Source organism: Mytilus edulis, chromosome 6 (genome assembly GCF_963676685.1).
Source record: "Mytilus edulis chromosome 6, xbMytEdul2.2, whole genome shotgun sequence".
In the NCBI taxonomy this organism is placed as follows: domain Eukaryota; kingdom Metazoa; phylum Mollusca; class Bivalvia; order Mytilida; family Mytilidae; genus Mytilus; species Mytilus edulis.
In genome coordinates this window covers 21,638,781-21,710,869 of record NC_092349.1, presented here as the reverse complement: position 1 = coordinate 21,710,869, position 72,089 = coordinate 21,638,781, and positions in this window count along the sequence as shown.

Here is a 72,089-nt window from a genome sequence, read left to right as displayed (position 1 = left end):
AACTGTCCCTTTGGTAATTTTCGTCCCTCTTTTGTACAATTGGATCAGTGGAACATGCCAAACAAACATCTACCAAATTAAAACATAGTTAGAATGGAGATTTGGTATTGCGTCAAAAGAAAAGAAACCGATCAAAGAGCAGAAAACAGCCGAGAAAATATTGCTTTTATTAAGGTCTTCATATAGAATTAGCTTCTTTGAGAACTTAAGCGTCTGATTAGAAAAAAAATACGGGGTTCAACAAGTGTTAAATAAAGAACGCATAGTACTTCGTGAACATGATATTCTATTGAGAGGCTCTTCTTCATCATGAACAAGACCTTTTAATGAGGTTCCAATAGGTGTACAAAGATCCTGACATAATTTATACTGAATATGAAAACCTTGTAAAAAGTGTGTAAATAAACTCATCATACGTATCAGGATTAAAATGATGTATGTTCTTCTCGCGTTGTGTGTACAAAACTCTAATCATTGACACTTGAAATATTTGAAAATCCAAAGCTTATTAAAAAGTAGAAGGACTATAAATAAAAAAAGTACAATAACTTATAACCCAAGCTGGGAAAGGAATCAGAGCTTTGCATGGGGAGATATATTCCTTGATTTTGGATAATTTCCAAAATTTTGTAACAGCAAAAATGTATAACACAAAAACCAATATTTTCATGCCAGTCCAAAGTTCTGGCAACAAGACTGGTGTTATCTTCGGAAACTATCAATCTCATTCCTGTATCATTAAACCCTGAATTCTTCAGAATTTATGAAAAATCAGCTTGACGATATATCTTGAAATGGATTAAGTTAGTATTGATCAAATAAGTTAATGAAAAAAGAAATTGATGCAATACAAATGTCATTAAAACAGATAGCTATCAGATATTAAATGACAAGGAAATGAATGAAAAAACCTACATGAAAATATCTGACACAATACATTAAAGTATATGAGAGCAGCTTCCTATTCCAAGTGGAATACTCTTTAAACATCATTAGTATATAAAAAACATGTGTCTGCTAAGCATTCCCCTCAATATTAAAGGCCTCGTTAAACAGTAATAAAATTGAGAATGGAAATGGGGAATGTGTCAAAGAGACAACAACCCGACCAAATAAAAAACAACAGCAGAGGGTCACCAAAAGGTCTTCAATGTAGCGAGAAATTCCCGCACCCGGAGGCGTCCTTCAGCTGGCCCCTAAACAAATATATACTAGTCCAGTGATAATGAAAGCCATACTAATTTCCAAATTGTACACAAGAAACTATAATTAAAATAATACAAGACTAACAAAGGCCAGAGGCTCCTGACTTGGGACAGGCGCAAAAATGCGGCGGGGTTAAACATATTTGTGAGATCTCAACCCTCCCCCTATACCTCTAACCAATGTAGAAAAGTAAACGCATAACAATGCGCACATTAAAATTCAGTTCAAGAGAAGTCCGAGTCTGATGTCAGAAGATGTAACCAAAGAAAATAAACAAAATGACAATAATACATAAATAACAACAGACTACTAGCAGTTAACTGACATGCCAGCTCCAGACTTCAATTAAACTGACTGAAAGATTATGATTTCATCATATGAACATCAGGCACAATCCTTCCCGTTAGGGTTTTAGTATCATACCATCATAACATATATGAGAAGAACATAACCCGTGTCATGCCAACAACTGTTTTTATAATAAATGTGTTTAGTTCAAAGTGCAAAGACCTTATCAGTGACTCAATATCAACGCCAAAATATGCAATCTTTAATGACTTGACAACAGTATCGTAATTATATCCCTTCTTAATAAGTCTATTCAAAGGTTTTGTAAGTTTCTGAGGTGAATAATGAAACCTTTGTGCTTTATAAAGAATATTTTCATAAAAAATTGGATGTGAAATACCTGTACGTATTAGAAGTCTGCATTTTGAGCTATATTTACGAATGATGTCTTTATACCGATGATAAAATTTAGTAAATGTTTTGACTAGTTTGTGATATCGAAAACCCTGGTGTAATAATTTTTCAGTAATACATAGATTTCTCTCGTTAAAATCTAAAAAATTGTTACATACACGAGCGAATCGTACAAGTTGAGATATATAAACACCGTAAGATGGTGACAAGGGAACGTCACCATCTAAAAACGGATAATTAACGATAGGAAATGAAAAATCATCCCTTTTATCATAAATTTTAGTATTCAGCTTTCCATTAGTGATATAGATGTCAAGATCGAGAAAAGGGCAGTGGTCATTGTTAGTATTAGCTTTATTTAAAGTAAGTTCAACAGGATAAATTTCATTAATATACATACTGAAGTAGTCATTATTGAGAGCCAAAATATCATCCAAATATCTCAAAGTATTATTAAATGTGTTTATCAGATGTTGTTTTGATGGGTCTTTGCTTATTTTTGTCATAAATTGTAACTCATAACAATACAAAAACAGGTCCGCAATACGTGGTGCACAGTTAGTCCCCATTGGAATTCCGATAATCTGACGATATACGGAATCCATAAAGCGAACAAAAATGTTATTTAGTAAAGATTCAAGGGCATATTATATATAGTATCAAAGCATGTCCAATTAACATAGATTTTTTGTTTATTGCTACTAAAAAATGACCTAAAAGAGTTTGAACATATATATTCACATTCTGATTTTTTGAATGCCCATTTAATTAGGTGTGTGAATGTTTTCTTAATGAGAATGTGAGGCAATGTGGTATACAGGGTAGAAAAATCAAAACTTTGAACAGATTCAAAATCACCAATATAAGCATGCAATTTATCAAGTACTTCCAACGAGTTCTTGACACTCCAAAAGTAATTTATTCCACTATTTTCGAAGGCCTTATTTGAACAATTTATTATCAGGTTTTTAATTGTACCAAGTGTGCTGGTAAGAAGAATAGACAATTTAGTAGTTGAACAATGGCTTGAAGACGAAATAAATCTATATTTGTAAGGGGTTTTGTGTAGCTTCGGAAGCCAATACATAGTTGGGACTTTCATTGTATTTTGGCTCTGCTTGTAAAGCGGTGGCTAAAAGTTTATGTTTGTTACAGATTTCGTTTTCTGAAAATGGAGTCAGTTGGAATGTTGGTGAATTGGTGCTTTCCTTTTTCAGAACCTCAATGTAAAATTTACGTCAGACAATAATAATATTATTAGCAGCTTTATCGGCAGGGACAAAAACAAATTCCTTGGCTAGTTCTTTTAGTTTATGCTTGATACGAGAAATAGGTTTATTGTGGTTATTGTTAATAGTAAAATGTTCTGTAAAATGTTGAATACGTATATCAACTATCTTCATTACTGAATTAAAAAAAGAGTCCAAAGATTTTGAGTCAGCTTTTTCCAGTTATATCCATTTCATACAGTAAGTATGGAGTGAGTCGTGGATGACATTACGACACTCATTCCAATTAATAACTGACGGGGGACGATATTTATGTCCTTTACTGAGGAATGATTTTAACTCTCGGTCTTGAACGATTTTAAGATCTCCTGTTATAACATGGGAAATGGGTCCATAAATATATTCGGAATTACTGCAATTACATGAAGTAGGTGTATTTTCACTGATATTAACATCTTTACACAATTGACTATAATTAAACACAAATTTCCGGGTAGATTTCTTGTAAATATAACAAATAAGAGGTAGCTCAGTATTGTCAAAATATCCAGGAATTTGTTCTTTAACAGAATGGTCGTTAAATATACCGGCAATATTTACAAAATCAAAGCCTTTATTGACATACTTAATTTTAATAAAATGTTTTTTATGATCTTCAGGGCGATCAATTTTGGGAAATAATTTAGAACAACAATATGCCATAATAATTTGAACAATTTCATACTTAGGACTGCTATATGAAATTGTATTGCAATCCTCCAAAATTTTATTTAACTTATTAACAGTTAACGAACACAGTTTTGTTAACAGATATTATCTTACCTCCTATACATTTCCAGGAATATGATTGGTTAAAAGCGTCCGCGTGCAAACCGTGTATATTTGATATTAGGTTAGTAGGGAGGCGGGGCTTATCCCATACACGGTTAGTAGTGGAGTTACGTCCCTTTATATTCCTTATTAGGTAAGAAGGGGGCGGGGCTTATTTTATACACGGTTAGTAATGGTGTTATGTCCCTTTATAAAAAACAAAACGGTACTGAGAAAATATCTTAAAAATTCCAACAGACGAAGAAATTGATGATTAAGTTTGAAACAAATTCATAAAACACATTTAAACCGCTTACAAGTCATTATTGTTGGGTTCTGTTTTTGTAGGATCAATGGAAGTATTTTCTTAGTGCTAACAGTATTGAGACTTGCTCGTTTTGAGAATCACACGTTCGGATAGTCGGTAAGATAAATTCGTTACAAAGTGTGCTAGTGACGTAATACGGTATATATGGGGTCAGTAAATTCCATATGGGGATTCGAGCTTCGCTCTCACCCCATATATACCGTATTAGGTCACTAGCACACTATGTAACTAATAATGTCTGCCGTTGTTTTTTGAAATAGAAATTAGGTCCGAAATATTGGTATGATTGGCCCGAAATTTTCTTTGATTGCGATTTGTTCTACGACCGTGAGAACGTTTTTTACGAACAGTTTTAGAAACTATATCCAAAATGTTAACGGAATTGGTTCTAGATATATTATCAATTCCCATGATATCATCATTTAGACCGAGAGGATAAACTGTCTGTAATTTTTTAATCCAATTTAATTCAATTATTTTCCGTGATCGTACAAACTTTGAATGCGATTCACCAGGCTGCTTATTTACTACTTCTAAAGGTTGAACTGCTAAATATTTAAAAGGATGGTTGTGCTTCTTAAGGTGTTGGTAAATGATACTTTTGAATTTATTGCGTCTTTTAAAACGATACAAATGTTCTTGAGTGCGTTTAGATAAATATCGTCTAGTTTCTCCTACGTACGGAATACCACATCCCGGTTTGTTTCATGTGAGTAAATAAATAATACTGTTTGTTTTTCAAGTGATATCAGTTTCAAACTTTAAAGAAAATGTGCGACCATTAAACGTGGACCTTACCGTATTGTTGGTGGAAAGACGGGGACATGTAAGTCATTTTTTTTGGCATGACACTTATCGATAGAAGGGTAACCACGCTTTTTATTGTTAAAAATGTTAGCGATGGTAGTATTTTTAGATAACCGATTTTGAAGATTGAGACGTGTAGATACCCTTTGAACAAGTTTAGTATTTAGTAATTTTCCATTTCTAAGCTTCATAATCGTTTTGTAGGAGTCTAGCAGATCCATCAATCGTTTACACAAGACAATGCTTGTACCAAATAAAGAATATGACAGGTTTTAACCATTCGTTTTATGTGTTTGAGCTTTTCATTTTGCCATTTGATTATGGACATTCCTTTTTTGATTGTCCTAGGAGTTCGGTATTTTTGAGATAATACCTTTTACATGTTACATTAATAGTGTCAAGCTTATAATAGAATATGAAATCATTCTGTTCGGTTGTTCTTGAGAACAATGTAAAATAACATATTTGGACAAACGGACAGACGAACAACAAGACAGGTGGAAATAATACTGCAATAAACAATGTATTATTCATATTTTTGACGATAATTTATAGATCTTGGAATGATGTTTTTAGTATTGCTTTAAAAAGTCAATGAAAAATAAAAGAAATGCGAAACAACTGCCATTAAAACAGATGTATATCAGAGATCAAATGACAAGGACATGCATAATAAATTCTACGGGACAATACTAGATATGATATATTCTTTAGATTTATAAAAAAAACCCAAATATATATGCAGTCAAACTCTGTCCATTTGTAGATTTCGTTGCAGAACATTTTACATTCTCAACATCAGTAAGTGAAGAGTATACTTGAGCCTCCAAATGGACTAAATAGTTTGATATGGAAAACACAATTACGACATATAAACAGTAATTACGCATTAGCTAACAGTCAGCCGGAAATAAGAATTAAACCCAAAAAGACAATATTGGCAGGTAATTTCAGTTGTGTACGTTGTCGCTTTACATGAATCAAGATTTTCCCTCTTTTGGAATATAAGCATGCAACAGATAATGTTAAATCAAAATAACAGCTGTTTCCTACAAATAAGCAATGGTATAATACGTACATGTCATTTATTTGTTAAAAATATATTAATAACCAATAACCTTAAGTACATTATAAATTAGATATAATACGACTACCTGTGTCTGAGAGCATGTTAAATACAGAAAAACTGGTCAATACAGAAGTTTTACTATTCCTTATCCAGAATGTTTGATGACTATAAGATTTCAACGTGTTTGATTTTAGGGTTGCTGTTTTTGTTCATATGTTTGCTTTTGTATCTTATAATTTATACAATAATGGACGGTAGAAATTTTAATATCAAAAACTGACAAATATTTAAGTTTATGTCTCTAGGGGCACAGTTCGAAATGAGAAAAATACGTATGATTGGCAATCTTGGATAGGCACCGCTTCAAACTGATCATATTTTTATTTATACTAAATGGCCCTCCTAACTTTTGAAAATACATGTTGAAGAAGCTTTAAACATTTCTCGATGCAGTAGCACATCTTTGTCAAAACATTTACGTCTTAGATTTACTATGTGACTAAAGATACGTCATATGTACAGCCAACGAAACCTCTTTCTTTCTGTACAATATTTTTGTTTTGGAAAAGGGCCTTTGTGAAAGCTGTCTTCGGCACCAGCTGGAATTCAAATATTTGTTTATTCGTCACTAGTCACACTCGTTCTGATCAAGACGTTGCAATTTTATAAATGCATACGTTAGATACGTCGTTTTAATAGGACATAATCGAGACGAATAACATCTTTTCTTGAATTCTAAATCAAAAGAAAATTCATCGCACATAATTGTTTTTTAGGGTTACTTGACATTCCTGATTATTTCTTGCATTAAAATTATAATTACGCCCATACATCCACTTTTATCCTGTATGTGTGGTTATACATCGTGTTTATCTTCAGTCAGCTTATGGTGGTTGTTTCAAGTCTTTTGTAAATAAAGGTGCCATAAAATCCGCCTCGTGCAAAAACAGCTAAAATTGACTAAATACCACTGTATTTGAACAAAGTACAAGATTAGTTTGAAATACCAACTTATAGTAAAATAATTCCCTTTTAAATATGTAAACGTTATTTTGAAAATGGAGGATTTTGCTATTACGAAAACACAAAAGTAAATATGTCATTGTAAATAAAAAGGATTTATGATATCAAAATCATTCATATTTATTCATAAACTATCTGGTAACAAAACTTTGAATTGTTCAAAATACTTAGGATTGATAACCCAATGAATATATTACCTTATATGTGTTAGGCAAACCCCTTTGGAACTCCCAGTCTTGAATAATTATCAACTTTGGCATTTTGTTTGGCTGTTACGTTTGTGATTTGAGCGTAACTGGTGGGTCTTTCTTAGACGGATTGCACGTCTGACGTACACAATAAAAGTCTTGATGCGTGATTGTCTATAGTACCATGATCTACAATCCACATGTTGTAAGCAATAACTTTCGGTGAAAATTTTGTCTCATACATTCATTATGTTTTTTTAACCTGCATTTTACTTTGAAATTCATCACATTATTCAATATAGATAAATTATAAAAATAATCAAATTAGGAACAATATCAACAATATATAAACAATATCAACAATACCAACCACATAGAAACAATATAACAATATAGAAACAATATCAACAATATAGAAACAATATTAACAATATAGAAACAATATCAACAATATAGAAACAATATCAACAATATAGAAACAATATCAACAATATAGAAACAATATCAACAATATAGAAACAATGTCAACAATATAGAAACAATATCAACAATATAGAAACAATTTCAACCAAATCAACAATAAAGAAACATTATCAAAATAAAAGAATTTGAAACAATATCAACAATATAGATACAATATCAACAATATCAACCATATATAAACAATATCAACAATATAGAAACAATATCAACAATATAAAAACAATATCAACAATATAGAAACAATATCAACAATATAGAAACAATTTCAACCAAATCAACAATAAAGAAACATTATAAAAATAAAAGAATTTGAAACAATATCAACAATATAGATACAATATCAACAATATCAACCATATATAAACAACATCAACAATATAGAAACAATATCAACAATAAAGAAACAATATCAATAATATAGAAACATTATCAACAATATAGAAAAAATATCAACAATATAGAAACAATATCAACAATATAGAAACAATATCAGCAATATAAAAACAATATCAACTACATAGAAACATTATCAACAGTATAGAGACAATATCGACAATATAGAGACAATATCAACAAAATAGAAACAATATCAACAGTATAGATGCATCATAGAAATACTAATGATGGAAACAATGTCACAAAACAGACACATCAAAGACATGATAACCATAAAACAATATCAACAATGCAGTTATATCATAGAAATATTAGAAAAAATGGAAACTTTGTCAGCCACAAAACCAGGTTCAACCCACCATTTTGTTTTATTAAAATGTCTTGTACCAAGTCAGGAAAATGTCCATTGTTATATTATAGTTCGTTTATGTGTGTGTTATATTTTAATGACGTATTACTGTTGTGTCGTAGTTCACCTCTTATATTTGATGTGTTTCCCTCAGTATTAGTTTGTAACCCGGATTTGTTTTTCTCTCAATCGATTTATGAATTTCGAACAGCGGTATAATGCTGTTGCCTTTTCTTTATTCAGTAATACACACCAATGACACAATAAAAAAAAATATCATCAATGCAGATATAATATAGAAATAATAATGAATAAAAACAATGCAGATACATCATAGAAATGATAATAATAAACTCATCATAGATACCAGGAATAAAATTTAATACCTACGCTAGACCCGCGTTTCGTCTACAAAAGACTCATCAATGACGCTCGAATCAAAAATGTTATAAAAGGCGAAATATAGTACGAAGTTGAAAAGCATTGAGGACCAACAATTCCTAAAAGTTTTGCCAAATACAGCTAATGTAATCTATTCCTCAGGTAGAAAAGCCTTTTAAAAAAATCAAAGTTTAGTTAACAGTAAATTTACATTTATGAACAAACAATGCAGATATAATATATTATTACATTGGTTGCAATGAATTACATTGATTTCCCAGTTAGATAAAAACCGATAATTTCACATGTGAAATAAACGTGGTTATTTCACTCTCTGACGTCATACAACAATAGGCGTTGTCAAGACGTCGATAACATCGGATCAAAACAAATTGTCAATGCGTAGGAAAAAGATATAGTTCCTTACATTTTCTACATTAATTTCATAAAAAAAGCCATTTACCAATGTAATAAAAAGAATAACTAATCGCCGTATTTGAATATCAAAAATAAGACAACTTGTGACCGAACGCCACTACGGATTAAACTCGTGCTGCGCACTCGTTTAATCCATGCGTCGTTCGGTCACGCGTTGTCTTATTTTTGATATTTAAATACGGCGATTAGTTATACTATAAGAAATAATAACATTAAAAACAGTGCAGATATAATATAGAAATAATAACAATACACACAATGCAGATATAATATAGAAATAATAATGATGGAAACAATGTCAACAATACAAATACATCATCTAAATACAATTAATTAAAACAATCTCAACAATATAAATACATCATAGAAAAAATAAATTATATAAGACCCGTTACGAAAAGGTATATTTACAACGCTGCGGTTGACAAATTACACGTTAGATGTGGGGAATGTGTCAAAACACAAAAGAGATTACCTGTGTATACATTGAATATTATTTAAAAGCTGCATTGATCCTTTTGGAGGCAATTCCGTATGGAACGAGTATTCAATAACATGTTTACCATTGGTAGGAGTGGGGGCGGTCATATAAATGAGGTACATGTAGATGTGCAGGGCAACGTAGACACGGGTTACATGTACATATGTGTGTATATTCGTCGGCGAGCCCCTAATAGGTCTTTCAAATAATCTGAAGTATTATAATCTATATTTTATACCTACTCGTGAATATACATTTAATGGTTAATTCTTATATAGTTATTTATGAAAAGCAAACAAATGAGCTGGTTTATGTATTTCGATCAAGTTGTTTGCCACCTTAATGTTTATCTAACGGGTTCTGTTTTAAAACACCTTTACAGAAATTGTATACAATTTCATCTTTAAATGTGTTGTATTATAATTTTAGTAAATTTACTCCAGGTCATAAAGCTTCTAAGACATGTATTTTCTTCCTTTATTTCGTTCCAATTTTGTGTTTATTTAAACAGTTCCAGTTCAATTTATATTTTCTTTATAAAGGGGTTTGTGATTTAGGAGATAACTGTATTGTATTTTAAGCTCCAACGGCATCAATTGGGGATTTGATGGTCGCAGATGAATTTTACTGGCGACGCGTTAGCGGAGACAGTAAATGTGTATTTGCGACCATCTAATCCCAAATTGATGCCGTCGGAGCTTAAAATACAATATTGTTATCTCCATTCTAATGAAACTGACAGAAAACAACGTTAAAACATGTATTTAAAATCTGTCATATGCCGTCTGCACTTGCCCGTACGTCCCATATTGTCAATTGATGCCATGTAAGAAAGTGACGTTATCCAATCAAAATGAACGTTACAAACGGTGTTGCATTATAATGATTGATTGCTTGTTTGTTGCTTTACATCCAGTGGTAAATATTTCATGCATGTTCAGAGCGGTAAGAGGTTTATGTAATATATGAATCACTACTCACCGGTTGAACATCCCTGCAACGTTTCAAATGCATTGCACAATGACTTTGCATTTTCACCTTAACAACACTTTATGCAGCTATTTTGTATTTAAATAAATTCCTGAAACGTTTTATGGAAATTCGACAAACGTTTCATTAAAGAATGACAATAGTAAAATGAAAAAAAAACGACGAATGATGGGTCTTTCCTCTATTTAAGATAACAATGCTAGAGGGTTCTCCAAAAAAATATTTATGGCATTTTTATATTAAATCTGTTGGATGTGTACGTGTTATTACGTATATAAAGGTATACAAAATGAAAGAAAGATCTGTATACATTGATAAAGATAGATTTTAGATTTTTTCACTTCAGAAATGAAAAAAAGAAAAAATTTCCATTTTATTTAAAAACGAACGATGCTTAACGAATATCAATTATGGTTAAGCAGCTTACCACAAAAATCATGTAAATGGTGATAAAAGCATGAAACTTTGTAAGAACATTCCTTTAGGTGTATGTAATTATATAAGGGGGGGTAGCCACGAAAAAAAATCATCCGATCATAGCGGCCATCTTGGATTTTCGAAATGACGTCTTCACAGGGAACAGACATCATATGTATGGCCCATTTTGCTTGTATTGTATCCAAAATGTTACAAAATGGAGTAAATCATTGTTATATAAGATAAAGTATCACTTTCGGTCAACTATCTTTCGATTTATGAGTTTGCACAGCGGTATACTACTGTTGCCCTTATTTATATTCCTGACAAAATTGATGAATTATTCTTAATCGAATTTAAAATTTAACATTATTTCTGATATAAATTTCGTTAAATATCATACTTGAACCAATGAAATGCGTTAACTGTATGCTAAAGGAGTAGGTGCAGGAAGACTCCTTTTGACCCCAAAATATAGCAGTTTTACAAAATAGTTAAAAAGTAAACTTTTAGTTATTTATTGGAAAGTAGAATGCTTCTTCTACATAAATATGGGCTGGTTTTTTTTACAATACAATGCACATATATCGGGTATTAGCATCCTTAAGTCATGCTAAATTACTGAAATCTTAAACATTTTAGTTAAATTTTAGACGGTTTCTGTCTTAAATGAAAGTGGCCACATTTGTGTTAATTCTTAAGACAATAACAATCAAAACCCAGGAGTAAACAAAGATTCACAAATCCAAAAGACATTTACATCAACAGTTAGAAATAATAATTAAGAAACAGCACTAACTCCACTAAAAACCGAATAATATTGAAATCCAAGTTGTATTTGATGATACTACATAACATATATAAAGGTTGAGGATGAACACGGATGCGGTCACTTTCATTTTTGACAAAAATCATCTGACAAGTGACATTTTGTGGCATATTTTTAGATTTTTTTATATTTAAGCTTAAATCGGAGCGTTTTTAATTACTAAAAAAGCTAAAACCTTTCACTTAAACTAATTGCATCAACTGAAATAGACACTTGAGTGTTTAAAAGTGTCCAAAATGTTGCGTCAGATGAACCTTAAATTTGAGATCAAAATCGGCCCTTACCGGACCTACTCCTTTGTGGATCGATTGTTAGTTCAATTTTGTTTTAATAACGTTTGATTGCGAATGGTTCACGCATATTCTGACGAGATCAAATCTCAAGACATCAATAAGAATAAAGGAACGTTAGAACGTTGAATCACTTACATATGTTGAAGCCCAACGTAATGGCATTACAGACAGGAGTAAAGTAAGCTTCTAACTCTGAAATAGCTAAACTAAAAATTATTTTCATTTCGACATTGTTTGAAGCCACCTATACCTACACATGTTTGTTTATTTTTTATTGATGTATTTCTGTAGGAGCGAGGAAGAACCGCTTAGGGTATTTGATACAATTGTGTTGTAATTGGGAAATTGTTGTTGCTATGGATAAATTACTTTGCGTTTACTCTGTGATACGTATACAGTTATAACATGATGGGACCGAAAACGACATTTGTCGCTTCATGTCTTCACATTCACTGCATTTGGCACGAGAACACAGTTATTTCGTAGCGTATTTCTAAAATAATAGCAAATTAAAAAAATCTCACCTGCTCTTTCCAATTTATTTTTTGCAGTGAAGTGTGCTTTTTTGGGACAAATTGTTTCATCATTATAGAAAAATCTTTTAGCTTTAATTCAAAATATTGATAATTTTATATTAAGGTGGGCCTGTAATTCAGTTTGACAGCTTCAGACATCCTAATGTTTTACCTTTTCAAACCGAACCAAATCACTACTATACCTATTCATGCACCAATTTTTTACATGTATTACATTCCTCTACCTACATTTTGTACTATTTTAGGTATAAAATATACAGAAATAAATTTGGAAGGTGTATGAAAAAAGTGGCAAGTTAGACTGTCCACATTAAGTGCTCTATTCGTAGACAACAAAAATCAAAGGAGGATAATCAGGTGCCTTGTTTGCAAGATAAGACAAATCCGGTTGGTACTTTTAAGATATCACAGTAATATACTGTTGTTCAATAGCTATAAACGGATTGAGCGAAAAGAATCATGGTCGCAAATTAAACCAGGGAGAAACACATCAAATATAAGAGGAAAACAATGAAACCACAGAAACATTGAGGTGTTACAAAAACAAACGCCAACATACATGAACAAACTTTTTGATAACAACTGCCATATTCTTAATGTCTTAATTAATTAATCGTTGGGAATCGTTTAACATGTGAGCTTTCAGCACAACACATCCATAAGTCTGAAAGATTGACGGGATTATATACCTGTTGAGTGTAAATCAAACTTTTGTTATTGTAAAATGATATACAGAATCAGTGTGCATATCAGTCTATATCTTATATATTCACACTATAACATGATAAGAACACAATAAGCAGTATTTGTATATTCAATTGAATATATAAAATATGTTTTATACTTAATAAGTGTTTAAAACAGCACTTTAACATGTATATTAGGTTTACCGAACTGTAAATGAGAAACGTATTTAAGTCATCGTTAAAGGCCTGGTATTAGTCTGCAGTTATTTAATCTTTGATAGTGTATTGTTTAATCATGTCAATTATGTGGTCATTTTTATAAATTTCCCCGTTTACAAAACATTGAATTTTTCGAAAAACTAAGGATTTTCTTATCCCAGGAATAGATTACCGTGGCCTTATTTGGCACAACTTTTTTTGAATTTTGGGACCTTAATGCTCTTCAACTTTGTACTTGTTTGGCTTTATAAATAGTTTGATATGAGCGTCACTGATGAGTCTTATGTAGACGAAACGCACGTCTTCCGTACTAAATTATAATCGTGGTACCTTTGATAACTATTTGATAGTGTATTGTCTCAAAAGTAATGAAACCACTTTTACATATTTTGATATATGAACTTTTATAAATCATGTACACTCACTCTTCTTTCGACAATGATTATTAGGTATATGTATTGATGGATTATATCTAACTTTGCTATAGGTAACATTTCGTTCTTTTATAAAGAAAAATACATCTTGAATTACAAGTGAGAATTCGTAAGAAAAGAACAGAAAAATAACAATTATATCCGGATTGGGAATTGTGACAACATATATTCTTAAATACAATGTTCAATCACTGTTAATTTGTACGAACATCCCATGATGTATTCAAACGTACGTAGTCCATACTGTTTATCTTTACATTCGAGTAAATACTTAAGTTCCAATTAGTCATAGAGCATGTAAATACAATATTACCACTTCCTAAATTATCACAAAATAAGTTTCCAGCTAAACAACATAGTAAAGTGAGGTATAGTATAATATTAACATGAAAATGGTACAACGATTAAGGTTACAAAGAAACTTTTTTAACTATCAAAAATTATAATTAGTGGCAAAACTGAATAAATGTCTATTTTAATTTTCAAAAACGCCAAATAAGTTTTACGTTTAGGTGATTATTGTTATTGTTTTACTAGAGAATTTTAAGATTTTGACGTACTTAGACGTAACAAACCTTAACATTTCAAAACAAAATTTCATTGTTATCTCCCGTTGACCACGTAACTTCTGAATTGAACAAAAAATCATATATTTTGACGTACGTAATACACCTTAACTTGGTCGTTTTGAAATTGTGTTTGTCCCCCTTTCTCCATTTAAATCATTTTTTTTTAATATAGCGTTAAAGTATATATTCCACGAACGAAAGTTTACACTTGTCTTATACGTAAGGCCAAAATTTGTTCGCATGGGCACAGGTACATATTTTGAAATTTTCGGGCGGGAATAATGATAACTTGATGATTTGCCGGCGAGAATTTGAATCCCGCTAAATAATTTCTTTTAATGCGTGTCTTATGGGGAAAATAAAAATGGGGGGGGAGGGGGGGAGGGGTAGAGGTCACTGTGGCTTTCAATATATCAAGTTACAAATGTTTTCATATTTTCGTGCAAAACGAATTTCTTTTCAACTATTTTGTGGAAACGGCGTGCCACGTTCAAAGAGTATACTGAAACATGAGTTTTTGAACATATATATTCTAAAAAGGATAAAGTTGATCAAAGATGGAGGACCCTGTACAAGTTCAGAAATTTTGTAAATATATACATGTAGGCTATAATGTTTTTCTAATATTTAGGCATATTAAAATACCTGGATTATCTGACCATCAGATCGTTCTGGGAGGTATTTTATTTGAATGCCTTTAGCATGGGTTGGGGCTTTACTTTTTTTTGTCTTATGGATAACCCAGCTTTTCAATCGTGGTACCTTTGATAACTATTTGATAGTGTATTGTCTCAAAAGTAATGAAACCACTTTTTCATATTTTGATATATGAACTTTTATAAATCATGTACACTCACTCTTCTTTCGACAATGATTATTAGGTATATGTATTGATGGATTATATCTAACTTTGCTATAGGTAACATTTCGTTCTTTTATAAAGAAAAATACATCTTGAATTACAAGTGAGAATTCGTAAGAAAAGAACAGAAAAATAACAATTATATCCGGATTGGGAATTGTGACAACATATATTCTTAAATACAATGTTCAATCACTGTTAATTTGTACGAACATCCCATGATGTATTCAAACGTACGTAGTCCATACTGTTTATCTTTACATTCGAGTAAATACTTAAGTTCCAATTAGTCATAGAGCATGTAAATACAATATTACCACTTCCTAAATTATCACAAAATAAGTTTCCAGCTAAACAACATAGTAAAGTGAGGTATAGTATAATATTAACATGAAAATGGTACAACGATTAAGGTTACAAAGAAACTTTTTTAACTATCAAAAATTATAATTAGTGGCAAAACTGAATAAATGTCTATTTTAATTTTCAAAAACGCCAAATAAGTTTTACGTTTAGGTGATTATTGTTATTGTTTTACTAGAGAATTTTAAGATTTTGACGTACTTAGACGTAACAAACCTTAACATTTCAAAACAAAATTTCATTGTTATCTCCCGTTGACCACGTAACTTCTGAATTGAACAAAAAATCATATATTTTGACGTACGTAATACACCTTAACTTGGTCGTTTTGAAATTGTGTTTGTCCCCCTTTCTCCATTTAAATCATTTTTTTTTAATATAGCGTTAAAGTATATATTCCACGAACGAAAGTTTACACTTGTCTTATACGTAAGGCCAAAATTTGTTCGCATGGGCACAGGTACATATTTTGAAATTTTCGGGCGGGAATAATGATAACTTGATGATTTGCCGGCGAGAATTTGAATCCCGCTAAATAATTTCTTTTAATGCGTGTCTTATGGGGAAAATAAAAATGGGGGGGGGAGGGGGGGAGGGGTAGAGGTCACTGTGGCTTTCAATATATCAAGTTACAAATGTTTTCATATTTTCGTGCAAAACGAATTTCTTTTCAACTATTTTGTGGAAACGGCGTGCCACGTTCAAAGAGTATACTGAAACATGAGTTTTTGAACATATATATTCTAAAAAGGATAAAGTTGATCAAAGATGGAGGACCCTGTACAAGTTCAGAAATTTTGTAAATATATACATGTAGGCTATAATGTTTTTCTAATATTTAGGCATATTAAAATACCTGGATTATCTGACCATCAGATCGTTCTGGGAGGTATTTTATTTGAATGCCTTTAGCATGGGTTGGGGCTTTACTTTTTTTTGTCTTATGGATAACCCAGCTTTTCAATCGTGGTACCTTTGATAACTATTTGATAGTGTATTGTCTCAAAAGTAATGAAACCACTTTTTCATATTTTGATATATGAACTTTTATAAATCATGTACACTCACTCTTCTTTCGACAATGATTATTAGGTATATGTATTGATGGATTATATCTAACTTTGCTATAGGTAACATTTCGTTCTTTTATAAAGAAAAATACATCTTGAATTACAAGTGAGAATTCGTAAGAAAAGAACAGAAAAATAACAATTATATCCGGATTGGGAATTGTGACAACATATATTCTTAAATACAATGTTCAATCACTGTTAATTTGTACGAACATCCCATGATGTATTCAAACGTACGTAGTCCATACTGTTTATCTTTACATTCGAGTAAATACTTAAGTTCCAATTAGTCATAGAGCATGTAAATACAATATTACCACTTCCTAAATTATCACAAAATAAGTTTCCAGCTAAACAACATAGTAAAGTGAGGTATAGTATAATATTAACATGAAAATGGTACAACGATTAAGGTTACAAAGAAACTTTTTTAACTATCAAAAATTATAATTAGTGGCAAAACTGAATAAATGTCTATTTTAATTTTCAAAAACGCCAAATAAGTTTTACGTTTAGGTGATTATTGTTATTGTTTTACTAGAGAATTTTAAGATTTTGACGTACTTAGACGTAACAAACCTTAACATTTCAAAACAAAATTTCATTGTTATCTCCCGTTGACCACGTAACTTCTGAATTGAACAAAAAATCATATATTTTGACGTACGTAATACACCTTAACTTGGTCGTTTTGAAATTGTGTTTGTCCCCCTTTCTCCATTTAAATCATTTTTTTTTAATATAGCGTTAAAGTATATATTCCACGAACGAAAGTTTACACTTGTCTTATACGTAAGGCCAAAATTTGTTCGCATGGGCACAGGTACATATTTTGAAATTTTCGGGCGGGAATAATGATAACTTGATGATTTGCCGGCGAGAATTTGAATCCCGCTAAATAATTTCTTTTAATGCGTGTCTTATGGGGAAAATAAAAATGGGGGGGGAGGGGGGGAGGGGTAGAGGTCACTGTGGCTTTCAATATATCAAGTTACAAATGTTTTCATATTTTCGTGCAAAACGAATTTCTTTTCAACTATTTTGTGGAAACGGCGTGCCACGTTCAAAGAGTATACTGAAACATGAGTTTTTGAACATATATATTCTAAAAAGGATAAAGTTGATCAAAGATGGAGGACCCTGTACAAGTTCAGAAATTTTGTAAATATATACATGTAGGCTATAATGTTTTTCTAATATTTAGGCATATTAAAATACCTGGATTATCTGACCATCAGATCGTTCTGGGAGGTATTTTATTTGAATGCCTTTAGCATGGGTTGGGGCTTTACTTTTTTTTTTGTCTTATGGATAACCCAGCTTTTCATTTTTTAATGAATGATCTGTGTCGTGTGTGCCATAATCTATCAAGAAAAGCAGTTTGAAAACTTGTGTAGCTGACGGACTCGTTGCATTGAAAACTCATTGATGGCCTTCGGCTGTTGTCTGCTTTATTGTCGGGTTGTTGTCTCTTTGACATCTTTTCCATTCTCAATTTTATATTACCTGGAAAGTTTATTATGGAAAGTGAAAAAAAATATTATCGCTGTGTCATACATTTTCCATGTTTCACGTTTAGAATTCCTTCCTGAAGGATGTAGATTCAAGGGTGTCAATAGGAGTGTAACGAACGGACAGACCGACGGACAGACGATGGAATAGACGGAAGCACTGTGTTACTATTACCCTTCGAAGTATCGCTGAGGAAAGATAATTACTCTGAGTGAAAAGAATGCTGTCTCTGGAAAAGAAAAGATCGGCGTTTCGACAAAAAAATTCCAAGGGGACATGAAAGTTATCAAAGGCAAGATACCGTATAAAATGACGCATTTATATCAACATAGCATGACTTGATTCTAAGATTATTTGAACCTTTTTACCACGATCAGTGGTATTAACTTAAGAAATTGGCTGTCACATGGCTTTGTGTAAAAGCTAAGCTACCATTCAAACCAATGCATTCCATAACAGATGACCAGATAACCAGATGAACCATGCATGCCGAGTAAGGTTTTCGGAATCTTTATATTTTTCCCTGTTAAATTGCTTTATATATTGGAATCAAATTATGCATAAGTGACTATCAAATCTGCATGAAGACGCATGTTTCTTTTGTATAAAATTTATGTTGTTTTAATTTGGGTAGCTATCAGTCTAGTCTTATATTCATGATTTTTTTATTATTTTTTGTGGCTTTGAACCGACTGTCAGTTAAGTGCGAGTAATCTCAGATCTGTTCCTAGTGTCTTTTTGTGGTTGGGATGTACAAGTACCCGACCACGTTCACTTATATTTTTGTCCATCTGATGAGTTGAGTCTGTTTCAACTGATTTTTATAGTTCGTTCTTATGTTGTACTGTTATACCACTGTCCTGGTGGAGGGTTGGGATCCCGCTAACATGTTTACCCCCCCCCCCCCCCCCGCCCAACATTTTGAATGTATAATGTCACGTGATGTGCCTGTCCCAAGTCAGAAGCCTGTACTTCAGTGGTTGTCGTTTGGCTATATGTTTCATATTTGTTTTTTGTTCATTTTTTTTATATAAATAACGCAGTTAGTTTTCTTGTTTGAGTTGGTTTATATTGTCATTTCGGGGCCTTTTATGTCTGATTATGCTGTATGGGTTATAGTTGTTAGTTTTGTGTCATTTGGGTCTGTTGTGGAGAGTTGTCTCATTGACAATCATACCACATCTTCGTTTATATATATCTGTTTCATGATAATCCAGATTACAACACTTAGATTAAAATCGTGGTTCTATGGTGTTAGATTAGTAACAGGGGCGGATTCAGAAATTTAAAAAAAGGGCTCCAGAATAAAAGACAAAAAAACAATTGTTGTTTCCTTTTCTGTAATATCCACGTAATCTTTCGAATTTTTCGAGAAAAAAAAAGATCCAATCACAGACTCCCACCACTGGTACAGCTACTGAGTAAACTATTTGTTACTTTTCATCTGTAGTCCATGGTAAGCTTACATGGTCTGCAGGAAAACTACCGAGTATTACCAACGACATTTGACTTTCTTCTGATCATCAACTGAAATTGATGCGCAGAATTCCAAAAAGTGATGACACTGACCTTTGACAATTTTATTTGGTTTTTAAGTTCATTTTCTTTTCTGAGTCATAATTTTGTTTAACGGTTTCATTTGCTTAACTTCTTTATTTTAAATTAACTTGTTGAACAAACATGTTTTCGTAGTGACGACGTGAAACTTGCCACTAATTATTAATAATCAGACTGAAACGGCCAAATCGAACTGAAAAGTCATGTTAAATGACTGAGAAATACATAAAAATGTTTAAATTTTTCATTTTTTACAGTTATTTTTTTCAGATCACAGTCTTTGATGTAGTGTATATCAGGTAAGTCTGCTTAAATCTCACTCATCTATACAACTTGGTACAAAACAAATGAAAAGGACTCTTCCTTGCTTAATTCACTGGAAGGACTGTTATTTAAAAAATGGACTGAAAGGTTTTCTTATATTGACAATTTTATCTTTCAAGAACGAAATTAAAACATTCTTGCACGGCTTTATTCTGCAACCGTAGGAATATCTTGTTCTTCATTAAGATCTTTCATAAATCCAGCACTTCTATTTGCAAGTCCAACACATACATTTTGTAACTCAACTATACACGAAGTTTAACCTTGTCAACCTATCGATCTATGCATTGATAGACTTTACAACATGTCGACATTTCAATTTGTCAACCTTAGCAGTTGTCAACATTGTAGATCTTTCTAACGTCAACCTGTCAACATTTCTAGTGTCAACCTGTCGACCTTAACAGCTGTCAATATTGTAGATCTTTCTAATGTCAACCTGTCAACATTTCTAGTGTCAACCTGTCGACCTTAACAGCTGTCAACATTGTAGATCTTTCTAACGTCAACCTGTCAATATTTCTAGTGTCAACCTGTCGACCTTAACAGTTGTCAACAGTGTAGATCTTTCTAATGTCAGCCTGTCAACATTTCTAGTGTCAACCTGTCGACCTTAACAGCTGTCAACATTGTAGATCTTTCTAACGTCAACCTGTCAACATTTCTAGTGTCTACCTGTCGACCTTAACAGTTGTCAACAGTGTAGATCTTTCTAATGTCAACCTGTCAACATTTCTAGTGTCAACCTGTCGACTTTAACAGTTGTCAACATTGTAGATCTTTCTAATGTCAACCTGTCAACATTTCTAGTGTCAACCTGTCGATCTGTTACTCTGTCAACTTATGAACTGTAACATATAAACCGATTTACTTCTTAAAATAAACCGATTTACTCCTCCGTTTTTCCGATACAACTACATTACCGTTTGTCTTACTTGACTTAAGCTTATGAGGTGAAGTCAGATAGTTGAACTGCTTTCTGTCAGTTCGATAGAACGCCGACTATGCAGACCTGTATGTATTCTGGTATAGTGAGGTCGATAAATACCCTCAGTCTCGTGAAGACGGTAGACTGATAAAAAAGAATGGAAAATATTGACTTTCAAAAACCATAAATACCACAAATGTTTGTGATAAATTATTTTTCTGTAAATGTGTTATTTTCTTACTTTTGTACATATTTTACTTTCGTTCAGCTAGATACATGTCCATGTTTTGGCTAAGGGAGAATCCCTCTTATTTTTAGGGGAGGGGGTGCATGGATACATTTGTTGTATTTCTATTTTTTTTTTTGAGAAATTGTGTCTATTTTATCATTGCTTCCCGACTACATGATTTTTCTATGTTCCAAACAAATGTTTTGCAACCATTTTTCTTATTTTGCCTTTTGATTTGGTAAATAGTCTTTATAAATGTGTTTCACCATTAATTCGAGAGGCCTGCCTGTCAATTTCAAATTTTATCTAGGCCCCTCCCGAATAGATATGATTTTATAAAGAAGAACCTTTTGCCTTTTTTTTAATGTTAAACTTGTTTAATTTTTCATTAAGTCAGCCTACACCTTATTATTCGGAAGAGGGACGGGAGATTTTAATATGGAATTTTTTTTTTAAAAACTATATAATGGGCAGAAGGTCTTTTTTTTTAATTCACAGCATGACCCCCTCCCTACCCCTCCCAAACAACAACTACCATCCCCTCCCTCCAATATCGAACGATCCGTGCCTGGTACATGAATGTTATTTTAGAAATAAAACAATATTATCCGACTGCAATTTGACATACTGAAACCGGCGAAGGGAGCCATCCACAATTTATGTTAAGTCTTATAAGTTCGTATAAATGTAAGCCAAAGTTACTTGCGCTTACGTACGTAAGTTTTGTTTGAAACGTAAAATTCTCTACTCTAACGCATCATTTAAATTACAAAGGAGAACATAATTTGATATGACAGTAAATAAGTTTAGGAACAAAGAAAGCAATATATAAATGAATGTTCTTTCAAAACATATATTCAACGAACAAAATATACAAAAGCTCTGTATAACATTTTCATGAAAATCATTTACAGGAAAAGATAAGGATCAGAAATGTCTATTATATTACTTTGGTGCAAGGAAATAACACTACTTTTATTAATCGGACTGAGCTGCAATGCCAATCAAAAGTGTACTATAATATCTAGCTGTACAATGGTGTGTCGTTCCGTCGGACCTGAATATGACTGCACAAACAGCGGACTTCTAGAATTACCAAGCTTCCCTGAGTCAACAATAATGATGTATGTAGTTGCTATACATAGAAACAGCTGTAACATACTAAATAATCACTGCTTTTTTTTTCACATATCATAACACAATGTCGCCAATAAAGTAGCATTGCTAAACATGCAGAATGACTCGTAAAACTTACAGAACAGATATACTTATAAAGAACATCGATATCCCAACCTCAAGCTTGAATGTCATTAAAAGTCGGAGAATTTTGGGAAATTAACTAAAGAGTCTTCCTTAAAAATCAAATGTTTGACAAGCGCACACCCTTACAAACATGACAAACAGGGACTCATATCAGACTGACCGAACGAGTTCGATTAAAATGAAGAAATAATACCAAAGTGAAAGTCATTATCATTTAAATATACTGACAACACCAATGACTAAAAGTATACATAAAATGTTTACTGGCCAAGTATAAGGAGAGGGTTGTTTACTGTAGCAATTTGTTTACAACCTTCTGATATATTAGGAATGTCGACATGTACTCGAGTACTGACATATCACTCTGTTATCAAATACCAAACTGACTTACGAGAACGTTTATTCAAAACGGTAATTGTATAAATCATTGACTTCGTTTTGTCTGATTGAGTAAGGATTCACAATGCACATTACTTATTTACTATATATAAAGTTGCTTTTTGCTAAGTTGGTTGAAATACCTTCGAATTTTCCGTTTGACAATACTTCAGTATTTCAGACAACAAAAATTGACAAAAAAAAATATTTTTTCTAAGAAAATGGTTTAACACACAAGTAACTTCTTATCGTCAAATCAATGTTACTGTGCTTTAATTACGTATTATAGTATTCTTTTATATGTCTTTTTTAGATATTCATTTGAAGTGACTCTGTGGTTATGTAAAACCACATACTTTGAACGGCAAAATTATTTCATTTATTGATATTACTTTTACTTAAGGATCTTAAAATACTATCAATGACAAAACTATTTTATTTTATAAGACTACTTTTTCTGTTTAGTCTGTTTTTTATGATATACATTTGACGTGAAACTGTACTTATGTATCCCGTCATACTTTGAACCACATCATTGTTTTATTTATTATTATTACTTTTACTGTTAAATCTGGTTTTTGTTATATCTACTGTACGTGAGTCTGCATTTATGTATGCCGTCATACGACAAAATTATTTTATGTCTACCTGTGCGAATTTCAAACGCGCAATTTTACACCAGTAATGAAAACCTTCTATCATTTATGGGTAGACTTTACATAGATAAATTCAGCCGTATTTGACGTGAAACTGTACTTATGTATTCCGTCATACTTTGAACCACACCATTATTTTATTTATTATTTTTACTGTAAGTCTGTTTTTTGTTATATCTACTTTACGTGAGTCTGCATTTATCTATGCCGTCATACGACAAAATTATTTTTATGTCTACCTGTGCGAATTTTAAACGCGCAATTTTACACCAGTAATGAAAACCTTCTTTCATTTATGGGTAGACTTTACATAGATAAATTCAGCCGTATAGGAAAAGCAAAATGAGAATGTTGAATTTGATGTATGCCTTTTTGTGCTACTTTGTTACATTTGTTGTTTATGTAGTGATATTAAGATGATAACACAATATTGACTGTTGTACCCCTAATTTTGACATTTTTACTCTTTGAGTATGTTTGTTTTGTTTATGCATCGTTGACAATGTAATGGAATTAGATGCGACTGTCATACAAGTGAGAGGTTTAGCTAGCTATAAAACCAGGTTCAATCCACCATTTTCTACATTAGAAAATGCCTATACCAAGTCAGGAATATGACAGTTGTTATCCATTCGTTTGATGTGCTTGGACTTTTGATTTTGCCTTTTGATTTTTGATTTTCCTTTTTGAATTTTCCTCGGAGTTTTTTACTTTTTTCTTTACAATAACATACTGTTACTGTTGTTTCAGCTGGTCTGACGTTTTATTTAATTATTGATTTATTTTGTATTTATTAAATTATTTACTGATTTATGGTTTACTTATCAAGTACATTTTTTAAATGAGCTATGCATTATGGCATATAGATTTTGGGCTGTTATCAAGTTTAGTCTTATCTATAAAAAAACGGGCACGAGACAGAACAAAGGGTTGATTTGATGCCACCCTCGAGCTCGTTTCCATACTATTCGGCATTTATAAACTATTTACACTACTAGGTAGATGCCACTGCTGGTGGATGTTTCGTCCCCGAGGATATCACAAGCCAAGTAGTCAACACATCGGTGTTGACATGAATATCATTAATGTGGTAAATTTTATAAATTTCCTGTTCACAAAACTTTGAATTTTTCGAAAATCTAAGGATTTTCTTATCGAAGGCAACGATTACCTTTGACGTATTTGGCACAACGTTTTGGAATTTTGGATCCTCTATGCTCGTTATCTTTGTACATGTATTTTTTGGCTTTATTAATATTTTGATATGAGCTTCACTGATGAGTCTTATGTAGATGAAACGCGCGTCTGGTGTACTCAAATTATAATCCTGATACCTTAGATAACTATTAAGGAAAGAAATTGTTTAATGCATAAACAAACTACTAGACGATAAAACTTAAGTAAAATAGAGACGGGTTTTATGTTTGCTTGTCACCTTAAACGTTCGTATCCCCTTTTAGACAAATTAGAGTGTTCATTCAAAATCATTTATTAAAAACTAAATAACTTCAAACATCACAAGTACATAAACCGGTATGGACATCTTTTGTGTTTCATCTGCAAAACGTGTTACTCTCTAATTAAAAAATCGTACAATTCATATACAAAATACAAATTTTAAAAGAAACATGCAAGCAAAGACCCTGCGGATTAGTTCTTTTGCATTTGTAGTGAGGTCAAGGTCCACGGCTTGATTTGCATTTGTCCTGTTGAGCATAAAAACTATACGACAACTGCTGTTACTGCCTCGTTTTCATTTCTTTTTATCACCTAAAACATAATATGAACTTGTTATGTGTGTTCAGCTTTATTGTTTTGATTTGTTACATCTTTTTTAGTATAACTGTGGGTGTGATGAAAAAGAATGTAACTAACTATGGAACCTTATATCTACTGTTTTGTTCAAAGTGCAACAGGATCAAGGATGCAACTTTAAAATGAAATAATCAAAATCAAAATCTTTTTCCATAAATATTGTTTTTAGTTCGGCATAAACGATGTAAAAGGTTAAGATATCCAGTTAATAATTTACTTTAAATGGCTTCACACATAATGCAGGTTGTTCTGGTAGACATATATAACTTGATCACTTGAATGGTCGTTTAATAATTGTTTGTAAAGACATAAGTATTTTGACAACAACAAATCAAAATTTTGACACAATTTCTGTTCTTGGTATCAAAATGACATATCGAGATGTTTTTAAAACAATGTCTATGTTTGAAACTTGTTGAAAAATATATATTACCCTAAGATTAGCTCTTATATCATTTATAGGTATATAAAACTCCTATGCGGTGTTATCGAATAGAATTTACTGTAACAGTTGTAAGATATTTCTACCAGTTTGATTGTGATACCCTCGGGGAAATAAATCTCCACCAGCAGTAGCATCGATCCAGTGGTTGTAAATAAACTCATCATAGATACCAGCACTAAATTTTATATGCAAAATAACTTGATGTTACATTTGGATAGGATTTATTCAAAATTTGAACACAATTTCTATTCTTTTTTATTTTAAATGACATACCGAGATGCCTTTTTATTTTTCTCTATTTGAAAACTTTTAGACAATAGATATACATGTACCTGAAGATTAGCTTTTATATCATTATTAAGGATAAAACATTCATATGCGGTGTTATAGAATATAATTAACTGTTGAAAGGAAAAATGGGAGAACCATCTTAATATGACTGGTATTAACTGGAAAAAAATACACTCTTCGTGTACAAAATATAGTTAAAGCACTAAGCTTTGCTGGTTCCAATATAGAATTATCCATAGAATTTTGGGAACTAATTCACTACTTTACAAAATGAAAATAAATAGTAACAACATATGTACATTTTGTAAAGAAGGACCAGAGACCATAGAACATTTATTTTGGAGGTGTCCGATGGTTGTCAGTCTCTGGCATGCACTAAACATTTGGATTTTTGAAATGAACTGCCTTTGAATATTATGATTATTTTATTTGGTATCTACGAAAATGTTAAATTGAATTTTGTTAAAAAAAAATTATTCTACTTACAAAATATTATATTTACCGAACAAAACTACAAGACGTTTTGCCAAATTAAAATGCTTTAAAAAACTTTTTAAAGGAACACTTGAACTTAGAAAAATATATTTCATTTAAAAACCTCTCTGTAAAGGAATATAAAAAATACTGGAGTCCCTGGGCTCCTATCATAGAATAAACAATAAATGTTGAAACTTGATTGAAACACCACTTATGTATACTGCAAGAACACATAAGATTTCAATGTTATAAGATATTTATTTATTTTCAACCTACTAATGCACCATCATATATATTCAAATGTTGTTTTAATATTTAATACAATGTACTTCCTTTGTGTGAAAATGCCATTCTGTACACCTTTGTTAATACATGTTGTGCCAGTCTATTTGTTACAATAAAGAAAATTCATTATAAAACAAAAAATGTTTCAAGACATTTATACAGCATCTTAGTGTTCAACTTCAACGTTCATAGTACGTGATAACTATTATTTAAGACGGCTGTGACATACCTGAATGAGCACAACGACCAAACATCCAAAGTATTGAAAACATATCGAAAGTCTATTAAAGTGTCAAACAAATTAAACGTTCTGAATAAAAAGATAACTAGCTGAAACCTGTACCACTTTGTAAAGTAACAGGTATATTATAAGTGGACATAAAACAATCAACACCTATTATAGCATGTATAAAACAACCAACGAATGACAAGGTTTTCTATCTTAATTTGGGTGTGTTTATTCACATCATAAGTTAATACAACGAAATACTTCGTTATAAAACTGGTACGTACATTTTGTACAGTTCAAAGGGATTTGTATAGATAAGAATTACTCTTCTTTAAGTACTTCATCTAATTTCTACAACAAAACATTTAATTGAAACATTGGTTTGTTTTATCAAATGTAGGCTGTTAAGGAACAACAATCTAACCAGTATACCTGCTGATGTTTTCAAGAACAATGTGGCATTGGAACATTTGTAAGTACAAATACTTGTTATCATTTTAGTATGTTAACTGACATGATATAATTTTCCTAATGAATAATTTGGTATCTTTTGATTCCACTATAGCAATTATGTCATTTTGGTATCCAATACAGTGAAATAAGCTCCATTTCAACATACAATTGTCTAGAAAACACTACATTTGAGAAATACAAACCCGAAACTTAGGTTGATCATAGTCGCCCCCGACAGGTAGCCAGAGCATGTTCCATATGTGGAACCCGTTGTATTGCTAATCTTAGTGACAATTCAAATTCTTTGATATTCAATTATGTGACAATCGAGACAAGACGACAGGATTGTGGTTATGACAACTGGAACAATTCGGTAGTCATCAGTGGCACAGAGATTCCATAACGATAAACAAACTCATGATCACATCCGTAAAATATCCTAAGAGATAACCTCAACGTTACTTCACCATTTGCTACTTAAGGAAATGTCTGAACTAAGTCAGGAATATGACAGTTGTTTCCATGCATTTGTTGTGTTTGAGCTCTTTTTTTGCCATTTGATAAGGGACGTTCCGTGTTTTGTTATCCTTTTTTTATTATCTTTTTGATACTTAAGTCCCTGAAATAAAAGCTTCATTATTTTGTTGAAATTATTTGACATGAAATCAAAGCTCCATTTCCATTCTCAATTTTATTGTGATACCCTCGGGGAAATAAATCTCCACCAGCAGTAGCATCGACCCAGTGGTTGTAAATAAACTCATCATAGATACAAACACTAAAGTTTATATCCAAAATAACTTGATGTTACATTTGGATAGGAATTATTCAAAATTTGAACACAATTTCTATTCTTTTTTATTTTAAATGACATACCGAGATGCCTTTTTATTTACTCTATTTGAAAACTTTTAGACAATAGATATACATGTACCTGAAGATTAGCTTTTATATCATTATTAAGGATAAAACATTCATATGCGGTGTTATAGAATATAATTAACTGTTGAAAGAAAAAATGGGAGAACCATCTTAATATGACTGGTATTAACTGGAAAAAAATACACACTTCGTGTACAAAATATAGTTAAAGCACTAAGCTTTGCTGGTTCCAATTAAGAATTATCTATAGAATTTTGGGAACTAATTCACTACTTTACAAGATGAAAATAAATAGTAACAACATATGTACATTTTGTAAAGAAGGACCAGAGACCATAGAACATTTATTTTGGAGGTGTCCGATGGTTTCCAGTCTCTGGCATGCACTAAACATTTGGATTTTTGAAATGAACTGCCTTTGAATATTATGATTATTTTATTTGGTATCTACGAAAATGTTAAATTGAATTTTGTTAAAAAAAATTATTCTACTTACAAAATATTATATTTACCGAACAAAACTACAAGACGTTTTGCCAAATTAAAATGCTTTAAAAAACTTTTTAAAGGAACACTTGAACTTAGAAAAATATATTTCATTTAAAAACCTCTCTGTAGAGGAATATAAAAAATACTGGAGTCCCTGGGCTCCTATCATAGAATAAACAATAAATGTTGAAACTTGATGGAAACACCACTTATGTATACTGCAAGAACACATAAGATTTCAATGTTATAAGAAATTTATTTATTTTCAACCTACTAATGCACCATCATATATATTCAAATGTTGTTTTAATATTTAATACTTCCTTTGTTTGAAAATGCCATTCTGTACACCTTTGTTAATACATGTTGTGCTAGTCTATTTGTTACAATAAAGAAAATTCATTATAACAAAAAAAATGTTTCAAGACATTTATACAGCATCTTAATGTTCAACTTGAACGTTCATAGTACGTGATAACTATTATTTAAGACGGCTGTGACATACCTGAATGAGCACAACGACCAAACATCCAAAGTATTGAAAACATATCGAAAGTCTATTAAAGTGTCAAACAAATTAAACGTTCTGAATAAAAGATAAATAGCTGAAACCTGCACCACTTTGTAAAGTAACAGGTATATTATAAGTGGACATAAAACAATCAACACCTATTATATCATGTATAAAACAACCAACGAATGACAAGGTTTTCTATCTTAATTGGGGTGTGTTTATTCACATCATAAGTTAATACAACGAAATACTTTGTTATAAAACTGGTACGTACATTTTGTACAGTTCAAAGGGATTTGTATAGATAAGAATTACTCTTCTTTAAGTACTTCATCTAATTTCTACAACAAAACATTTAATTGAAACATTGGTTTGTTTTAACAAATGTAGGGACTTAACAAACAACAATCTAACCAGTATACCTGCTGATGTTTTCAAGAACAATGTGGCATTGGAATATTTGTAAGTACAAATACTTGTTATCATTTTAGTATGTTAACTGACATGATAGAATTTTCCTTTTCAACATATTTGAAATTTAAAGAAATTGAAAGCCAGATTCTGATTGTTCAAAACGTCACGCTATTCCTGAATTCCTTTGAATTTTAATCAAATGCAATATTTTAGAAAAGTAGTATGTATGATGTCAAATGATGTGAAGCGCGACAACCGACTGTATTTGTTTCCCTTTTGACTATTATTATGCAGGAATACTCTCTCTCTGTTATAATTGAATTTTTTTATTCTTTTATTCTTTGAATTTTGTATTATTCTTCCAGATATCATTAATTTTATTTTTTCAGATTGGAGGTCAGTGTGTATGTGTGTCCATTCGTTTTTCAATTGAGTCTTTATAACAAAAAACAAAACAACATATATACATATAAAGTACGTCTAAGCGGGTAACAACTCTGCGATATACCCATCTATTGGACATTCTATGCATAATCTATACAAAATTTGACAATTTTGCACAACCCGTAGCACAAAGAAAGTCCGGGGACTCATATGTTTTATTATATTTAAAAAAAGGAAGATTTTGACACATATTAAAAAATTCTATGGATTAAAATTTAGGTCCCCACCATCTACCTTAAAAACACTAAATGAAAAGAAAATTTGAACAGGAATGTAAAAATATTTACCATTTTGTTTTTGCACTTACCGCAGATATAGATATATAACAAATTTAATCCACGAGTTGATCTGAAATCGGAAAAAAAACATTGTAAGAACAAAAGACATACAATTGTCTAGAAAACACTACATTTGAAAACTGATGACTGAGAAATACAAACCCGAAAATTAGATTGATCATAGTCGCCCCCGACAGGTAGCCAGAGCATGTTCCATATGTGGAACCCGTTGTATTGCTAATCTTAGTGACAATTCAAATTCTTTGATATTCAATTATGTGACAATCAAGACAAGACGACAGGATTGTGGTTATGACAACTGGAACAATTCGGTAGTCATCAGTGGCACAGAGATTCCATAACGATAAACAAACTCATGATCACATCCGTAAAATATCCTAAGAGATAACTTCAACGTACTTCACCATTTGCTACTTAAGGAAATGTCTGAACCAAGTCAGGAATATGACAGTTGTTTCCATGCATTTGTTGTGTTTGAGCTCCTTTTTTGCCATTTGATAAGGGACTTTCCGTGTTTTGTTATCCTTTTTTAATTATCTTTTTGATACTTAAGTCCCTGAAATAAAAGCTTCATTATTTTGTTGAAATTATTTGACATGAAATCAAAGCTCCATTTTTATTCTCAATTTTATTGTGATACCCTCGGGGAAATAAATCTCCACCAGCAGTAGCATCGACCTAGTGGTTGTAAATAAACTCATCATAGATACCAGCACTAAATTTTATATCCAAAATAACTTGATGTTACATTTGGATAGGAATTATTCAAAATTTGAACACAATTTCTATTCTTTTTTGTTTTAAATGACATACCGAGATGCCTTTTTATTTTTCTCTATTTGAAAACATTTAGACAATAGATATACATGTACCTTAAGATTAGCTCTTATATCATTATTAAGGATAAAACATTCATATGCGGTGTTATATAATATAATTAACTGTTGAAAGGAAAAATGGGAGAACCATCTTAATATGACTGGTATAACTGGAAAAAAAATACACACTTCGTGTACAAAATATAGTTAAAGAAATAAGCTTTGCTGGTTCCAATATAGAATTATCCATAGAATTTTGGGAACTAATTCACTACTTTACAAGATGAAAATAAATAGTAACAACATATGTACATTTTGTAAAGAAGGACCAGAGACCATAGAACATTTATTTTGGAGCTGTCCGAGTGTTGCCAGTTTCTAGCATGCACTAAACATTTGGATTTTTTGAAATGAACTGCCTTTGAATATTATGATTATTTTATTTGGTATCTACGAAAATGTTAAATTGATTTTTGTTAAAAATAAAATTATTCTACTTACAAAATATTATATTTACCGAACAAAAACTACAAGACGTTTTGCCAAATTAAAATGCTTTAAAAAACTATTTAAAGGAACACTTGAACTTAGAAAAATATATTTCATTTAAAAACCTCTCTGTAGAGGAATATAAAAAATACTGGAGTCCCTGGGCTCCTATCATAGAATAAACAATAAATGTCGAAACTTGATTGAAACACCACTTATGTATACTGCAAGAACACATAAGATTTCAATGTTAGAAGATATTTATTTATTTTCAACCTACTAATGCACCATCATATATATTCAAATGTTGTTTTAATATTTAATACTTCCTTTGTTTGAAAATGCCATTCTGTACACCTTTGTTAATACATGTTGTGCTAGTCTATTTGTTACAATAAAGAAAATTCATTATAAAACAAAAAATGTTTCAAGACATTTATACAGCATCTTAATGTTCAACTTGAACGTTCATAGTACGTGATAACTATTATTTAAGACGGCTGTGACATACCTGAATGAGCACAACGACCAAACATCCAAAGTATTGAAAACATATCGAAAGTCTATTAAAGTGTCAAACAAATTAAACGTTCTGAATAAAAAGATAAATAGCTGAAACCTGTACCACTTTGTAAAGTAACAGGTATATTATAAGTGGACATAAAACAATCAACACCTATTATATCATGTATAAAACAACCAACGAATGACAAGGTTTTCTATCTTAATTTGGGTGTGTTTATTCACATCATAAGTTAATACAACGAAATACTTCGTTATAAAACTGGTACGTACATTTTGTACAGTTCAAAGGGATTTGTATAGATAAGAATTACTCTTCTTTAAGTACTTAATCTAATTTCTACAACAAAACATTTAATTGAAACATTGGTTTGTTTTATCAAATATAGGGACTTAACGAACAACAATCTAACCAGTATACCTGCTGATGTTTTCAAGAACAATGTGGCATTGGAACATTTGTAAGTACAAATACTTGTTATCATTTTAGTATGTTAACTGACATGATAGAATTTTCCTTTTCAACATATTTGAAATTTAAAGAAATTAAAAGCCAGATTTTGATTGTTCAAAACGTGACGCTATTCCTCAATTCCTTTGAATTTTAATCAAATGCAATATTTTAGAAAAGTAGTGTGTATGATGTCAAATGATGTGAAGCGCGACAACCGACTGTATTTGTTTTCCTTTTGACTATTATTATGCAGGAATACTCCCTCTCTGTTATAATTGAATTCTTTTATTTTTTTATTCTTTGAATTTTGCATTATTCTTCCAGATATCATTAATTTTATTTTTTCAGATTGGAGGTCAGTGTGTATGTGTGTCCATTCGTTTTTCAATTGAGTCTTTATAACCAATAACAAAACAACATATATACATATAAAGTACGTCTAAGCGGGTTACAACTCTGCGACATACCCATCCATTGGACATTCTATGCATAATCTATACAAAATTTGACAATTTTGCACAACCCGTAGCACAAAGAAAGTCCGGGGACTCATATGTTTTATTACATTTAAAAAAAGAAAGGTTTTGACACATATTAAAAAATTCTATGGATTAAAATTTAGGTCCCCACCATCTACCTTAAAAACACTAAATGAAAAGAAAATTTGAACAGGAATGTAAAAATATTCACCATTTTGTTTTTGCACTTACCGCAGATATAGATATATAACAAATTTAATCCACGAGTTGATCTGAAATCGGAAAAAAAACATTGTAAGAACAAAAGACATACAATTGTCTAGAAAACACTACATTTGAAAACTGATGACTGAGAAATACAAACCCGAAACTTAGATTGATCATAGTCGCCCCCGACAGGTAGCCAGAGCATGTTCCATATGTGGAACCCGTTGTATTGCTAATCTTAGTGACAATTCAAATTCTTTGATGTTCAATTATGTGACAATCGAGACAAGACGACAGGATTTTGCTTATGACAACTGAAACAATTCGGTAGTCATCAGTGGCACAGAGATTCCATAACGATAAACAAACTCATGATCACATCCGTAAAATATCCTCAGAGATAACTTCAACGTACTTCACCATTTGCTACTTAAGGAAATGTCTGAACCAAGTCAGGAATATGACAGTTGTTTCCATGCATTTGTTGTGTTTGAGCTCTTTTTTTGCCATTTGATAAGGGACTTTCCGTGTTTTGTTATCCTTTTTTTATTATCTTTTTGATACTTAAGTCCCTGAAATAAAAGCTTCATTATTTTGTTGAAATTATTTGACATGAAATCAAAGCTCCATTTCCATTCTCAATTTTATTGTGATACCCTCGGGGAAATAAATCTCCACCAGCAGTAGCATCGACCCAGTGGTTGTAAATGTTCCGGACCATATGAGTATTTGGACCATACGCGTATGGTTATGACCATATGCGTATACTCATATGGTCCGACCATACGCGTATGGTCCGACCGTACGCGTATGGTCGGACCATATGAGTATGATACTCGTTTGGTTATTAACAGCCAGACCATATGAGTATTTTGGACCATATAGGTATTTGTTTTTCAATAATATGCATTAGAAAACTTGATAAAAAACAATGATTTCTTCATGCAATAGTATTATTTACAATTCAAATAGCACTAAATAATTATGCCAAAGCTACTTTTCATCGCTAATGGTATTCTTGCTTGTATGTGTAGAGTGACATAAATTACTTCCATACGGTACCATAGCTTTTCTTGGGTACTGGGTCATTCCGATGTGTCTACGATGTTTTTAAAAAGCTCTAGATCTCCAATATCGTAACAAGACTGAAGTGCATCTTATCACCAGACAACTTAGAAAATTAAACTAGGGTCCTTGCCGGTTACTTCATTCATTTTTTAACAACAAAAACACGTATTAGTATACAAATTCTGAATATTGCACTGCTAAATAAATGCTAATTATATAAAGTTTCAAAAGTAAGCAAATTATTACACTCTTTATCCTGTCAACTTTTACGTCAGTTTTTAGTAAAACAATTGATTTCTTGTGTAACAGTTCATTAAGATATGTTTGGAAGTTATCTTCCCAGGTCGACATTTTGCCGTTTACTCATAATAACACATCGAAAAAGGAAAAAACAATGTTTTTACTGTAGTTTTGACTAGTGATGAAATTTACTGTGTGAAACTGCTTATTTCATTTTGTTAATCTTGTTATTATTAAATTTTTCATAGATCTATACTAAAATTACTTTTGATAGTGTCTTTTTAATAATGACGTGACAACTAGAAGTAAACCTGTTAATTACCCCGACCATACGCGTACGGTCGGACCATACGGGTATGGTCGGACCATATGAGTATATACCCATATGGTCATGACCATACGCGTATGGTCCAAATACTCATATGGTCCGGAACATAAATAAACTCATCATAGATACCAGCACTAAATTTTATATCCAAAATAACTTGATGTTACATTTGGATAGGAATTATTCAAAATTTGAACACAATTTCTATTCTTTTTTGTTTTAAATGACATACCGAGATGCCTTTTTATTTTTCTCCATTTGAAACCTTTTAGACAATAGATATACATGTACCTCAAGATTAGCTCTTATATCATTATTAAGGATAAAACATTCATATGCGGTGTTATAGAATATAATTAACTGTTGAAAGGAAAAATGGGAGAACCATCTTAATATGACTGGTATTAACTGGAAAAAAATACACACTTCGTGTACAAAATATAGTTAAAGCACTAAGCTTTGCTGGTTCCAATATAGAATTATCCATAGAATTTTAGGAACTAATTCACTACTTTACAAGATGAAAATAAATAGTAACAACATATGTACATTTTGTAAAGAAGGACCAGAGACCATAGAACATTTATTTTGGAGCTGTCCGAGTGTTGCCAGTCTCTAGCATGCACTTAACATTTGGATTTTTGAAATGAACTGCCTTTGAATATTATGATTATTTTATTTGGTATCTACGAAAATGTTAAATTGAATTTTGTTAAAAATAAAATTATTTTACTTACAAAATATTATATTTACCGAACAAAACTACAAGACGTTTTGCCAAATTAAAATGCTTTAAAAAACTATTTAAAGGAACACTTGAACTTAGAAAAATATATTTTAAAAACCTCTCTGTAGAGGAATATAAAAAATACTGGAGTCCCTGGGCTCCTATCATAGAATAAACAATAAATGTTGAAACTTGATTGAAACACCACTTATGTATACTGCAAGAACACATAAGATTTCAATGTTATAAGATATTTATTTATTTTCAACCTACTTATGCACCATCATATATATTCAAATGTTGTTTTAATATTTAATACTTCCTTTGTTTGAAAATGCCATTCTGTACACCTTTGTTAATACATGTTGTGCTAGTCTATTTGTTACAATAAAGAAAATTCATTATAACAAAAAAAAATGTTTCAAGACATTTATACAGCATCTTAGTGTTCAACTTGAACGTTCATAGTACGTGATAACTATTATTTAAGACGGCTGTGACATACCTGAATAAGCACAACGACCAAACATCCAAAGTATTGAAAACATATCGAAAGTCTATTAAAGTGTCAAACAAATTAAACGTTCTGAATAAAAAGATAAATAGCTGAAACCTGTACAACTTTGTAAAGTAACAGGTATATTATAAGTGGACATAAAACAATCAACACCTATTATAGCATGTATAAAACAACCAACGAATGACAAGGTTTTCTATCTTAATTGGGGTGTGTTTATTCACATCATAAGTTAATACAACGAAATACTTCGTTATAAAACTGGTACGTACATTTTGTACAGTTCAAAGGGATTTGTATAGATAAGAATTACTCTTCTTTAAGTACTTCATCTAATTTCTACAACAAAACATTTAATTGAAACATTGGTTTGTTTTATCAAATGTAGGGACTTAACGAACAACAACCTAACCAGTATACCTGCTGATGTTTTCAAGAACAATGTGGCATTGGAAAATTTGTATGTACAAATACTTGTTATCATTTTAGTATGTTAACTGACATGATAGAATTTTCCTAAAGAATTTTCCTAATGAATAATTTGGTATCCTTTGATTCCACTATAGCAATTATGTCATTTTGGTATCTAATACAGTGAAATAAGCTCCTTTTCAACATATTTGAAATTTAAAGAAATTAAAAGCCAGATTCTGATTGTTCAAAACGTCACGCTATTCCTGAATTCCTTTGAATTTTAATCAAATGCAATATTTTAGAGAAGTAGTGTGTATGATGTCAAATGATGTGAAGCGCGACAACCGACTGTATTTGTTTCCCTTTTGACTATTATTATGCAGAAATACTCTCTCTCTGCTATAATTGAATTCTTTTATTCTTTTATTCTTTGAATTTTGTATTATTCTTCCCGATATCATTAATTTTATCTTTTCAGATTGGAGGTCCGTGTGTACGTGTGTTCATTCGTTTTCATTTTTAGTCTTAAAAAATACAACCAAAAAACAAAACAACATATATACATATAAAGTACGTCTAAGCGGGTTACAACTCTACGACATACCCATCCATTGGACACACAAGTGAAGGTGAAACACTGCTGAAAACACACATTAAATCTATAATTACTATTAATATCAGTACAAAAATTTTAAATCTGCAAATTTGCAGAAGCACATTTTTTGTTCTTCTGATGCTGAGATTCGAATTCATCCTATTGGGATATCGTGACAACAAGGCCTGCACTGTGTCCACCGATTTAGACCAATCGGCCACCTAGACTGAACTAAATATTGAGCTTTCAGTTATATATAATTACTCTTCTATAAGTTCTTCTTTTTTCTAGTAAGTATTTGAAATCTAAGACATTTATGAATAAACATTGACTTGTCATTTTTGTTCTTATTTAGGTATTTGGAGGATAACAATCTAACTAACGTACCGAATGGTGTTTTCAGGAACAATGTAGCTTTATTTTTATTGTAAGTAGCTAGAACATACCACTTTTTACAGGATAGTATTTACCTAATACAAAATCTGCTATGCTCATCTTTAGATTCAACTATGGCAATGCAAACCTTTGCCCTGATCATTGTTTATTTTCAAACATATAGGCTTTTTGAAGACACACTGAGTATACAAATGAGACGTACGTTTTCCTTTTAATTAAACAAATGTTGTTTTTGCAAAAAAAGTATTAAACACAATTTAGATCAATAGAATTCAAAGCATTTAAATATCCAATTCATGATTACATAGTTCTAATCAGACATCTGTAATTTAAAGGTGTACTTAAAAATATTAAAACAATATAGAAAAGGGAAGATTGAGAGAAAAAGAAGAGAAATGCGCATGTGTGTGTTTTCATCACTATCATCATAATATGTTCCCAATTAAAAAATGAACCTTTTTTATAAAATAAAAAGAAAGTATATCTTCACTTTGTTGAAGAAAGTCACCTCTGATATAAACTGTTCAGATTCAATTGCCTTATTTATTGCTCAAATTGCTGATAAATTCAGAGTTAAGGTGGCTTGGGTGTCTTGGAATTTAATAAAGCAGACAACAGCCGGTCTACATCTTAAGTGAAATGTGCAAATTTTGAGAGTAGTATGTAATTCATGTTAGACATTCGTGTTAATAAAGAAAATTAAGTGTTTTATGATATTAACGACTGTACTTTACAACAACATAAGCATTGATTTTTTTTGTTTGATTTACTCTGTCTGACTTTGCCTCATAAGGGGAGGTAACTGATATATAAGAGGGGATAAACAAAGGAAACAAAAGTATACCGCTGTTCGAAACTCATACATCGATAGAAAAAAAACCAAATCCGGGTTACAAACTAAAACTGAGGGAAACGCATTAAATATAAGAGGAGAACAACGACACAACATTAAAATGTAACACACACAGAAACGAACTAAGCATTAGACAAAATCCGATGAAAATAACAGATATAACATCAAAACAAAATACGTGAAATTGGGATAGAAAAATACCGTGACACTTCTTATAGTAATGTGAATTTACACTCAAATATAAGAGGAAACAAGCTACACAACAGAAACACAACGTTAAAATGTAACACACACAGAAACTCATCGTTAAAATGTAACACACACAGAAACGAACTATAACATAACAATGGCCATATCCCTGGCTTGGTACAGGACAATTTAAAAAAAATGTGGTTGAACCTGATTTTGTAGCATGCCAAACCTCCCGCTTTAATGACTATGTTAAATAACTCAGATAAAGTAATTTGATAATAGAAAGTGTTGTACATTTATCTTTTTTGTTATTGTGTAGCGAGAAAATGGTGACCGGTGACCCAATTTTCCTTTTTCTTATCTGAAAGAACGTTATTAGAGCTGCTTAGATTTTTTCTTTAAATTATATGGTGTAGATTACTTTTTATCACACAAAATTGGATTTTCCATGCATAATCTATACAAAATCTGACAATTTTGCACAATCCGTAGCACAAAGAAAGTCCGGGGACTCATATGTTTTATTATATTTAAAAAAAGGAAGATTTTGACACATTCTATGGCTTTAAATTTAGGTTCCCACCATCTACCTTAAAAACACTAAATGAAAAGAAAATTTGAACAGGAATGTAAAAATATTTATCATTTTGTTTTTGCACTTACGGCAGATATAGATATATAACAAATTTAATCCACGAGTTGATCTGAAATCGGAAAAAAAACATTGTAATAACAAAAGACATACAATTGTCTAGAAAACACTACATTTGAAAACTGATGACTGAGAAATACAAACCCGAAACTTAGGTTGATCATAGTCGCCCCCAACAGGTAGCCAGAGCATGTTCCATATGTGGAACCCGTTGTATTGCTAATCTTAGTGACAATTCAAATTCTTTGATATTCAATTATGTGACAATCGAGACAAGACGACAGGATTGTGGTTATGAAAACTGGAACAATTCGGTAGTCATCAGTGGCACAGAGATTCCATAACGATAAACAAACTCATGATCACATCCGTAAAATGTCCTAAGAGATAACTTCCACATTACTTCACCATTTGCTACTTAAGGAAATGTCTGAACCAAGTCAGGAATATGACAGTTGTTTCCATGCATTTGTTGTGTTTGAGCTCTTTTTTTGCCATTTAATAAGGGACTTTCCGTGTTTTGTTATCCTTTTTTTATTATCTTTTTGATACTTAAGTCCCTGAAATAAAAACTTCATTATTTTGTTGAAATTATTTGACATGAAATCAAAGCTCCATTTCCATTCTCAATTTTATTGTGATACCCTCGGGGAAATAAATCTCCACCAGCAGTAGCATCGATCCAGTGGTTGTAAATAAACTCATCATAGATACAAACACTAAAGTTTATATCCAAAATAACTTGATGTTACATTTGGATAGGAATTATTCAAAATTTGAACACAATTTCTATTCTTTTTTATTTTAAATGACATACCGAGATGTCTTTTTATTTTTCTCTATTTGAAAACTTTTAGACAATAGATATACATGTACCTCAAGATTAGCTCTTATATCATTATTAAGGATAAAACATTCATATGCGGTGTTATAGAATATAATTAACTGTTGAAAGGAAAAATGGGAGAACCATCTTAATATGACTGGTATTAACTGGAAAAAAATACACACTTCGTGTACAAAATATAGTTAAAGCACTAAGCTTTGCTGGTTCCAATATAGAATTATCCATAGAATTTTGGGAACTAATTCACTACTTTACAAGATGAAAATAAATAGTAACAACATACGTACATTTTGTAAAGAAGGACCAAGGACCATAGAACATTTATTTTGGAGCTGTCCGAGTGTTGCCAGTCTCTAGCATGCACTAAACATTTGGATTTTTGAAATGAACTGCCTTTGAATATTATGATTATTTTATTTGGTATCTACGAAAATGTTAAATTGAATTTTGTTAAAAATAAAATTATTCTACTTACAAAATATTATATTTACCGAACAAAACTACAAGACGTTTTGCCAAATTAAAATGCTTTAAAAAACTTTTTAAAGGAACACTTGAACTTAGAAAAATATATTTCATTTAAAAACCTCTCTGTAAAGGAATATAAAAAATACTGGGTACCGTTTCACAAAGCCTTCGTAAGTCTACGTGTCATCGTAAGTCCATCGTAAATAAATCGTAGGATTTACAGCCGTTTCACAAAGCCGTCGCCAGTTAAGATGATCGTAAATAAAGCGTAATTCCTGGCGTAACTTACTACAGCTATACCCAGTCGTAACTCCATCGTAGTTTTTCTACGAAAATAAATTAATCCATCTAACATGGCTGCAGCGTTCTTTATTCTTTGTCAAGATGCCTCTAATTTTAGAAGACGAAGAAGAATCTTCAATATTATCAGATTATAGAACTACACTTGAAGTCTTTCTTCGTTTGATTATTTGTATATTCAAGCAACTAAATTAATGCAAATCTAAGGTATTAATCATTGTTTACTCCTCTTATTTCCTACCGGCGTACGTCTTCACAATTTAATAAATAGGCTTTCTATCACGTCCGCGTTCTGAAATCTATTTATAATTATATCACTACAGGCACAGTGGTAATCGATAAAACGTTTAAAGAAGGATGTTTTATTCCCATTTTTAAAGTTATGTGTACAATATAAATCTGAAATCAGTGTTTCACAGTCAAACCAGATAATAATTATTTTTTTGTAATTTCGGCCAAAAAAGAAATGTATTTTAATAAGAATATCGAAATAAATATCTGACTGTAATTAGTTTCGTGGTTAATGGAACTTATTGCAACTATTTAGATATATATGCCTTTCGAGTGACTATTTTTGAATCGAATTTAATGTAGATCATATATACCAAAACTAATAGGGGTAAGCTGCAGATCAATAAGACTTTGTGTAGATGCGACATGTCTTCAAAAATTAATACAGTAGAAACAAAATTTGGAAGCGGGAGGGGAAGTTAAAGATTGAAAAGTGAAGCATTTTTTTCTGTTTACTTTATTTTATTTTATTTTATTTAGGGACATCGCCACATGCACCTGTTTCTATCAATGGGAAGGTCGACTATCAATATGTAATATATATGGATAGTCGACCTTCCCATTGATGGATCGAAACAAGTGCCTGTGCACATCTCTCTTAAGCATATTATTTAGGGAAAGAAAGACAATTATCCTATACACATTAGCCGTTTTAGCTATACAAAACTGTTGGAAATGTAGGTTATACGTTAATAAGACAGCAACCAAATGACAAAGACAAACTAAGCACATCCAGAAGGCAACATAGTATAGTATAGTTTTCAACAATATAGATAGAGGTCTACGTTCCAGACCATATGAGTATTTGTACCGTACGCGTACTTTAAAAAAAAAACGCTGCATACGTCGGACTGTTCGCGTACGGTCTGTCAGATTTTAAGAAGTTGGTCAAGTTTTAATACAAATAAATATATTACAGATCAACATGACATAAATCTCGAATTGATATAAAAAGTTCAATTGTAATTGGAATAAAAACTTATTGTTTTGACTATTTTAATAGGTCGCGTTAATTTAATCTGGTAAGCTCCTGTATTTAGCATGAAATTCAATATTGCTCACTGAATTGAAGCCGACAAAATGTGGGTGAAAAGTTTTTAGAAAATTTAGGATTTTTTTCTAGAAAAAACGTCAAAACAGCTGTTTCCTTGTGAGACAACAGATCAATTTCTAGTTTTAATATAAAAATAAAATTTGGTAGAAAGGATACAAAAAAATAACATTAAATCGCAATTCTCCAAATAATGTAACAATTTAGGAAAAAAAGGAAGAAGCCTAAATGTAAAAAAAGTTAATAATTTAAAATTACCAATTTTTAACTACATAAACGCGTATTTCCCGCTTTACGTTACACTACAAGAAACTTTCCTAGGAGCCGTGGATTGCGAAATATCGTCTGTATATTTCCAAAATATTTACGTAAATTGATGGCGTCGTGTATTAAAACATTTATTGGCCAATCAAATCGGTATATATTATTTAATATTCACGGTTGGGAACCCCTTTAACCCGAACTCCTGCGTCGTAAAAATTACATGCTTTGCATATTCTTTAGCTTTTATATACTTAGTAGGCAACCCTTTTTGTTGGTTGGTTGTAGCATAATATTCTTATGCACCGACTTTTAAAAGAGACCACCAAAACTCTACTTGTGGATACTCTTATAGTATTAAGCATCCTATCCCATTAATAGGCGCTTGAATACCAGATACTTATTTGGAATAACCCAAGATATATGAGGTTGTGAATGAGGTTTACAGAATAGAGAATAATGCCCCTCCCCCCCCCCAAAAAAAAAAAGAGAAAAAAGAGAGAGAATATATAGTAAAGTTGACAAAATAACTAAACTCTGCGTTTTCTGCATACCAAATTAAATATTGATATACGTATATCATTTGGAATGAAATGTTGAACTGGTCCTTATCAGAACTGGTTCCTCAGACTGGTTCAATGATTTTAGCCATTTTAGCCATGCAAATTATGTTCATTAATAAGCATCGGTATTTTCGTCGACTATTGCAGACTTAGTTAACCTTACATCCTTCTCCAACATCGTGTCAATAATAATTACAACAAGTTATATATATAGAACGCCTTTTACGAATTAACTTATTTAATTCACGAAAAGCGTACGTAGCTTTGAGTTGATTAAATATGTTAATGAGTAAGGCGTGTCTATATTTGATTTGTAACATTAATGGGCTACAGGGTTGGGGTTTAACCTTTAACACATGTTAAAGGTTAAACCCTAATCAATAAAACATTTCTGCACTTTTAGATACGTCAATCAAATAGTGGCTTGATACTATAACTGATTTCAGAAAATTAATGTCAGTTGAATTTGTTTGTACGATACTAAAAGGTGCGTTTAAAATTGAAAGAATTGTTGCCGTTTGATTCATACTCGATAGTCATTTATTTTTTCTCCCCAAAAATTCTTGACAAAGGGTGTGTGTTTGGGAGAGAAAAAAAAGTAGGGGGGGGGGGGGGTAATGCAAAAATTTATTCTATGATTACATGTATTTGCCATCAAAACATAAAAAAAGACTTGTAGTTTCAAAGGACGTTGTGATAAAAAGGAAACATATCCCTAATACCAATTATAAAGGTAAATCAAAATTTTCTTTCGTTCCCCAAAACTGGCAGTGGGGAAGATCGGTTAATTGATTGCGTGTCGAATTCATGTAAGGTCCAGGGACAAATGTTTGAAGCTTGTCCAATGCACGAAATTGAACTTTATGTGGGGCCCGGGGGGAAGGGGGGGGGGTATGTTTCCTATTCTTCTAAAAAGATATTCTCATCCCAGATTTTATGAACAGTTTTTTTTTTATTCTGGTCAAGCAGATGACAAAAAATAAATTCTGAATCCAGATTTTCCCCATACCTTATAGTGTAAAATATTGGAAAAAAAAATTTGAAAGCGTTGAAAAACTGAATAAGATTGATCGCGCTTTTTGCGAAAACAAATTTCCGACTGAGACAAAAAAACATAGCCCCCATGAAGTTCAAATGGTTGCTCCCTAATTACTACCCCAAGGAGGCGGAGCTAGACTGTGCATTAACAACTTTTGAGATGGTAGTTAATGCACTGGTTTAAGCTCCGCCCATTTTTTGCTTTTCAAACGAGAAGTTCTCTACGGTGGGATTGGAGAGTGAAATAACTAAAAAAAAACATTCAGTTAACGCACTCTGCTAAAAATAACCGAGTTAACTCACCAGAAGATCAAAGGAAAATTTACCATTCATGTTACAATGAAATTTCGTGAAAGAGTTCCGACAAAAATAACCATTGACAACAAAAAGCTCTGTACAGCTGAAAAAAAAAACATACAACTAGTCATACAATCAAAGAGCTATAATTCTCGATTTTTGGAACGAAGCATGCACAAAAAACAGAAACAGTTGAAGAGCTATCAGACCAAATAGAACCGAATAAATAGCCAAATCATGCAGACGAAGATCAACTTTGTCTAATGGAGTTGAAACCTTAGTTTCTTTATAATTTCAAAATTTATGGATAATTTTAAGGGAGGGGAGTCGCAGAATACAAACGTCTCTTTCGCCGGAATGATTCCTACGTCCTCAGTTTCATATTTGATAGATCCATAATTCATTCCAATTTAAAAAAAAAACAAAAAAAAAAAAAACAATATATTTTATATATAGATCTGGAAGACGAATGCTCGAAGACGGATGACATTGTTTTTGATTTTTTGGGGGGTTGGGGAAAACCTATTTTTCTCTCACTACGAATTAAAGTTAAAAAAAATTAAAATCCTCCAAAACGATTATATTGGTAAGCATTTTTTTCTATATTGGGCTATCAATAATAAATCTAACCTGTTCTGGTGATAACATTTTTACTTTGTCGGATTCCAGATAACTCTTAATGTCGGATAACTAATAATGCTGTATATGTTATAAAACTTTATGCTCAGTGCTAGCTTCTCATTACTATTTCCTCATATATTACAAACTAGATAAGATCAAATATAACTAATTTCATCTAATCTACTGTTTAAATTGTTATCCCATATATCTAAATTATTACCAAAAGCTAAGTTACAATATTTATATTTTTCTGTGTTTCGTTTCAATCAGACATTTAACAAAATTGATAAATGGTTTCATTTGTGTAGTGCAAATTCTAAAGGGGCACATAATTTAAAGTATAAGCATATTTTTAATGCTGAAAAGATCAGAATGGCTAAAAGAATTACAGAACAAAGAAATGCAACCCCCCCCCCAAACCCCTCGTTGCCCCTAATCTAGACCCTCACTGAGTCGGATAGTTTCGTTGAATATATTTGACTGTTTTTGTCTCCAAAAAGAATATTGGTACAAAGTGTTGTTAATATATGTATTTTAAATTACTGACGAGGTGAAAACAAAGAAAAATATTGCTTGACTCACGGTAAAGTTTGCTATGTATTCTAACCAAATTAAAATCGTAAAAAAAATCATTTGTGTTTAACCCATTCAATAATGAAAAAGAACCTCATTAAAAATATGGCCAAATAAACAATTAAACTTCAGAAATTTCTGCATCTTATGGTATCTATTTTATAAAAATCACTCATAGACTTACTTGGTAATATTTTTTTGAAAAATACCGATTTTAGTTGAAATGATCGGACATTTTTTGAGAGGGAACTCACTTTTGTCCTATGACTGTAAGCGTCATATATCTTGAATTAATATTGAAAACAGACTAAAATTCTTTAGTTGTATTAATGTTGATATAAAAATATCTCCATAATTCGCAATCCATAATAATTATTTTTAAACATGTTTATTTGGCATGCCATACTCGATAAAAGTGCAGACGTGAAAGAAAGCACTCTTCTCGGTTTACGATACACTTACGATGATACACACGACGTAACTTGCGATCAACTTAGTAGTTCTTTACGATGCCTTTGTGAAACACACGTAACGGGAACATAGAACCACACGTAAACCGATCGTAAACTGATACGATCATCGTAAGTTAAGAAGGCTTTGTGAAACGGTGGCCAGGAGTCCCTGGGCTCCTATCATAGAATAGACAATAAATGTTGAAACTTGATTGAAACACCACTTATGTATACTGCAAGAACACATAAGATTTCAATGTTATAAGATATTTATTTATTTTCAACCTACTAATGCACCATCATATATATTCAAATGTTGTTTTAATATTTAATACTTACTTTGTTTGAAAATGCCATTCTGTACACCTTTGTTAATACATGTGCTAGTCTATTTGTTACAATAAAGAAAATTCATTATAAAACAAAAAATGTTTCAAGACATTTATACAGCATCTTAATGTTCAACTTGAACGTTCATAGTACGTGATAACTATTATTTAAGACGGCTGTGACATACCTGAATGAGCACAACGACCAAACATCCAAAGTATTGAAAACATATCGAAAGTCTATTAAAGTGTCAAACAAATTAAACGTTCTGAATAAAAAGATGAATAGCTGAAACCTGTACCACTTTGTAAAGTAACAGGTATATTATAAGTGGACATAAAACAATCAACACCTATTATATCATGTATAAAACAACCAACGAATGACAAGGTTTTCTATCTTAATTTGGGTGTGTTTATTCACATCATAAGTTAATACAACGAAATACTTCGTTATAAAACTGGTACGTACATTTTGTACAGTTCAAAGGGATTTGTATAGATAAGAATTACTCTTCTTTAAGTACTTCATCTAATTTCTACAACAAAACATTTAATTGAAACATTGGTTTGTTTTATCAAATGTAGGCTGTTAAGGAACAACAATCTAACAAGTATACCTGCTGATGTTTTCAAGAACAATGTGGCATTGGACTATTTGTAAGTACAAATACTTGTTATCATTTTAGTATGTTAACTGACATAATAGAATTTTCCTAATGAATAATTTGGTATCCTTTGATGCCACTATAGCAATTATGTCATTTTGGTATCCAATACAGTGAAATAAGCTCCATTTCAACATACAATTGTCTAGAAAACACTACATTTGAAAACTGATGACTGAGAAATACAAACCCGAAACTTAGGTTGATCATATTCGCCCCCGACAGGTAGCCAGAGCATGTTCCATATGTGGAACTCGTTGTATTGCTAATCTTAGTGACAATTCAAATTCTTTGATATTCAATTATGTGACAATCGAGACAAGACGACAGGATTGTGGTTATGACAACTGGAACAATTCGGTAGTCATCAGTGGCATAGAGATTCCATAACGATAAACAAACTCATGATCACATCCGTAAAATATCCTAAGAGATAACTTCAACGTTACTTCACCATTTGCTACTTAAGGAAATGTCTGAACTAAGTCAGGAATATGACAGTTGTTTCCATGCATTTGTTGTGTTTGAGCTCTTTTTTTGCCATTTGATAAGGGACGTTCCGTGTTTTGTTATCCTTTTTTTATTATCTTTTTGATACTTAAGTCCCTGAAATAAAAGCTTCATTATTTTGTTGAAATTATTTGACATGAAATCAAAGCTCCATTTCCATTCTCAATTTTATTGTGATACCCTCGGGGAAATAAATCTCCACCAGCAGTAGCATCGACCCAGTGGTTGTAAATAAACTCATCATAGATACAAACACTAAAGTTTATATCCAAAATAACTTGATGTTACATTTGGATAGGAATTATTTAAAATTTGAACACAATTTCTATTCTTTTTTATTTTAAATGACATACCGAGATGCCTTTTTATTTACTCTATTTGAAAACTTTTAGACAATTGATATACATGTACCTCAAGATTAGCTCTTATATCATTATTAAGGATAAAACATTCATATGCGGTGTTATAGAATATAATTAACTGTTGAAAGGAAAAATGGGAGAACCATCTTAATATGACTGGTATTAACTGGAAAAAAAATACACACTTCGTGTACAAAATATAGTTAAAGCACTAAGCTTTGCTGGTTCCAATATAGAATTATCCATAGAATTTTGGGAACTAATTCACTACTTTACAAGATGACAATAAATAGTAACAACATATGTACATTTTGTAAAGAAGGACCAGAGACCATAGAACATTTATTTTGGAGGTGTCCGATGGTTGCCAGTCTCTGGCATGCACTAAACATTTGGATTTTTGAAATGAACTGCCTTTGAATACTATGATTATTTTATTTGGTATCTACGAAAATGTTAAATTGAATTTTGTTAAAAATAAAATTATTCTACTTACAAAATATTATATTTACCGAACAAAACTACAAGACGTTTTGCTAAATTAAAATGCTTTAAAAAACTTTTTAAAGGAACACTTGAACTTAGAAAAATATATTTCATTTAAAAACCTCTCTGTAGAGGAATATAAAAAATACTGGAGTCCCTGGGCTCCTATCATAGAATAAACAATAAATGTTGAAACTTGATTGAAACACCACTTATGTATACTGCAAGAACACATAAGATTTCAATGTTATAAGACATTTATTTATTTTCAACCTACTAATGCACCATCATATATATTCAAATGTTGTTTTAATATTTAATACTTCCTTTGTTTGAAAATGCCATTCTGTACACCTTTGTTAATACATGTTGTGCTAGTCTATTTGTTACAATAAAGAAAATTCATTATAAAACAAAAAATGTTTCAAGACATTTATACAGCATCTTAATGTTCAACTTGAACGTTCATAGTACGTGATAACTATTATTTAAGACGGCTGTGACATACCTGAATGAGCACAACGACCAAACATCCAAAGTATTGAAAACATATCGAAAGTCTATTAAAGTGTCAAACAAATTAAACGTTCTGAATAAAAAGATAAATAGCTGAAACCTGTACCACTTTGTAAAGTGACAGGTATATTATAAGTGGACATAAAACAATCAACACCTATTATATCATGTATAAAACAACCAACGAATGACAAGGTTTTCTATCTTAATTTGGGTGTGTTTATTCACATCATAAGTTAATACAACGAAATACTTCGTTATAAAACTGGTACGTACATTTTGTACAGTTCAAAGGGATTTGTATAGATAAGAATTACTCTTCTTTAAGTACTTCATCTAATTTCTACAACAAAACATTTAATTGAAACATTGGTTTGTTTTATCAAATGTAGGGTGTTAACGAACAACAATCTAACCAGTATACCTGCTGATGTTTTCAAGAACAATGTGGCATTGGAAAATTTGTAAGTACAAATACTTGTTATCATTTTAGTATGTTAACTGACATGATAGAATTTTCCTTTTCAACATATTTGAAATTTAAAGAAATTAAAAGCCAGATTCGGATTGTTCAAAACGTCACGCTATTCCTGAATTCCTTTGAATTTTAATCAAATGCAATATTTTAGAAAAGTAGTGTGTATGATGTCAAATGATGTGAAGCGCGACAACCGACTGTATTTGTTTCCCTTTTGACTATTATTATGCAGGAATACTCTCTCTCTGTTATAATTGAATTCTTTTATTCTTTTATTCTTTGAATTTTGTATTATTCTTCCAGATATCATTAATCTTATTTTTTCAGATTGGAGGTCAGTGTGTATGTGTGTCCATTCGTTTTTCAATTGAGTCTTTATAACCAAAAACAAAACAACATATATACATATAAAGTACGTCTAAGCGGGTTACAACTCTGCGACATACCCATCCATTGGACATTCTATGCATAATCTATACAAAATTTGACAATTTTGCACAACCCGTAGCACAAAGAAAGTCCGGGGACTCATATGTTTTACTATATTTAAAAAAAGGAAGATTTTGACACATATTAAAAAATTCTCTGGATTAAAATTTAGGTCCCCACCATCTACCTTAAAAACACTAAATGAAAAGAAAATTTGAACAGGAATGTAAAAATATTTACCATTTTGTTTTTGCACTTACCGCAGATATGGATATATAACAAATTTAATCCACGAGTTGATCTGAAATCGGAAAAAAAACATTGTAAGAACAAAAGACATACAATTGTCTAGAAAACACTACATTTGAAAACTGATGACTGAGAAATACAAACCCGAAACTTAGATTGATCATAGTCGCCCCCGACAGGTAGCCAGAGCATGTTCCATATGTGGAACCCGTTGTATTGCTAATCTTAGTGACAATTCAAATTCTTTGATGTTCAATTATGTGACAATCGAGACAAGACGACAGGATTGTGGTTATGACAACTGGAACAATTCGGTAGTCATCAGTGGCACAGAGATTCCATAACGATAAACAAACTCATGATCACATCCGTAAAATATCCTAAGAGATAACTTCAACGTACTTCACCATTTGCTACTTAAGGAAATGTCTGAACCAAGTCAGGAATATGACAGTTGTTTCCATACATTTGTTGTGTTTGAGCTCTTTTTTTGCCATTTGATAAGGGACTTTCCGTGTTTTGTTATCCTTTTTTTATTATCTTTTTGATACTTAAGTCCCTGAAATAAAAGCTTCATTATTTTGTTGAAATTATTTGACATGAAATCAAAGCTCCATTTCCATTCTCAATTTTATTGTGATACCCTCGGGGAAATAAATCTCCACCAGCAGTAGCATCGACCCAGTGGTTGTAAATAAACTCATCATAGATACCAGCACTAAATTTTATATCCAAAATAACTTGATGTTACATTTGGATAGGAATTATTCAAAATTTGAACACAATTTCTATTCTTTTTTGTTTTAAATGACATACCGAGATGTCTTTTTATTTTTCTCTATTTGAAAACTTTTTGACAATAGATATATATGTACCTCAAGATTAGCTCTTATATCATTATTAAGGATAAAACATTCATATGCGGTGTTATAGAATATAATTAACTGTTGAAAGGAAAAATGGGAGAACCATCTTAATATGACTGGTATTAACTGGAAAAAAATACACACTTCGTGTACAAAATATAGTTAAAGCACTAAGCTTTGCTGGTTCCAATATAGAATTATCCATAGAATTTTGGGAACTAATTCACTACTTTACAAGATGACAATAAATAGTAACAACATATGTACATTTTGTAAAGAAGGACCAGAGACCATAGAACATTTATTTTGGAGCTGTCCGAGTGTTGCCAGTCTCTAGCATGCACTTAACATTTGGATTTTTGGAAATGAACTGCCTTTGAATATTATGATTATTTTATTTGGTATCTACGAAAATGTTAAATTGAATTTTGTTAAAAATAAAATTATTCTACTTACAAAATATTATATTTACCGAACAAAACTACAAGACGTTTTGCCAAATTAAAATGCTTTAAAAAACTATTTAAAGGAACACTTGAACTTAGAAAAATATATTTCATTTAAAAACCTCTCTGTAGAGGAATATAAAAAATATTGGAGTCCCTGGGCTCCTATCATAGAATAAACAATAAATGTTGAAACTTGATTGAAACACCACTTATGTATACTGCAAGAACACATAAGATTTCAATGTTATAAGATATTTATTTATTTTCAACGTACTAATGCACCATCATATATATTCAAATGTTGTTTTAATATTTAATACTTCCTTTGTTTGAAAATGCCATTCTGTACACCTTTGTTAATACATGTTGTGCTAGTCTATTTGTTACAATAAAGAAAATTCATTATAAAACAAAAAAATGTTTCAAGACATTTATACAGCATCTTAATGTTCAACTTGAACGTTCATAGTACGTGATAACTATTATTTAAGACGGCTGTGACATACCTGAATGAGCACAACGACCAAACATCCAAAGTATTGAAAACATATCGAAAGTCTATTAAAGTGTCAAACAAATTAAACGTTCTGAATAAAAAGATAAATAGCTGAAACCTGTACCACTTTGTAAAGTAACAGGTATATTATAAGTGGACATAAAACAATCAACACCTATTATAGCATGTATAAAACAACCAACGAATGACAAGGTTTTCTATCTTAATTGGGGTGTGTTTATTCACATCATAAGTTAATACAACGAAATACTTCGTTATAAAACTGGTACGTACATTTTGTACAGTTCAAAGGGATTTGTATAGATAAGAATTACTCTTCTTTAAGTACTTCATCTAATTTCTACAACAAAACATTTAATTGAAACATTGGTTTGTTTTATGAAATGTAGGGACTTAACGAACAACAACCTAACCAGTATACCTGCTGATGTTTTCAAGAACAATGTGGCATTGGAATATTTGTATGTACAAATACTTGTTATCATTTTAGTATGTTAACTGACATGATAGAATTTTCCTAAAGAATTTTCCTAATGAATAATTTGGTATCCTTTGATTCCACTATAGCAATTATGTCATTTTGGTATCCAATACAGTGAAATAAGCTCCTTTTCAACATATTTGAAATTTAAAGAAATTAAAAGCCAGATTCTGATTGTTCAAAACGTCACGCTATTCCTGAATTCCTTTGAATTTTAATCAAATGCAATATTTTAGAGAAGTAGTGTGTATGATGTCAAATGATGTGAAGCGCGACAACCGACTGTATTTGTTTCCCTTTTGACTATTATTATGCAGAAATACTCTCTCTCTCTGCTATAATTGAATTCTTTTATTCTTTTATTCTTTGAATTTTGTATTATTCTTCCCGATATCATTAATTTTATCTTTTCAGATTGGAGGTCCGTGTGTATGTGTGTTCATTCGTTTTCATTTTTAGTCTTAAAAAATATAACCAAAAAACAAAACAACATATATACATATAAAGTACGTCTAAGCGGGTTACAACTCTACGACATACCCATCCATTGGACACACAAGTGAAGGTGAAACACTGCTGAAAACACACATTAAATCCATAATTACTATTAATATCAGTACAAAAATTTTAAATCTGCAAATTTGCGGAAGCACATTTTTTGTTCTTCTGATGCTGAGATTCGAATTCATCCTATTGGGATATCGTGACAACAAGGCCTGCACTGTGTCCACCGATCTAGACCAATCGGCCACCTAGACTGAACTAAATATTGAGCTTTCAGTTATATATAATTACTCTTCTATAAGTTCTTCTTTTTTCTGTAAGTATTTGAAATCTAAGACATTTATGAATAAACATTGACTTGTCATTTTTGTTCTTATTTAGGTATTTGGATGATAACAATCTAACTAACGTACCGAATGGTGTTTTCAGGAACAATGTAGCATTATTGTTATTGTAAGTAGCTAGAACATACCACTTTTTACAGGATAGTATTTACCTAATACAAAATCTGCTATGCTCATCTTTAGATTCAACTATGGCAATGCAAACCTTTGCCCTGATCATTGTTTATTTTCAAACATATAGGCTTTTTGAAGACACACTGAGTACACAAAGGAGACGTACGTTTTCCTTTTAATTAAACAAATGTTGTTTTTGCAAAAAAAGTATTAAACACAATTTAGGCCAACTTAGATTGCCTAATCCTAAGTTACAATATTGATCAATAGAATTCAAAGCATTTAAATATCCAATTCATGATTACATAGTTCTAATCAGACATCTGTAATTTAAAGGTGTACTTAAAAATATTAAAACAATATAGAAAAGGGAAGATTGAGAGAAAAAGAAGAGAAATGCGCGTGTGTGTGTTTTGATCACTATCATCATAATATGTACCCAATTAAAAAATGAACCTTTTTATAAAATAAAAAGAAAGTATATCTTCACTTTGTTGAAGAAAGTCACCTCTGATATAAACTGTTCAGATTCAATTGCCTTATTTATTGCTCAAATTGCTGATAAATTCAGAGTGAAGGTGGCTTGGGTGTCTTGGAATTTAATAAAGCAGACAACAGTCGGTCTACATCTTAAGTGAAATGTGCAAATTTTGAGAGTAGTATGTAATTCATGTTAGACATTCGTGTTAATATAGAAAATTAAGTGTTTTATGATATTAACGACTGTACTTTACAACAACATAAGCATTAATTTTTTTTGTTTGATTTACTCTGTCTGACTTTGCCTCATAAGGGGAGGTAACTGATATATAAGAGGGGATAAACAAAGGAAACAAAAGTATACCGCTGTTCGAAACTCATAAATCGATAGAAAAAAAAAACCAAATACGGGTTACAAACTAAAACTGAGGGAAACACATTAAATATAAGAGGAGAACAACGACACAACATTAAAATGTAACACACACAGAAACGAACTAAGCATTAGACAAAATCCGATGAAAATAACAGATATAACATCAAAACAAAATACGTGAAATTGGGATAGAAAAGTACCGTGACACTTCTTATAGTAATGTGAATTTACACTCAAATATAAGAGGAAACAAGCGACACAACAGAAACACAACGTTAAAATGTAACACACACAGAAACGAACTATAATATAACAATGGCCATATCCCTGGCTTGGTACAGGACAATTTAAAAAAAAATGTGGTTGAACCTGATTTTGTAGCATGCCAAACCTCCCGCTTTAATGACTATGTTAAATAACTCAGATAAAGTAATTTGATAATAGAAAGTGTTGTACATTTATCTTTTTTGTTATTGTGTAGCGAGAAAATGGTGACCGGTGACCCAATTTTCCTTTTTCTTATCTGAAAGCACGTTATTAGAGCTGCTCAGATTTTTTCTTTAAATTATATGGTGTAGATTACTTTTTATCACACAAAATTGGATTTTCCATGCATAATCTATACAAAATCTGACAATTTTGCACAACCCGTAGCACAAAGAAAGTCCGGGGACTCATATGTTTCATTATATTTAAAAAAAGGAAGATTTTGACACATATTAAAAAATTCTATGGCTTTAAATTTAGGTCCCCACCATCTACCTTAAAAACACTAAATGAAAAGAAAATTTGAACAGGAATGTAAAAATATTTATCATTTTGTTTTTGCACTTACGGCAGATATAGATATATAACAAATTTAATCCACGAGTTGATCTGAAATCGGAAAAAAAAACATTGTATGAACAAAAGACATACAATTGTCTAGAAAACACTACATTTGAAAACTGATGACTGAGAAATACAAACCCGAAACTTAGGTTGATCATAGTCGCCCCCGACAGGTAGCCAGAGCATGTTCCATATGTGGAACCCGTTGTATTGCTAATCTTAGTGACAATTCAAATTCTTTGATATTCAATTATGTGACAATCGAGACAAGACGACAGGATTGTGGTTATGACAACTGGAACAATTCGGTAGTCATCAGTGGCACAGAGATTCCATTACGATAAACAAACTCATGATCACATCCGTAAAATATCCTAAGAGATAACTTCAACGTACTTCACCATTTGCTACTTAAGGAAATGTGTGAACGAAGTCAGGAATATGACAGTTGTTTCCATGCATTTGTTGTGTTTGAGCTCTTTTTTTGCCATTTGATAAGGGACTTTCCGTGTTTTGTTATCCTTTTTTGTATTATCTTTTTGATACCTAAGTCCCTGAAATAAAAGCTTCATTATTTTGTTGAAATTATTTGACATGAAATCAAAGCTCCATTTCCATTCTCAATTTTATTGTGATACCCTCGGGGAAATAAATCTCCACCAGCAGTAGCATCGACCCAGTGGTTGTAAATAAACTCATCATAGATAAAAACACTAAAGTTTATATCCAAAATAACTTGATGTTACATTTGGATAGGAATTATTCAAAATTTGAACACAATTTCTATTCTTTTTTATTTTAAATGACATACCGAGATGCCTTTTTATTTTTCTCTATTTGAAAACTTTTAGACAATAGATATACATGTACCTCAAGATTAGCTCTTATATCATTATTAAGGATAAAACATTCATATGCGGTGTTATAGAATATAATTAACTGTTGAAAGGAAAAATGGGAGAACCATCTTAATATGACTGGTATTAACTGGAAAAAAATACACACTTCGTGTACAAAATATAGTTAAAGCACTAAGCTTTGCTGGTTTCAATACAGAATTATCCATAGAATTTTGGGAACTAATTCACTACTTTACAAGATGAAAATAAATAGTAACAACATACGTACATTTTGTAAAGAAGGACCAAGGACCATAGAACATTTATTTTGGAGCTGTCCGAGTGTTGCCAGTCTCTAGCATGCACTAAACATTTGGATTTTGGAAATGAACTGCCTTTGAATATTATGATTATTTTATTTGGTATCTACGAAAATGTTAAATTGAATTTTGTTAAAAATAAAATTATTCTACTTACAAAATATTATATTTACCGAACAAAACTACAAGACGTTTTGCCAAATTAAAATGCTTTAAAAAACTTTTTAAAGGAACACTTGAACTTAGAAAAATATATTTCATTTAAAAACCTCTCTGTAAAGGAATATAAAAAAAATACTGGAGTCCCTGGGCTCCTATCATAGAATAGACAATAAATGTTGAAACTTGATTGAAACACCACATATGTATACTGCAAGAACACATAAGATTTCAATGTTATAAGATATTTATTTATTTTCAACCTACTAATGCACCATCATATATATTCAAATGTTGTTTTAATATTTAATACTTCCTTTGTTTGAAAATGCCATTCTGTACACCTTTGTTAATACATGTTGTGCTAGTCTATTTGTTACAATAAAGAAAATTCATTATAAAAAAAAATGTTTCAAAACATTTATACAGCATCTTAGTGTTCAACTTGAACGTTCATAGTACGTGATAACTATTATTTAAGACGGCTGTGACATACCTGAATGAGCACAACGACCAAACATCCAAAGTATTGAAAACATATCGAAAGTCTATTAAAGTGTCAAACAAATTAAACGTTCTGAATAATAAGATTAATAGCTGAAACCTGTACCACTTTGTATAGTAACAGGTATATTATAAGTGGACATAAAACAATCAACACCTATTATAGCATGTATAAAACAACCAACGAATGACAAGGTTTTCTATCTTAATTGGGGTGTGTTTATTCACATCATAAGTTAATACAACGAAATACTTCGTTATAAAACTGGTACGTACATTTTGTACAGTTCAAAGGGATTTGTATAGATAAGAATTACTCTTCTTTAAGTACTTCATCTAATTTCTACAACAAAACATTTAATTGAAACATTGGTTTGTTTTATCAAATGTAGGGTGTTAACGAACAACAATCTAACAAGTATACCTGCTGATGTTTTCAAGAACAATGTGGCATTGGAACATTTGTAAGTACAAATACTTGTTATCATTTTAGTATGTTAACTGACATGATAGAATTTTCCTAATGAATAATTTGGTATCCTTTGATTCCACTATAGCAATTATGTCATTTTGGTATCCAATACAGTGAAATAAGCTCCATTTCAACAATGTCACACAATTGTCTCGAAAACACTACATTTGAAAACTGATGACTGAGAAATACAAACCCGAAACTTAGGTTGATCATAGTCGCCCCCGACAGGTAGCCAGAGCATGTTCCATATGTGGAACCCGTTGTATTGCTAATCTTAGTGACAATTCAAATTCTTTGATATTCAATTATGTGACAATCGAGACAAGACGACAGGATTGTGGTTATGACAACTGGAACAATTCGGTAGTCATCAGTGGCACAGAGATTCCATAACGATAAACAAACTCATGATCACATCCGTAAAATATCCTAAGAGATAACTTCAACGTTACTTCACCATTTGCTACTTAAGGAAATGTCTGAACCAAGTCAGGAATATGACAGTTGTTTCCATGCATTTGTTGTGTTTGAGCTCTTTTTTTGCCATTTGATAAGGGACTTTCCGTGTTTTGTTATCCTTTTTGTATTATCTTTTTGATACTTAAGTCCCTGAAATAAAAGCTTCATTATTTTGTTGAAATTATTTGACATGAAATCAAAGCTCTTTAGTTGCGTTTCCTCGTGGAGATTTATGGTATAGATGAAACGGTGCTACAATTCTTCTACATGGAAAGGGTAACATCACAAGAAAATCTGAAATCATCTCACTTAATTTACACCTTTGTAATCAACAATCCTTGGCATACCACAAAACCAGGTTCAACCCTCCATTTTTATCTTAAAATGACCTGCACCAAGTCATGGAAATAGACATTGTTATATTATATTTCGTTTCTGTGTGTGTTACATTTTAATGCTGTGTTTCTGTTGTGTCTTGGTCCATAAGTTGTCCAGAACGTCTTCTAAATGGTTTATTACTGCAATAGGATAAATCCGTTTTTTTTCATTTCATTTGGAAAGAGTATGTTCAAAACATTTGACAGAACAACCAATAACATTCTTTTAAAGTTGTTTGTCATAATAATTATGTCATAATATTATACAATACAAAAGAGGAAGACCCATGCCTTTATCTTTGAAATTCAAAGGAATTACAAACAGATTTTGTTTTTATTCTTTGAGATAACATGAAAGGAATTATTGTGTATTTCGGAGTGAATTTCAATGCACCTTGACCTTCATCAAACATTACATGCAATGTGTAATGAACACTCAACGAAGATTTTTTTCTGATATCCTAAACAAACAAAAAAAACGAAGACAATTACGTTATGTCTAAAGACAAAACAATAAAACAAATAACAGTATTTTAAAAATCGCAAACGCCATGTCAACTATTGCAATAGTAAATATAGTTGTCATTTAAGGTGGTACCCAACACTTCAGCTAAAATTAATTTGGGTCGTTTAATTTTCTTAAAATTTTGACAAAATATTTACTTTGACCCTTTTACAAAAATATAAAAATTTCAAAAAATTTGAACCAACCGTTTTATCAGAAAAATTACACTGGTTTATATAGCAGTTTGAGAAACACTTATTTTGATCATTGAGAAGCTTAATATTCCCTTAACAACACAACGTAATTAAAACGTTTAGCTGATTTTACAGAGTTATCTCCCTGTGGTGTTAGGTACCACCTTAATGTAGTTGCGTGATCTGTTTTCCTTCTCTCAAATTATACAACATGGACAAACCAGGAAAATAGAGATGGGTCATGCAAAATGCCTAATCCGTCTATCGTATACCCCTATAATATGTATGACAAATGGACAAAATATGAGCGAATCTATGATTTGAGGTGTGACTTATGTAATTTTACCGAGCAGAGCTTGATGAGTTGTTTTGACGTATTCTATGAAAACAAATTACATTGCATTGCGATGGTTGGAGTCGACCAAGATAAGTGCAGGTTGTGTCCACGCTAGCATTTTAATGTTGTTTTCGGCAAATATGTGTCTTTCTAAGTTGTGATGTAACTCTAGTATTTCAGTTTAGGTTGAAGGTTGGTGCCTGTTAAAACGTTTAAACCCACTGCATTTGTTTTCAACTGTCCTTAATCAGGAACCTGTTGTTAAGTTGTTGTTGTTTGTTGATGTGGTTCACAAGTGTTTCTCGTTTTTCGTTTTTATATAGATTAGACAGTTCGTATTCCTGTTTGAATGGTTTTATACTAGTCATTTCTGGGGCCCTTTATAGCTGCGGTTTGGTGTGAGCCAAGGTTCCGTGTTAAAGGCTATACTTTTACATATAATTGTCTACTTTTACAAAATTGTGACTTGGATCGAGAGTTGCCTCAAGGGCACTCAGACCCCATCATCTTATATCTATACACCTGTTATTATTCATTAGTTTCATTTTTATTAAATGAAGCTGTTCAGTCATTATCAATACCCGATTATATTGGGAATTTTCAAGACGCATCTATTTACATCACTTGTTTATTTTAGGTCACTAGTGCCAATAATTTACAATGTTTAAGACTCATACTTTCTAGAAAAAAAACCTACACTCATTAGCAATCGTTAGGTATAAGACATGGGAATCGTTTCATATCACACTATGTCAGTTATAATTGAATCTTTCATATGTCAATCCTAACAATTCTATCATCCTCTAGTGAAGTTAATACATGATAGATCAAAATTGTGGTAAAAGCTCACTTTTCGCTTTTCCCGATTCATTTTGATAATCTGTAATATTTTAGAAAAGAAGTGTGTTTAGAGTTGACTCTGACATCAATTATAAAAAGTTGTAAAACAAAACAATCGATTGCATTTTTTTGTTTTTTGATTACTTATATACATAAATAATCCTTCTGTGTTAACGTTACTAACGCGTGGACTTTTTATCCCTTCATTTTTGTATTTACATTTGATTGTGTCTTTAACATTTTTTCCCTTTTTAAAGATACATTGAAAGGAATAGTTTGACGAATTTGCCACGTGATCTGTTTTCCACTAATGTTGCTTTGAGATTCCTGTAAGTATTGATTATCAATAAAAGAGGGACGAAAGATACAAGAGGGACAGTCACCTGCTACCAAAACTATCAAATGCCAAGTTTGCTTAAAGCTTCAAATTTTTCGAGAAAAATATTTATTAATGATTCATGATATACTGTGTCAACCGACCTTATGATAATATATATGCGTTTACCATAATCACGACATTCTGATTATAAATACTACTGTTAGACAGTGTTGTGCAGATAAGGAAAAAAATGCGCAACGTTAATGAAACAAAATAATATCATACGCACATGATGCTACAACATCGTGTAGACAAATATTTCGGCTGAACAAATTATCGTTGTAGAAAACGATACCACATTTAATTTTACTTTTTAAGATATTGGTCTTAAATGCAACGTGTGTTATGTACAAAACAAGTTAATAGAGATTTCCAATAAAATGACTTTACTCGACATAACAGACATAACTCAACGTACTTCGTCGTATTGCATTCAAGCATGACGGAGGGGAGAATACACTGCATGTATTTTTTTGTTCTTTGAACACGCATTTTTTCCTGGTGTATACTTTATGTGAAAAATGAACCCCAACTTTTTTTTTAATCTTTGAATATTTTGTCATTAAACTTTGAATGGTTTTATTGGCACGAATATTATAATGGAATAAGTAAGTTAGCATACATTTTGACTGTCCCTCTGGTATCTTACGTCCCTCTTTTAGCAACTTGTAATCAAATACACCCATCATTTCTTGTCATTTCACTTAACCCATATTTTAGTTCTTCTCAAATTATGAATTTCAAAAACTACCAAGACAAAATGTAGCATGAAAATATTAAAATAATGAATTCCGAGAAGGTTGTCTTTTGTTTTTGTTTTTTTTTTACCAGTATTAACGTTTAAAGTAGATTCCAACACACCCGAATGTAAAAGGTGTTACATTTTAATGCTGTGTTTCTGTTGTGTCCTGGTCCATGAGTTGTCCAGAATTTCTAAATGGTTTATTACTGCATTAGGATAAAACCTTTTTTTTTCATTTGGAGAGAGTTTGTTCGAAACATTTGACAGAACAACCAACAAAATTCTTTTAAAGTTGTTTGTCATAATAATAATGTCATAATATTATACAATACAAAAGAAGAATCCCCATGCCTTTATCTTTGAAATTGAAAGGAATTACAAACAGAATTTTTTTTTTATTCTTTGAGATAACATGAGAGGAATTAATGTGTGTTTCGGAGTGAATTTCAATGTACCTTGACCTCATCAAACATAACATGCAATGTGTAATACACACTCAACGAAGATTTTTTTCTGATATCCTAAAAAAAAAAAAAAAAAAAAACGAAGACAGCCGGCTATTACGTTATGTTTAAAGACAACACAATAAAAGAAATAACAGTATTTTAAAAATCACAAACGGCATGTCAACTATTGCAATAGTAAATATAGTTGTCCTTTAATGTAGTTGCGTGATGTTTTACTCCCCTCAAATTATACAACATTGACAAACCAGGAAAATTGAGATGGGTCATCCGAAATGCCTAATCCGTCTATCGTATACACCTATAATATGTATGTCAAATGGACAAATATGAGCGGATCTATGATTTGTGGTGTGACTTATGCAATTTTATCGAGCAGAGCTTGATGAGTTGTTTTGACGTATTCTATGAAAACAAATTACATTGCATTGCGATGGTTGTAGGCGACCAAGATAAGTGCAGGTTGTGTCCACGCTAGCATTCTAGTGTTGTTTTCGGCAAATATGTGTCTTTCTAAGTTGTGATGTAACTCTAGTATTTCAGTTTAGGTTGAAGGTTGGTGCCTGTTAAAACGTTTAAACCCACTGCATTTGTTTTCAACTGTCCTTAATCAGGAACTTGTTGTTAAGTGGTTGTTGTTTGTTGATGTGGTTCACAAGCGTTTCTCGTTTTTCGTTTTTATATAGATTAGACAGTTCGTATTCCTGTTTGAATGGTTTTATACTAGTCATTTCTAGGGCCCTTTATATCTACTGTTTGGTGTGAGCCAAGGTTCCGTGTTAAAGGCTATACTTTTACATATAATTGTCTACTTCTACAAATTGTGACTTGGATCGAGAGTTACCTCAAGGGCACTCAGACCACATCTTCTTATATCTATACACCTGTTATTATTCATTAGTTTCATTTTTATTTAATGAACCTGTTCAGACGTCACGGTCACATGACAAAATTATGTCTATGACCTGATAAACAAAACGACATCATCCAATCAGAAGACACGTTACATCCAAAATTAAATTATCTAGAAATAGATAACTATTTTTCTTTGATGTTTATATGATTAGTAAAATTTGCTTGATAAAGACTACTTTTCGCTGTTGCTGAATCCGTTTTAGTCCACTAGTAGTTAAGGGATGTAGTGACTATGATGTCAAATAAAACTAGAATATAACACGTTGTAAAATAGTTCTTCCTTTGCTATCGACATATTATATGTTCTTGTGAATTGGTCTTATGAATGATTCTCGGTTTTCGTAATGTTAAACATTAAATTGAAAAAAAAACTGGTTTGTTTTATTTAATGTAGGGATTTATCGAGGAAATATATAACTACCATACTTGATTGAAGTTTTTTTTAGAACAATGTGAAAGATTAAAAACTAGTCGAGTTCACCATTAAGTAATTGAGTTATATTCCTATTAAAACAATTACAGAGAGCTTTTTTATTACTGTGCATTTTTGGAAAAATATAATAAACCATTCGTAGACTTTCATTCTATTATTTAACATTCTTTTGATTGTTTCAAATATATGTGATTTCCAATTGTATAATCCTCGTCAGCTGCATTTACTATTTTTAATTTGCCATTTGATTTCTGTTTGTTTCAGTAGAAGTTTAAGTCATTTAAATGGAATACAATTTTTTTTTTAAATCTAATGTAGGGGTTTATCGTACAACAGTCTTACTAGCATACCTGGTGATGTTTTCAGGAACAACGTGGCTTTGACCGATGTGTAAGTAAATGATAACTGTAACTTTTCAATTGTGATATCAGATATTTTTTATGACGACGTCAAAATTTTCGGGTACTTTAATTTTGTGGGAATAGTTTAGTACTTTCTAACAAATGCCATTGATAATTACGAATCATTTTATAGTTCAAGAAACATGGAGTAGTAATGATCATAACACTCTTCCAAATTTTCAATGTTTCAAAATGCCTCTATAGGAAATAGTAACATAAATAAATATGGATTTTTGATTTTAAACAATCGTATTTTATTCATTAAGATATGAAAAGGGTTGAGCAACAGGCACAGCCTATAAAAGATCTCTCAATATAAAATGTTCAAGGTATAATTCAATTATAACAACTGTATTTAAAATAATGCAATATAGTGGAACATGCATTCTACTTATGAGCACACACGATCAAATATATGTTTACAGTGTTACTTACTATATGCAAAGTTTATTTTAGTATATAGGCAATTACTCATCATGTATGCAAGAACCTTGAAACATGCAAATATCCTTTATAAGTCATTAGAAATATATATATATACTAGAACACACCGGCGAAATCGCGGGCATTCAGAGCGTAGTTTAAAGTATGTAAAGTGTTGTTGGAAGAATTTTGTAAAATATTGAACGACTGGAGAATTTCAGCAAATGCATCATAAGTCATAGGTTATTGGGGACAGGAAAATGTTTTTTTTTTATCCCTGCTCCTTCATTTCCAAAATTCCCAATTTTTGGCTTTCTATCAATTTCAATATGAACATACATTTAGTATGTTATGAACATTTAAATAAGGAACCTGTAATTCAGTGGTTGTCGTTTGTTTATGTGTTACATATTTGTTTTTCTTTCATTTTTTGTACATAAATATGGCCGCTAGTTTTCTCGTTTGAATTGTTTTACATCGTCATTTCGGGGTCTTTTAAAGCTGAATATGCGGTATTGGCTTTGCTCGTTTTTGAAGGCCGTACGGTGACCTATAGTTGTTAATTTCAATGTCATTTTGGTCTCTTGTGGAGAGTTGTCTCAACATGGCAATCATACCACATCTTTTTTTTTGTTGTAATAAATGAATTTTGTAAAAGATTTAATGACTGGAGAATTTCAGAAAAGGTATCAAAAGTTCACATGAATAATTTTAGCGCTTATCTGTATATTATGAACATTCATTACTATATAAATAAAGTGTATTTACTTTCAATTCCAAGTTTACCAATCGATCCATGGTGGTCAATTGATATAGTATACAGACCCTCTCCATTTAATAAACTCTGTGACCGCCGTGGATAGTAAACTTGAAAATGATAGCAGATAGAATTAAAATACACTTTATTCGTAGTATATGTATGTTCAAAGTATACAGAAAAACGCAAACCGGAAGTCTAATCTGACTTAAAATTTCGTCCAATGACGGGACAATATCCGGATGCCTTTTTTCTCGTTTTTTTCCCAACATAACTCTATCTGAATGATCATATAAACGGATGACAAATGCGACCATGCACTGTACCTATAGGACACAGTGGCTGATTTATTTATTGTGGAAAGAAGAGAAGCGACACACAAAATGAGGTCTTCTCGTTTAATAGTATAGATATATATGGCTTGAAAGAGACACTAAGCTTGCTTAGTGGATAAAATGAGTTAATGTTTAAGTAGAGGAGAAAAAAATGAAAAATAAAACAAAATGAAACAAAAAATAAGTAAGTTTTAATGAACAGATTTAAAAATAGCAATACAATATCAAATGAAAATAATCTGTTTCCAAAAAGTAATAATTCAATATTTATATCAACATTATCAGCAATGGAGTGAATGGAATCAAAAAAGGATCTGTCTTACATCATTGTACTTATGGCAAATGAAAAAGAAATGTTTGTTATCCTAAACAGGATGATAACAGTTTGCACAAACAGTGTTCTCGGATAAGAACTGATTAAACAGATGAGAATTTAGGTTGCTAGCATTATTTTTGAGTTGACAATGACTTATATTAAGTTTCATTATCCCATAGTTGAAAGGTTTAAATATAGCATCAGTCCTATAAAACTTTTCCAGTCCACTACTAAATATACCAAAACTTGGGGATTTTTGTAAACTCAAAGGAAGACTATTCCGAAGTCTTATAGTGGAAGGAATGAAACTATTAAAATAAGAACAAGTTCTAGCAAGAGGCGGTTGGAAAGTGTTATTTTCATTCCTCAAGGTATAAGGGGTTTGTCTGGGAAGATATAGCTAGACTAACTCATATAAGTATGCAGGTGTCAGTCAACCCATTTGATATTTTATAGAATGGTATAAGCTTATGTTTATTACGTCTTTTCTCCAGAGTTTCTAACCCTAATTCAATATAAAGTTTTTGTCTGGAGAAATTACGTCGTAAACCTGTAATAATTCCAGCGGTTTATATCTGAATATTTTCAAGAAGCTCAGACTCGTGCTGGGAGCAATTGCCCCATACAACATCACCATACTCTAATACAGGTCTAAGACAAGCGTCATAAATACGTATAGGTGAACTTCTATCTAATAAATGTTTAACTTGACAAAGCACAGATAGACGAGAGCATGCTTTCTTTTATAAATAATATCAATATGTGAGTTCCATGAAGCTGATGACTGAAATGTTACCCCAAGATGACAGTGAATATTTATTTTCTCCACCTCTTCCCCATTTATCCCAAAAAATACAGGTGGATGATCCCTTTCCCTTCTAGTAAATACAATATTTTTAGTTTTCTTAGAGTTAAATTGAACAGCCCATGATTTTGCCCAATTTGAGATAACATCCAAGTCATCAGTCGAAAAAGCAGCTGCTACAGCAGGATCATCATCTACTATAACAAATAAAGAGGTGTCATCTGCAAAAAGTCTAATATCACTAGAAATGTCATTTGCTATATCATTTATATAAACAAGAAACAGAAAGGGTCATAAAACTGATCCCTGGAGGACACCTGCATGTATACTTTTTAGAGTTGACGAAAAACTTTCTGAAATGAATTCTTTCCAATGGACGAATAAACATTTGGCCAACATGTTCCAAAAAAGGGATGAATCTCTATTTTTAGTAAAATTTGATACAGACTTGGCAATGCGCCACCATTTACCAGGAGGAATATTTTTGTCAATAAGTTGAGATGTCAGTTTGCACTTATAATCTTCTTTTGCCTTTCTAACTAAGCTGATAATTCCATTACGAATTTCTCTAAATTGTTTCCAGTTATCTGGATTATTTGAAGTTTTCGCTTTGTGGTGAATTCTATTACGATGTCTTATCTCGTTTCTTATCAAGTTGTTCATAAAAGGTTTATCAATTGATCTTACTGTAATAGTATTATTAGGTATATACCTATTTACAGTACTTTCGAATGTTCTGACAAAGTTCATATAAATCTCATTTTGTATTATTTGAATTAAAAACAACATCATCCCAGTCAATATCGTTCAACTGGTTTTGAAGACCTTCATAATCTGCACGCTTTAAATCACGAATTTGTCTTTTAAACGAGTGTTGTTTAAAAGTTTTAAATGAAATTTCGACGGAAACAGGAGAATGAGAACTGCATATCGGTGTAAGAACATTTACTGATTTAAGTTCTTGCGAAGTTTAAACGGTTAAGTAACTGTTTAAAAGAGTTACTTTTGTTTGACATAAATATGGAGTTAGTGATGTTATTGTTTGGCAATTATAGTGTATTTGTTGGATTCGAAATTTAACTTTTATATAAAGGTTTTGGCTGTTTCAGTTATTTTATTTGTTTATTTGCCATACATAACACAATCTTCGGAAGTATATGCTAAAGAGATTAATACATGGTCTTTTCCAAAATATCTGACGTCACAATGGAAAAGTAATCAACCGATACCGAAATACCGGAAGTTACTTGCTAGAGAGGCACTATTATGGGTTTTGTGCACGAGATGCCCCTGATATGGGTTATCAGCCCAGGTGGGAAATTATGGCTTGTGTACTTCCGCTCATTACACATATGCAAAAGCTATAATACCAATGCTAAGTATATGATAAATAAAGTTAACGTATATTACAAGAGAAACTATTCACTGAAAATATATTAATATCGACTTCATGTAACATAAGATTGGTATATTCGGTGTTTTGGGAGATAATGTTTCGTTTTATGTTTCAACGCTATATTGACGCAATCAAAAGTAAATTAAGCAAATCTATTTGGTACAGCTATAAACAGTCAGGGGTATTACTTAAACAAGTAACAATTAAAATTACCTATTCAAGTAATGTTGAAAACGAGGCTATTTTAAATATTACTTACATAGGTAACTTTTCTGAATATTATTTTCATACCGACGCTTCTTGGTCAAAGATTGGTATCTTGGGACAATTAAATTCTCATTTTCCTCCAAAATCTTGAAGGTAGACTGATATAAATAGATATATACTTGTGAATTGATTAAGACTTGAAGTTATTTATAATTTGTAACCCAAACCAAGTACACATGTTCCTTAAATAAGTTTTAATACTAATTTTATTAAAAATGTATCAAATAACTTATTCGAGTAATATTTTTGTCATAATTTTTAAAATAACCCTTCATCTCTATAAACCTCTCAAATATAATAAATTTTTAACTTTATGACATGAAATTATGTAAAAACTCATCAAAACTACATTAAGTCTATGTTTTATTGAAATTTAAAATAACTTAATTAAGTAATTTTTTTTATTTTCATAAACACTTATATAAGTAACTTAAAAAAATTACTTGTTTAAGTAATGCCCCTAACTGATAAAGTAAAACTGTTACAACGAGAAGTACAAAAGTTGAAGATTGAACATAAGCGTTTAATGCCTATGAAAACGAATTAATTTTTAATTGTAGATACATAACAGGAAATCCAATAGACATTATAGAAATACACGTATTTGATAATAACAACAACATCAGAGATCTTCTCGTGTAAGTATGAATTGACGTTTTTACGAAATTCAACACAATTAACAGTTTGAATCAATATCCGACTGCACTCCAGGATACTGGATATCAGCTAATGTGTTTGGTGTTGGTTCATGTTGGTCATTCGGTCGTACTTGACTGGATATTATTTAGTGAACTAATCTTATTTTTGTCATCGTTTTTACCTGTTGTGCCTTGATATTATCTGTTCTCCCCAACACCCAACCTTCAAGTTTTAATTCTCCCTTAGATTATACTGCATATAATAAGATCCAAACTTTCAGAATGATCAACAAAGATATCAACATCTTTGGTTTTACAATTATAGGTATTTCATTAATGAAGTATATTAATCAATGACTGATCGTTAACGCTTTGACCATTGATGCATGGTACAGGACTTAGTTATTGTATTGGTAGATATTTCTTCAATGTCTGCCGTCAACGGGTCATGACATTTACTATGCGTCTCTGGTCGTGATATCAAACTATGTTTAGAAGGCTTCGAACATTGACGCATTTAACAGGATTAAGCAAATATAAAAAAAAATGTCTTGTGGTAAAAAGACAATGCGTGAATAGAGAAGTGCGTACTATCCTATTTTTATGTTTGTGAAACTGACCAACGTTTTGACTGTAGTAGGGTGTATATACATAGAACTCATGACATGAGAAAAATATAAATGAAGAAGTCACACATTTCAAAACAAAAAAAAATATTTATGCAAGTAGCAAATATGATGTCATCGTTGTTTTACCACAGCTTGTATCACTCAGCTAAGCTCCGTTTTACAAATGCATATCACGACTTCGTGACGTCAAGTAAAAGAGGGGCGAACAGTACCAGACGGACATTTAAACTCCTAAAAATAAACTGACAACGCCACGACTGAAAAAAAAAGACAAACAGACAAACAGACAAATATTGTGACTCGCAGTTGATATTTCATTATAGATTATATCAATTCCATACATTTGTGTATCATCAACATCTCTTGTTCCTGATATTTTTACGTGACATGAACTTTACACTGGATCTTCCATTTACCGGACTCTAGTATATCATAGTGAACATATAATTATAAGAGTACCAGCGTGTTTGTATTAAGAGTACAATATTGAACCCATTCAGCTCATATAGCAGAAAAAAGTTCTGTTTCTTGAAGACATTTTTTATAATTTGCAATTTGCACGTTTTAAATATAGCTGTATATATTTAAATACTCACAAAGAATGCACAGTTTATAATAGCTTGAAAAATTAAAATCTACGGAAACGTCACCATGCGACATCGACAAATAAGACAACCACCCATTTGAAGTGACTCTGTACGTATACATCACAGTTATTGTGTTATTGTTCTATGATAATTTGTGTATGGTTGTCATTCAGTGTTGCTAATGTACGTTTTCTTATGCTTTTTTTGTGGCTTTGAACTATTACATCATAGTCATGGTGTTATTATTCTATGATAATTTGTGTATGATAGTCATTCATTGTTGCTAATGTACTTTGTTTTAGGCCTTTTTTCTGTTGTTTTTTTTAACATATGACGTGACTTTGAACTATTACATCTTGTCATTGTGTTATTGTTCTATTTTATATTTTTGTATTGTTGTCTTTTAGTTTTGCTAATGTTATTTGTCTATATACCTGTTGGTGCTTCTTTGTTACATATTTCTTTGTTTTTATAGTGATTACGATTATAATACAATGCTGACTGCTGTACCTCTATTTTTGACATTTAAACCAATTATGTTTGTTTGTTTTGTTCGCACATAGTTGTCAATATAACGAAGTTTGATGCGACGGTCGTACAAGTGAGAAGTGTTGCTAGCTTAAAACCAAGGTTTAATCCTCCATTTTTTTTTATAGAAGACAATGCCTGTACAAAGTCATGAAAAAGGGAAGAAAGATACCAGATACTCATCAATCGAAAATGAACTGACAATCACATGGCGAAAAGTGAAAACGACAAACAGATAAACAATAGTACACATGACACAACATATAAAACTAATAAATAAGCAACACGAACCCCACCAAAAACTGGGGGTGAGCTCATGTGCGTCGTATGGAAAGCAGATCCTGATCCATATGTGGCACCCGTCGTGTTGCTCATGTTATAAAAAATCCAGTAAAATGTCTAATTCGTTAGGTCATAATCATGAAAGGGAAGGGGATTGTAGTTACGACGTAAGGAACACATCTGATATCATCTGTGAAATAGTACAGTTGTTATCTATTCTTTTGATGCGTTTGAGTTTCTAATTTTGCCATCTAGTCTTGAACTTTTCGATATGAATTAACCTCGGAGTTCAGTATTTTTGTGTTTAACTTGTTTTTTGTTAAATCAAGCAGCTAGTACATTTCTTTAAAGATGAATATTTAGCAATATATAAAATTGTCAAATTGTTCGAAACATCAAATGAAAAGAACAATACATCAGTTATTCGATTTTTACAGATGTGAATAAAGCATTGATGTAATGTGTGTACTCCACATTTAAGAATAAGGAATTGCTTGAAAATCTCAATAACTCAGTGGGGATTCACAATTATATTAATAAAACCAAAAAAAAAGAAGGAAAATGTACACTATAAATGGACAAAAGAAACTTTTGTCGAATTGATACAGACATTACTGCTTGCCATAAAATTTGAACTTCATGTGTAATTGGGACTGCTCTTTTCTTTGTCCTGAATGCTGATACTTCACGTGTACTTGGGACTGCTCTTTTCTTTGTCCTGGATGCTGGTACTTCACGTGCACTTCGCAGGTGCTTCGTGTGTATTTTGGCATTGCTGATTTTTGTGTAACCATCGCTGGTACTAGTCTGTATGCCTCTGTCATACAAGAAACAAGTGATAGGTAAAGCTAGCTATACAACCAACTATTTATTGCACAATGTCAATCGTCTCAATGCGTTTTGATATAATTGTGTGATTAAAATAACTATGTTCATCATGTGTTCATGACAATTTAAAAAAAAATAAACCTTCATTCTAATATTAACATATTTTAGCATAAATCTAGAATTGTGTGATTTTTCAATCGTCCAATCC